This window comes from Ahaetulla prasina, chromosome 2 (genome assembly GCF_028640845.1).
Source record: "Ahaetulla prasina isolate Xishuangbanna chromosome 2, ASM2864084v1, whole genome shotgun sequence".
Lineage (NCBI taxonomy): Eukaryota > Metazoa > Chordata > Lepidosauria > Squamata > Colubridae > Ahaetulla > Ahaetulla prasina.
This window is the reverse complement of record NC_080540.1, coordinates 288,982,574-289,043,521: the sequence shown is the minus strand read 5'-3', so window position 1 is coordinate 289,043,521 and position 60,948 is coordinate 288,982,574. Positions and strand designations below refer to the sequence as shown.

The window sequence follows — 60,948 nt, the reverse complement described above, 5'->3', positions numbered from 1 at the left end:
CCTTCCTTTCCGCCCACTTCCTTTGCTGGTCCTATCCAGAAGTAACAGCCCGCGGATTGGCTATCTCGACCACCCTGATTAACATATTTCAAATCCTTTTTTTTGCCTCTCAGACCTCCGGGATTTGAGCGGAGGGACGAAGAAGCGGCGGGGATTGGAGGAAGGCGACGGTTCGCTTGACGCCGCCCGTTGGCTAGCCTCCTTGTCACTCAGGTAGGAGAGGCCCCACCCCTTGGGGTGTCCCTCCCTGCCCCGACCGCGGGCGGTTCATTCGGCGCTGGGGCGTGGAGGCCGGAGGGTGTCGGCAGGTTGTGGGTCTCGCAGGAGCCCGTCGCTTGGACAAAAGAGCTGGATGAGGAGGTGCCGCTGCTAACCCGCTGCGTGGTAGTTATTGGTAGGGCTACAATCAGCGTCCTTACCTTGCCGTGGCTTCTTCGAAATGGTTTTAGGCACCTATTTTCATCCTGATTTAACTTCCCTTTCAGAGCTTCTCTTTTTTCCCCCCGGAGGCCCCGTCGTTGATCGCCTTCTAAGCATCCGTTTGAGAGGGTGGGGGGGAAGAAAGGGTGTCGGTGGAAAAGGTCGTTCTGATTTTTTTAGGCTGCTGGAGGGCAGGCCCTTATTAAATCCAAATACCCCCCTCCCTCTGCCCCCCCCCCCAGGCTGGGATTAGCAAAGACTTGTCCTAACAGTCCCTTGATGGAGGCTTAAAATGGCATTTTTGGATTGGTGGCAGCAGCAGCAGCTTGGTTTCCCTTTCTAAATCCTGGCTCAGGGACAAAAATAAAAAGGTTGGGTCTCCCAAGTCTGTTTACGGGACTACAACTCCCATCGTTTCAGCCAGCCGGCCTGCCTGCCTTTGGTGTTGCGGTGACTCTAGTGGTGGGAGTTGTGGTCCTTACACAGTTGGCAGGTGTTAAGATTGGCTATAACCATCCGTGCTCAAAAAATGCTTTCTCTTCCCTAGGGTTCTGTTTGTAGGACGCTCAAGTTTCAAAACCCTGTGTTTATTTGTTTTATCCAGCCTTTATAACTTTATAATAGTATTTTATAGGTATAGTATATTCATATATACTATAATAGTATATTACTATTATAGAATTATAGATGGTATATATAGATGGTAGAGGACAGGAAGGCCTGGAGGAATGTTGTCCATGGGGTCACGATGGGTCGGACACGACTTCGCAACTAACAACAATTATAGAATTACTATAGAATATAGTATATAAAGGTAAAGGTTCCCCTCGCACATATGTGCTAGTCGTTCCCGAGTCTAGGGGGCAGTGCTCATCTCCGTTTCAAAGCCGAAGAGCCAGCGCTGTCCGAAGATGTCTCCATGGTCATGTGGCCGGCATGACTCAACGGCAAAGGCACACGGAACACTGTTACCTTCCCATCAAAGGTGGTCCCTATTTTTTCTACTTACATTTTTACGTGCTTTCGAAACTGCTAGTTTGGCAGAAGCAGGGACAAGTAACGGGAGCTCACCCCGTTACACGGCAGCACTAGGGATTCGAACCGCTGAATATAGTATATAGTACATAGAATATACTATATAGTATTCTATATTCTATATATTATAGAATATACTATTCTATATAGAATATAGAATATTACTATAGAATATACTATAATAGTATATTCAAGGTGGTGAAGATACCTAACGGTTCTTCTTCCTCCTGTTTTCCCCCCCACAATCACAACAACAACCCTGTAAGGGTGGGCTGGGCTGAGAGAAAATCACTAGCCCAAAGCCACCCAGCTGGGTTTTATGCCTAAAATGGGACTAGAATTCACCATCTCCGGGTTTCTAGCCTAGGGCCTTAACCAATAGATCACACTGGCTCTGTTGGACCTGTTTAGATTCTGGAGAGGAGACCACCAGGAAATCCAGACTAGAAAACCACTTGGCTGATTGTTGCTAAGAAAAAGTACATGGATGTTCATGAAATGCCAAACTGAGTTCAAATACCAGTTTCTACAAAATGGTGCTAATTATAAGTACTGCTAAGATTAGATTAGATGCCAACTCATTTTCTGTGGGGAAAACTGGTTCAGCATGGCATTTTGCACTCTACTTTAAAAACCAAGGAAAAATTCCATTAGGCAGATAAATTGCATTCTTGCAGGCCACTTACTGATAATTTACTTACTGATACACTTTCTCATCTTGGCAAGTCCTAAAATATTTGTTTTGGAAAAAGAGACAACACCATTTGATTCAGACAAGTGAGAGTGTATTTGAGTAAGTCTTGCCTATAAATAAATTTTATTTGGAGTTTATTTAGTTTAAGAAATAATCTGAAATGCCATGTAAAGTAGATGGCAATTAAGTCTTGAAACAAAAATGCTGTTGCTAGGGAGGGTTTTGCTTGTTTTTGCTGGGCAGCACAGGCTGTTTGGCAGTTTCGTGTTCCTGCTTTTGTCCCAAAACGAACCCTTATTTCCGTTTTAAGTGCCAGGAAATGCAGATTTCAAACTCGGAAACACTTTGTGTGATTATGCTGTGCTAGAGACTGTCATAGGTTTTATTTCTGAGTACAGTAATTTTAAGAATGTTTGTAAAGGAAGGAAGGAAAGAGAAAGAAAAGGGAATTTAGTTTTTAAGAAAACGATAGCATTTGTTTAACATGCCACAAAAATGTGAGGTCTGCATAAGAATAACTTTTTAAAATATTTAATATTTTTAAAAAAATGCTTGCAGCATTCTAGGAAATAATTCTCCATTATGCCCCACAGAATATTATTAGTGTTTCTTCACCTTGGCAATTTTAAGATGGATGGACTTCAACTCCTGGAATTCCCCAGCCAGCATGAGAATTGAAGTCCACTCAACTCACCCAAGGTTGAGAACCACTGGGTTAAATTAAATGTTTATTGAACATTAAAACAGTATATAGGTAGTCCTTCACTACAACCACAATTGTGCCCCAAATTTCCCTTGCTAAGCAAGACACTTGTTAAGTGAGTTTTGCCCCATTTTACGATCTTCCTTGCCATGGTTGTTGAGTGAATCATTGGAATTGTTAAATTAGTAACATGGTTGTTAAATGAATCTGGCTTCCCCATTGACTTTGCTTGTCAGAGGATTGCAAAAAGTGACATTTCATAAATACATTCCAGTTATCAAGTGTCCAAATTTTGTGACCATGGGGATGCTTGCAATAGTTGTATGAAACTCACTTTTTTCCCAATACTGTTGCAACTTTGAACAGTCACTAAACGGATGGTTGTAAGATGAGGACTGTCTATACTGCCTTGGTATGGTGGTGCTCCTGACTTTTGTGGATAGCTCCATATTGGTTCCTTTAGCCCAGTATTATTAATTCTGAGCAGCACTGAATCTTTGGTTCAGGTCATCTGTGGTCTTATCTTTTTAGTAGAGATTTGTTGTTTTGCACCTGATCATCTGCAAATAAAGCTTTTGCTTTCACTCCCTATATTGCAGTTATTTTCTGTAGCTCAAAGGAACCTCTTCCCATACGAGATGGTAGGCTGCTATTTCTGCAGTTTAGCTGAGGGTGTCCAGGTTCTTCTTTCAACTTTGCTGCTTGGCGTGTCCAGGTTCTTCTTTCAACTTTGCTGCTTGGCTTGTTTGCCTGAGCTATTTACAAACTGGTCCTCTTGCAAACTGGTAGGGACAGAGATCCTTTAAAGCAGTGGTTCTCAACCTTTATAGTGCTGCGACCCCTTTAATACAATTCCCCACGATGTGGCGACCCCAACCGTAAAATTATTTTCGTTTTGAATTTATCGCGCCTGAAGCCGTATTGGCTAGCGATCTGAACTGCTTGCGATTGCCTTGAGGACGGAGGCATTAAAGCGGAGACTCCTCCCCTATTAAATTTATCGCGCCTGAAGCCAGACTAGGCTAGCGATTGGGAGTGATTGCAGCTGGCTTGAGAGGGAGACGTCAGAGCAAAGATTTCTCTCTTTTTTAATTCATCGCGCCTGAAGCCGAATTCGGTTAGTGATTTGAAGCGCCTGCAGCTGGCTTGTGGAGTCAACCATTGGAGCGCGATTTTTCGACTCGCAAGTATACTTCCCATATTTCCGATGGTCTTAGGCGACCACTGGCAAATCATCATTCGACCCCCAATGGGGTCGCGACCCACAGGTTGAGAACCGCTGCTTTAAAGCAACGGAAGTGGGTTGGCTTGTTGGTTTGTTTTTGGCACGGAGAATTCCATGCTATATTGATTCATCGTCCATCTCTTAGTGTAGTCATTGGAGAGAAATACGATACAGCATAGGTAGTTATTAGGACTGCACTGTTTGAGATATTCAGTTCTCCTATTTTTATTTTCAATATATTTATTTGTTTTTTTTAACCCTCATTTGAGAAAGATTTTCTTACTGGTAGAAAAGCAATTGTGGCAGGAAATGGGATGAAAGGAAAACCTTCCTCTTTGTTGTATAGTCACATCTACAATTTGCAGAGAATACCAGATGAAAAGTGACAGCCAGTTTCATGGGTCAGGCCATATTTGCACAAAATAAGCCTTGATTCTTTAGGATTTTAGTGGCAATGTGGATATGGATTCCCACATGTACTTTAATAAATTATTAAATTGGGATAGGTTTATAGGTTATAGGATATTTGTGTAGCCGTGGTGGTGCAGCAGTTAGAATGCAGTATTGCTAGCTGATTCTGCCCACTGCCAGGAGTTTGATCCTGACTGGCTCAAGGTTGACTTATCCTTCCATCCTTCCGAGGTCGGTAAAATGAGAACTCAGATTGTTGGGGGCCATATGCTCACTATAAACCGCTTAGAGAGGGCTGTAAAGCACTGCGAAGTGGTGGATAAGTCTTAAGCACTATTGCTATCCAGCTGGAATTATGAATTAAGTTGTCAAAACAAGCCAAGATTCATGATTTAACAAAAACATCTTGGTTTAAAGTAGGCAAAAGTGTTTTTTTCTCCTTAAAAGGAATAATGCTAGTTCTTTCTTCCTTGTTTCCCAAAATGTCTTTTGCTCATTTACGCAGGCTGTTGAAAAGCCCAGAACTAAGGGCAACGTTGGACTTAATTTTAGTAGCTTCGTGATCCTTCTTAATCCAAATGCAAGCAGGTGGTAGATGGATTGGATTATGGGTCCCTTTGTCTGGAAGCTGAACCAGTAATTTGAAATACAGCAATTGAAAAAGGCAATTTACCAGTCTGCAGTTCATCTGTTTCATCGAAAATGACAGGTAGAGGAGGCAGGCCTCCTGAAATGATGGAGTTTGCAATATATTATATATTTCTGATGGGGTTCTTAGTCTTGGATTCCTGTACCTGCACTAAGCACTCTCTCCTGCTTTCTTTTAGAAGTAATTTATGGAAGGAGTTGCTGTTTGGTTCAGATCTAAATAGGCAGAAATAATTTATGTGTATCTGGGTATCATTTGAAATGAACCATGAAGTGCTGACAGATACCTGCTTGGAAATTGTCCATTTAATAAAGTACAGCCTGGTTTTTTTCTCTGCATGAGTGGTGAGCCACGATAGCTGGTGTCTGGTTTTTCTCCAGTTTATGAAAGTCCAGTTACTTTAATAATAAAAAAGAGAGGTCACTGCACCTCTGGCTGCTTCCCAAAAATGTGAAGTTGTTCCTCCTGAGTGCTTCTGGTCTCTGTCGATTAGACAAAATTCTGCCTCAGTTTAGGCTTTAAACTGTGGTGTCCTCTCATGCGTGAGGACAGTAGCCTCAAAATTAAAAAGCCCTTTGGATAGAAATGTAATCTGTCTTGAAAAACTGTCTACTTTTTTCCTGAGGGGCTAGTTTTCTGCATGCAGGGAGGTTTGATTGGTCTGTTTCCTCAGAGAAAGAGTCAAATTTTTCACGGTTCTCTGGTTGTGTCTGTGAGGAATTATTTCTAGAGGGAAAATTTGATTGTGTGGGTTCCCATTGTAGACCGAAGCTCAGAGTGAGACAAATGGATTCTCTACTCAAAGGTGAAGGGTTTTGTTTTTACAGGTAGTCCTCGACTTATGACCAGAATTGAGCTGAAAATTTCTATTGCTAAGCAAGATGGTTGTTAAGCAAATTTTGTCCCCATTTGAGGACCTTTCTCGCCAGAGTTGTTAAGTGAATCATTGCAGCTGTTAAATAACAGTTCACTTAACGGTTGTTGAGTCTGGCTTCCCCATTGACCTTGCTTGTGAGAAGATTGCAAAAGCTCATCCCATGATTCCAGGACACTGCAACCGTCATAAGTATGAACCAATTGCCAAGCACCCAAATTTTGATTATGTGATGATGCAACAGTCATGAGTGGGAAAAACGAACATAAGCCTTTAACTTAACTTTTTTTTTCAGTTCTGTTGTTAACTTTGAACGGTCACTAAATGAACTATTGTAAGTTGAGGACTACCTGTAATTTTTTTATACACACATTCAGTGTGTAAAAGCTGTCTTTCTCTTATTGGGCTTTCAAGGAGCTGGAAAAGCAAAAAAAAATAAATTACCTGTTGGTATTTACCTCAGGTAATCCCATTACCTGAGTGGGAGGATACCTTGTGAATTTTGCAGCATTTTTCTGAGTGAGTGATTTGCTGTGAATTTCTGCTTTCACTATGTAGATGTTCCCTGTAAGTTTTGCTACATTTACTTTTTTTCTCCCCTGGTTGCAGTTTGAACCCTGAAAGAAACCAGTCTTTGGCAGGTGAGCGTTCTCCGTTACTGAAGGTGGCTGACTGAATACACATGACTTTTTTAACCTAGTCACCTGCAATTAAAAAACAAATTAGGAGTAGCTTTTCCAACTAACATGTTTTTATCAAAACCAATCTGCTTTTGTGGGTTGTTGTATAGACACAACATTTTTACCTAGATAACCGGCTGCAATTACAAAAAAAATAAAAATAAAAAAATCAGGAGTTTGTTACACCTTCTTCGACTAAGAAATCTTATTTAGTTTGGTTTAGTGGTTAAAGCAGCAGGCTAGAAAGCAAGAGACTATGAGTTCAAGTTCTTCCTTAGCCATGAAAAGCAGACGGGTGATGTTTGGGCCAACCCACCTCACAGAGTTGTTGTGAAGAAAATAGGAGGAAGCAGTTGTGTTGGATAAGTTCACTGCCTTGAGCTATTTGTAAAAATAATACAGGTTATCCTCGACTTGCGACCACAATTGAGCTCAAAATTTATGTTGCTAAGTGAGAACTTTGTTAAGTGAGTTTTGCCCCATTTTTCTTGCCTCCGTTGTTAAGTGAATCACTGCGGTTGTTAAATTCGTAACACGGTTGTCAAGCGAATTTTGCATCCTCGTTGTCAGAAGGTTGCAAAAGGGGATCACGTGACCCCGGGACGCTGCAACGGTCATAAGTGTGAAACAGTTTGTTGCCAAGCGTCTGAATTCTGATCACGTGATCATGGGAATGCTGCAAAAGTCGTAACTCTGAAAAACAGTCCTAAGTGCATTTTTTTCAGTGCCGTTGTAACTTTGAATGGTCACTCAGTGAACTGTTGGAAGTCGATCATTATCTGTAAAGGCAGAATGCCAACAAATCAATAAGGAAGGCATCATATTTCAGGAGCTGCAGGAATTGTATGTTGAATTCTATGCATGCAAGAAAAAGAACGGATTTAGAAGCTTCGACACAGTTTTAGTGATTTTGTGGAAGACTCAGATATGGCCATATGATGCAACTTATAGGTGGGAAGGATCCCACTGTAGGGAAATATTTGCTTCTAGATAAATGTCTTTATATAGTGCTCCTGATGAGTTTGAATTGGCTGGCTGCCTCCTTGATAAGGGATTTTTTTTCCCCTCACAGAAAGTAGCTATCATTCTTGCTGCCAGTTTTAAAGAGAGATGTCTACTACATACCAAAAATTATAGGCTGTGCGAAATCAAGACATGAATCTTGACTTATGACCAGTTCTGCAACATCCTGCAATCGCCCACTGGCGATTTCCAACTTTTTTTGATTGGTTTCTGGGCAGAAATTCTCATTGGATCCACAATGGCCACAATGCTTAACAACTACAGCAGCGGTAAAATCTGAACCTGTTTACTACCGGTTCGCTGGCTGTGCATGGGCAGTACGCACCAAATGCAAGGTGCTCGCATGCAGTGCATGGCAAAAGGAGGCATGTGGTAAGTAGAACAGTGCAGGGTATGTGTGTGATCAGCTGTGGTGCGCGTTCTTTTTTTTTTCTTTTAAAAGCATTTTTTTTACAACCTCTTCGACTGAAGAGGTTGTAGAAAAAATGCTTTTAGAAGTAAAAAAAATCAAACCCTCTGATGATCAGGCACCTCAGCTGGGATTGTCAGAGCCTTTTTTTTTACCTTTTAAAAGCATTTTTTACAACCTATCTGGCCGAATAGGTTGTAAAAATGCTTTTAAAAGTAAAAAAAAGGCTCTGATGATCAGGCAGCTCAGCTGGGATTGTCAGAGCCTTTTTTTTTATCTTTTAAAAACATTTTTTACAACCTATCTGGCTGAATAGGTTGTAAAAAAATGTTTTTAAAAGTAAAGAAAAAAAGGCTTTGAGGATGGCGTGGCTCAGCTGGGCATGGACGGGGGGGGCAGGGATTTTTGCTATCGGTGCGCTGAACCATCCGCCGCCATCACTACCGGATCGGGTGATCTGGTCCAAATCGGGAGCATTTCACCCCTGAACTACAGTGATTTGCTTAATAGCTGTCTCCCCCCAAAAGTTATAAAATTGGATCTGGTTATGTGGGTGTCACCACTTACAACGTAATAACTCACAAATGGAAATTTGATCCTGATTGGGACCATAAATTGTGGACTATAGCGCAGGGATTGGCAACCTTAAACACTCAAAAGAGCCATTTGGACCCATTTCCCCACAGAAAAGAAAACACCGGGAGCCACAAAACCCTTTTTGACATCTAAAATGAAGAGAACATTACACATACCGTTTTTTACTTTTGTGCTATGTGTAAAAAAACTATAGTGTGTTGTATTTATGAAATCAATGACTTGCTACAAAGAAAACAAGTTTTTATTTCTGCATGCAACAAAAACATTTTGAACTCCGAAAAAAAAAAAAGATGGGTCAAAACGCTCAATAAATCACGTGCTGGCGGGTGTCACACATTGGCGGTTGTGATGCATATTTTGAGTGACAGGGAGCCGCAGCAGAGGGATGAAAGAGCCACATGCGGCTCCAGAGCCTCAGGTTGCAGACCCCTGCTATAGTGTAATAGAAAGAAAGTTGTTTTTTGTGGGCTTGCAAGGTGGCCAGATCTAGCCAGTTTCAGCTGATTTTGGAAAGCCAATCTGTTTCATTATACAGCGCCTGTCTGCTCTGTATTGCTTGTTAATTTTTTCTAAAATAATTAATTCCCACAGACCATTAAGATTTTGTCTCCATCTACCTAGTTCATCATACCTTATCATTCTATGCAAAGCTGCTTTTGTTCCTAATACCCAGTTTCCAACTGGTTGGTTGCTAAGCAGTGAGTAAATAAACTTGGCCACAGGACCCTCTGAACTAGTCTGGTTGCTACCAAAAATAACAGTTGGGCAACAATTCAGAGATACGATTTGTAATTTAGGAGGCAAAATTGATTCTGCACCCACACACAAGTTTAAGCGAGCAACTAAGAACTGTGGCTGCAAAAAGATTTTTTTAAAACAACAACAGGCATGTTAGCTTCCTCTGTTCTTGTCAAAAATATCCAAAGGACCTTTAAGTTACTGGCATCAAATGAGATGATTTGATTTATGAGCATATCTGTGCATTATATAATGTGGAACAGAATCTTATTTCAAAGCCGGTGTGTGTAATTTTAGCCCAGCATACCAATTCATAATTGAGTAATATGATATTGCACCTAGAATTTTAGCCTTTGTAAAGTTAATTAGTAACCTGAACCCTGGAAGAATGTGATATCATGGAGCAACTTGTAAGAATGTAATCGTTTAACTTATAAATCACGCCTCTGCATTCATACAGAGTGACTTTCTGATTATTTTGTTGAAAAAAGGATAATCAAGTCACATTATTTTTGTTGGAAGCAAAATACTACACTACCTTTGATGATCACGGGGCCACAGTTAATGTTTTGGGAGAACGAGAGATTCCAGGGGTTTAGGGCACTGATGCAAAACAGCTGGAGTTGCCCCTACAGATTGGCAAGAGTTTTCTCATTATGTTTTAAAGTTTAAACCAGTGGTGAAATCTAAATTTCTTTCCTACCGGTTCTGTGGGCGTGGCTTGGTGGGCGTGGTCATCTGACTGGGTGGGCATGGCTATGTAACTGGGGGATCAAAAGACAGAAACTCACTAACAATGTCCTGCTGGAGCAGGGTTGGACTAGATGACCTCCAGGTCCCTTCCAACCCTGGATTGTCCTCTGAAGCTGCGTCTAGTGCCAGGTTTGTAGTCCTTACTTCCTCTCCTTTTTCCTCCCTCCCTCCCTCCCTCCCTCTTTCTTTCTTTCTTTCTTTCTTTCTTTCTTTCTTTCTTTCTTTCTTTCTTTCTTTCTTTCTTTCTTTCTTTCTTTCTTTCTTCTTTCTTTCTTTCTTTCTCCCTCTCTCTCTCTCAAACGAAACCCCCCCCCCCCATTTTTTGCCTAGCAGGCTTCAGCTTTTTTACCTTTTAAAAAATGCTTTTAAAAGTTAAAAAAAAAAGCCTCTGAGGATCAGGCACCTCAGCTGGGATCGTCAGAGCCTTGTTTTAACCCTTTAAAAGCATTTAAAGGGTTAAACCCCCAAAGAGGTTGTTAAAAATGCTTTTAAAAGTAAAAAAACCCCCAATCCTCTGACAATTGTGTGGCTCAACTGGGCATGGTGTGGGGCAGGAATTTTTGCTACCGGTTCTCCAAATCACCCACCGCCATCGCTACTGGATCAGGCGATTCGGTCCGAACTGGGAACATTTCACCCCTGGTTTAAACTATATTCAGCTTAATCTGAATCTGTCTGAGTAAGACATTTATGGCTTTCCAGATGTTGCTGAACTTCCAATACTGTGTTCTGTCCCCCCCACCTCAGTCCGGGAGACACGTGAACTGACTCAATTAGCCAGCAATTTAGTCCACGGCAGCTATCAGCTCTGGCAGCAGACCAGCGAACGTCTGCCAAGGTTTTCTTTATCTTCCCATCACAGAAGCTCATTACCGGAGCAACCAGGAAGTCAGGAACAAAGAGCAATCCAGGCCAAATGCTCAGTCAAATAGTTCATCTCAAGTTTTCTCCAGTCAGTTTGTTTTGTCCGTCATGAAGTAGTAGAGCAACCCCTCCTGCTTTTTATACCCTGTGGGATGTGGCTTCGTGACTCAGCACTCTCTAGGCCTGCCCCACCCCTTCTTTTGTTGTTCCCGCCTCTCTTGTCTACGAAATCTGGGATCTGACCAGGACTGATTGTCCACAGCTGGGTCTGGAAGCGTTGCCTGGGCGGGGAGAGATACAGGAGACAGAGGCCTCGTCACCTCCAGCACCTGGCTTGCCTCTGGCTCCTGGAGCTGAGCCAGAGAGGCCGGCCCTGCAGAGGGGAACCCCGATGGCCCTTCCCCCTCACTCTCTGAGTCACTTTCTGGCAGGGGCCCAGGCCCGGGGTGGGGGGAGGCTGGAGCCACAACATACTGTTGGAACTCTTGGTGAGGGACCCTTTACAGGTAGTCCTCAACTTATGACCGTGCTGGCTTAGGAATTCTGGGAGTTGAAATCCACAGGTCATAAGGACCATGGTTCCCCACCCCTGCTTATAGGATTCCAACATCCGTATCAGCCTCACCAAATCAACCAGAACAGAAAATCAACTCTACCACAAGGCTAGAACGACGGTTTATTAAAATTGAATTTATTTCATTAATTTACTAAACCTATATGCCGCTCATGTCTCTATCAAGTGACTCTGGGCCGCTTGCAATACCATAATCCAGGGGTCTCCATCCTTGGCAACTTTAAGACTTGTAGACTTCAACTCCCAGAATACCTCAGCCAGCTTTGCTGGCTGAGGAATTCTGGGAGTTGAAGTCCACAAGTCTTAAGTTGGCAAGGTTGGAGACCCCTGCCATAAACCACAGCCTGAAGCATTTATAGAATGGAAACATTTAAACCTCGGACATCAAAAGTTAAATCATTCAAGTTAATATTAAATTGGATAAAAAGACCAGTATGTAGACCGGGTGGAAGGGGAATTTTCTCCTGATCTACTAGCCCCCTCCAGAATGGGAGGTGTCCACGTTAGGATTAAAAGCGAGAAGATAAAAATGGAGGAAGAGGAGAGTAGATGGAAATATAGAACAAGCAAAGAGAGCAGAGAATTCTGAGAGAAAAAAGGAGAAGAAGAGGAGAAAGAGAAAAAAGAGGAAAATTTAAAAATGATTGAAAATATAGTAATGTTTTAAGCCCTAATAATGAAACTTGAAAGTACAAAAATAGCTGGCAATATATTAAATGATTTAAATGTTAATAATGGAATTTGAAATTATAAAAAGTTTTTAAAAGTTACTATGGAATTTATCAAAAGTATTAGAAATGATACTATGAAGAAAAATTGACTTTTTCATTTTTTTCTTTTCATTTTTGACCATGGTTAATACTATACGAATTGTTATTGAACTGCAGATATGTGATTGATTTTGAAGTTTTGATAAGTAGAATATATAAAAGATTACAAATATTAAATGGGAATAAAAGGTTTAACATAAAGGGAGTAAGAAGAAGGAGGGAAAGAGAAAAAGTTTGATAAAAGATTAAAATTCAGGGTGAAGGGTAAGATTAGATACATAACATAAATAAAAAAAAGGAAAATAAAAATGAGAGAAAATATATCAAAGCATATATCTAAGAACTAAAAGTTGTATGAATATGAAACCTGGCCAATATTGTATGTTGTTGCATGTGTGTTAAAAAACAACAACAAAACTTTATTTAAAAAAAAACCAGAATGGGCGGCTTCCATCGTGGCTAGTAGACAAAGCCAGATTTCTTTCAATTTAGTTTCTGAACATTTCGTTACCAGACTAGGTAACATCATCAGGATTGCCATTCCCATCAGGGTGAGATAGTGTCTCAGGTAACCTGGACCCTGGCTATAATAACAGAACCTTGCAGAGTTGAAGTTGCTTTGCTTCCCGTCCATCTTTTATCCCTAGTGAACCAGGCGGAGCCTTCCTGAGTCACTTCCAGATGCAGGTAGTCCTCGACTTACAAAAGTTCACTTAGGGAACATTCAAAGTTACAACAGCCTGAAAAAAGTAACTTGCAACGGTTTTTCACAGTTAACGAACGTTTCAGCATCCCAATGGTCACATGATTTACATTTGGATGCTTGACAACTGACTCGCGTTTCTGATGGTTACCGAGTGCCCCGGGGTCATGTGATCAGCCGCTGCAACCTTCTGAAAAAGCCAAGTCAATGGGGGAATGCAAAATTCACTTAACAACTGGCTTGCTAACTTAACAGCTGAAGTAATTCACTTAACAACTGTGGCAGGAGAAGTCGTAAAATGGGGCAAAACTCACGTAACACATGTCTCACTTAGTGGCAGAAATTTGGGCTCAATTGTGTTCGTAAGTTGAGGACTACCTTGCTTCCTAGGTGTTAAACAATGCATAGAACTCCTTTCTATTTCTTATTAAATTCAAACACAGTGGTCCTCGACTTAACAGCAGTTCGTTTAGTGACTGTCTGAAGTTACGCCGCCACCCCAAAAAGTGACTTATGACTGCTTTTCACACTCATGATCTCGGCTCGCTCAGCCACAGTTGTGTCAGACGCCGTGAGAAGAAACAAGCCAACTTGGTTTTCTTTCCGATAGTGACTTCGTTTATTGGGTCTGCTACAAACTGAGTCTTAGTAAAACTCGAGGTCTCTCTGTATAAAGTCAGCGCTGAGAGCTTCTGTCTCTCAGCCCCTTTTAAACATCCCGCTCTGCTCATGCCCCGCCCCATAGCTGAACTGCTCCGTTGATTGGACACCCGGCCGCTCTCTTCCTCCTCGTCTGATAGCCTCAGCTGCCACATCATCTGCTAAATGGCCTGCGTCAAGTGCCTGATCTTCGGACCTTCCGTCGTGAGCTCAAAACATATCTATTTATTAAAGCGGGACTGGCATAATTTGGGTTGAATTTTAAATTGGGTATTCTTAATATTTTTAAATTTTTAAATCTAAATTTTAATAATCAGCCTTTAAAATTTGCTCTTTTTAAATGTTGTTTTAAATTGTATATATTTTGTTTTTATTTTGGCTGTACACCGCCCTGAGTCCTTCGGGAGAAGGGCGGTATAAAAATTTAATAAAATAAATAAATAAATAAAATAAATAAATCCCGGAACTAAAGCAGCTCTTCCTAACGCCTAGCCCTCATCTCCCTCTATCCCGGCCACCAGTGTGCTGATTCCTTTCCCATGCTTGCCAAACGCAGATCCCTGCAGCCCTCAAACAGGTCCTTAATATGTCATCCCTTTGGATCTTTGATTAGGGGCTGCTTCCATGATCCGTATCACTGTAGTGTCATGTGTCGAGCTGGAGCTGGGCTCGACACATGAGCATTGCAGCATTTCCCTGGTCGCACGGCACTTGACAATCGGCAATCAAAAACCAGATGCTCGGAAACTGATTGATATTTATGATGGTTGCAGTGCTCCGAGGTCATGTGATCACTCTTTGGCGACTTTCTGACAAGCAAAGTCGATGGGGAAGCCAGAATCACCTAACAACCGTGTTGCTCGCTTAACGACTGCAGTGATTCACTTAACAACTGTGCCAAGAAAGGTCATAAAATGGAGCAAAGCTCACTTAACTGTCTCACTTAGCAAACAGAAATGTTTTTTTTTAAAATTTGAATTTATATCCCGCCCTTCTCCGAAGACTCAGGGCGGCTTACATTGTGTTAAGCAATAGTCTTCATCCATTTGTATATTATATACAAAGTCAACTTTATTGCCCCCCCCACAGTCTGGGTCCTCATTTTACCTACCTTATAAAGGATGGAAGGCTGAGTCAACCTTGGGCCTGGTGGGACTTGAACTTGCAGTAATTGCAAGCAGCTGTGTTAATAACAGACAGACTTAGTCTGCTGAGCCACCAGAGGCCCTTGTTGGGTTCAATTGTGATCCTAAGTCAAAAACTACCTCTTATTTTATATCATCCTGCCGGGGGTGTTTTCATGAAGGAAGGATGTACATTTCCCTGCTGCAGGAGCAAGGGTGGGTTTCACGTATCTTTTCCACCGGGTTGCCGTGTGTACACGCTGTCCATGCATGCGGCCAGCCTTCCACGCATGCGCTTTGCTCGCTTCTGTACCTTTCACATATTTGCCCAGCCTCGAAAACGTGCCTAAATAGCACAACTTGGAGCCTGGGCAGGTGGGGAGGCCCACCCGCGATTGCTGCTACCAGTTCGCCCAAATCGGTGCAAACTGGCTGAATACCAACTCTGTGCAGGAGGTTTACAGATTTAGACGCATGGAAGAAACAGTGGAAGGGTTGCAGAAATGATACGTTCCTCTGTTGGCGTTCCACTTTGGCTTCGTTCAAGGCAGCGTTAGAACTAACCAGTGGTGCTAGAACTGGACAATATTTGAGAAGGAAGGATGAACTATTGATATTGCAGAGAAATAAGATTTTTTTTAAATACTGTTAGCTGTGGGGTTTTCTCCCCAGTTGGATGGTAGACTTGGATGGTAAAATATCATGGATTAAGCAATGGGAAATTGGAAAGAGGATGTTTCAGAACAGGTGAAAAAAAAACACCAAACTAGCAGCCCTAGGAAAACATTGCCAGGAGTGATGTTAGGCTAGGACAATTGTTGCCTGCTGTTGATGCCCAGCTGCTATTTATAAGTATTGTCTAAAAAAACATCAAGGCCTTTGCGACAATGGCTTTGGGCTAGAGATGATTGATGTTCTAAGGCAGTAGACTCCCTTGGCCTCTGCCAAGAATGATACAACAGCTCTTGAAGACTGGGACTTGCAAGGGAAGGTTATATCCCAGCTAGATGTCAGGAAAGAACTTGAGATAGCCGTTTTTCGAAGATGGTGATTTGTTGGGATCTGTTCCTCATTCTAGCCCAAGAGAGCCACTTGAGTGAAGACACAATTAGCACCTGAACTTAACAATTGGAAGGATCTGACTTTCGTTGGCAGCAGAATTGGGCAACATGGGTGGGAAGAGATGCCTGGTTGCAACAGATTTAGGCTTTGTCTTTCTTTCTTTCTTTCTTTCTTTCTTTCTTTCTTTCTTTCTTTCTTTCTTTCTTTCTTTCTTTCTTTCTTTCTTTCTTTCTTTTCCTTCCTTCCTTCCTTCCTTCCTTCCTTCCTCCCTCCCTCCCTCCCTCCCTCCCTCCCTTCCTCTTAATTTATTTGCCATCTATCTCTCAGTTTAAGCGTCTCTGAACAGAGGCTGAGTCTTGATGTCACTTACGTCTGTGATCCTTCTTTAAGGATGTCTTTTGTGAGTTTAATTCCAAGTATGAGAACTCAGTTTTGGGATCTCCTGTTTACGTCTTCAGCTATTGAACTAAAAAATCCTGCTAGCTGTATCCAGGGTTGGCTACAAATCTTAAGTTCTCCAGCTGTTTCCTTTGCTTTTCTTCGCTGAATATTTCAAGTAATTTTACAGTAATTTATAGCCATTACTGTAAAGTAATGCCTAGCAAAGTAAGTGTTCACAGGAACTGAAACTGGAATTGCGTCTGTCAGAGGGGTAAAGGAACAGTCCCCTTTTCTTGGCTTACACAGTAACTTTCCCAAACTGAACACCTTTGAGATAAATTGGGCCACAGTTGCCAACGTCTCTGTGCCCCTGTTAGTTGTGGCACCATTTCTACCTGGGAAGTAACAATACAAAAAGACTCCAAGGCTACATTCTTGGAAAATGTTGTGGTCCGCCAGCAGCCTGCGGAGCTGGCAACGGAGTCAGACAGTGATGAGGCTAAGGAAGAGAATGGGCCAGTCCTGGAGGCTGGGAAGGCCCGGATGAGAGCTCTGCATCGGAGGCAGAGGTGGGGCCAGGGCCATCGGGGAGTGAGGTGCGGACTCCAGAGCCTCCAGAGACTGACAGTAGTGAGGCAGAGGAACAGGAGGAGCCTGTTCTTAATGCACGCATGAGAAGAGCTGCCAGAAGGCAAGAGCGGCTCAAGCAAAGAGGACGACTTGGGAGTAGGGCCAAGAGATGATTGGCCCCTCCCATAAGGCTTAAAAGACCAGCAACAGCGTTTGGCCTCTTTGCCGGAAAACAACGTTGATAGCTTCGTCTTGTTGCATTTATTTTTGTATCGGTGTCTTCTGAACTTTTGCCAAGAAAGGCCTCTTTGGCAGTTTGCCTAATTGGACCAAGGTGATAGGACTGAAGAATTGTGTTGGGAGGAATTTGCTTTAATTTAGTTGAACTACGCTGAGAATGAAGTAATTCTCAGCTGTTCGAGTAAAGTTTGTTAGTTTTTACACTGACTGAGTTTCCTACTACCTACTTGGGGCTGGGTCACAACAGAAAGGTCCAAAGTATGCTGAAAAGTGACTCATGAGCCACCTAATGACCATTGATACAGGATGAGAAATCCACCTCTGAACCACCCTTATATAGTGCCGTTCACTAAACATCAAGCATATCACATCATACAGTGTTTATTCATTAGATTTATACAACGCCTAGCTATTTTCATCCAGGAGTTCAAGGCAGTGTGGATTGATTGCCTTCCTCCACATTTTCCCCTGTATGTTGAGTTGGTTGGAGATTTAATGATTGGCCAAGGTCGTTCCGTGCCTTAACTGTCACACTTTGCTTATATGTAATAAGAGCTTCATGTCCACACAGATAAGGATGGACCAGTGTGTAGAGCTGTGCTTCTCAATCACCATCCATGCATTTCACCAGCTTTCGATGGCTGAAGCAGGCTACTTCAGTTGACTGCTTAGCTGTAGTTTGGCAGTTCAGATCTCACCAGGCTTAAGGTTGACTCAGCCTTCCATCCTTCCGAGGTGGGTAAAATGAGGACCCAGATTGTTGGGGGTAGTATGCTGACTCTGTAAGCCGCTTAGAGAGGGCTGTAAAAGCACTATGAAGTGGTATATAAGTCTTAAGTGCTATTGCTATTGCTGCTAAGCAACCTCTTAAGTTTTGCAGCCCTTGCAAAGCTCAGAATTCCCACCCACCAAACACACCTTTGGGAAATCTAGATATTGCATATACAACTCATGCAAGGGCGTCCTAGATTGAGAAACGCCAAATTGCAGAATGAAACATTGACTTGGAGCAAGAGTCTCTAAACTTGGCAACTTGTGGACTTCAAATTCCCAGAATTCTCCATGCTGGTTGGGGAATTCTGGGAGTTGAAGTCCATGGTTGAGAAACACTGCTATAGAGAATACAGAACAAAAGAGCAGAAAGTTTTTTTCATAGTGTAACAGCATACCATAAAACCCACTTGAAAGGCTTCTACTGGGAAAAAAAAATACCCTTAACATTTTCTTCCTTTGAATCATTTAAATCCCTCCCCCGAAAAAAAATAATTTGTCTTATTTATAAACATTTTTTTTTCCAAACAGCGGTATCCTATTTAACTAAAATTGGAAAATCCTGCTATTTTTATACATCTGCTTGTATCTCTACATTTTGAAACATACAGTGCTGTTCCATTTTCCCTCTTTTTCCCCTCTCCTAGGCAAACTATACATAATGTTCTCCCGGTTAAGAATAGCCGTTTCCCCCTGCAAGTTGGCACATCGTAACATGCATAGGAAGGAAAAAGGGAAGCCCTTGATGCTTAATCCCAGGACAAACAAGGTAAGTATCATGGGTATGTTGTACGCCGTGTCTTAAATCCGCACTAGGGCTGTGGAGCTTAAAGTAAGGCGGAAGACTGTTGCAAGAGCTTTATGTTTAGACATTGGGCAGAACCAGATATTAAAAGAGAGACAGAGGGAGAACCTGAACCTTGAGCAGAATGGCCACAGCCTGTTGATGGTTAGTAACTAAAGAGTTGTAATGTGGACAATTGTAATCCCCTTTTGTGCTGTACTATTTGGGTCACTTTTTGTGGTCCTAGTGTATAGTGTGAAGGGTAATCAAGTTGACTAAGCTGGTGTCATATCCTGTTTTAGAAAGTTTGTTTAACCATGGATTGCTGAATAAGCTACAGTTTTTTTTAAAAAAATTATTTACATTTATATCCCGCCCTTCTCCGAAGACTCAGGGCGGCTTACAGTGTATAAGGCAATAGTCTCATTCTATTTGTATATTTTTACAAAGTCAACTTATTGCCCCCCCCAACAATCTGGGTCCTCATTTTACCTACCTTATAAAGGATGGAAGGCTGAGTCAACCTCGGGCCGGGCTTGAACCTGCAGTAATTGCAGGCTGCTGTGTTCTAATAACAGGCTTCTAACAGCCTGAGCTATCACGGCCCCTCAGTTTGGCTCAGGGGTGAAATCCAAAAAGTTCTGACAGGTTCTGGAGAACCGGTAGTGGAAATTTTAAGTAGTTCGGAGAACCGGTAGTGGAAATTTTGAGTAGTTTGGAGAACCGGTAGTGGAAATTTTGAGTAGTTCGGAGAACCGGCAAATACCACCTCTGGCTGGCCCCAGAGCAGGGTGGGAATGGAGATTTTGCAGTATCGTTCCCCTGGAGTGGAGAGGGAATGGGGATTTTGCTGTACCCTTCCCCTGCCATGCCCCCAAGCCACGCCCCCAAGCCACACCACGCCCCCAAGCCATACCCACAGAACCGGTAGTAAAAAAATTTGGATTTCACCACTGGTTTGGCTCGTTTCATACAATATCATGCAACAGAATAGCACAGCCTGTAGCCAGTGTTTCGGTCATTTTGGTGGTGAGAGAAAGGCAAAATGGGGAGAAACTGGGAGTTTCTCCAGGCAAAGGTAAGACAGAACAGATCTTTGATCAACTGATTCCCCGAGATTCTTTTGGCGAGAAAAATAAATGCCTTTGTACCTAAAATCCACACTTGGCTTGATGGCTCAATTGGGCATTTATTTCACTGAAACTGACCCATTAGAGCAGAGGTGGAGAAACTATGGCCCCTTTATGACTTGTAGACTTCATCTCCCAGAATTCCTGAGCCAGCCACGCATCTCAAGTCATAAAGGAGCTATGGTTCCCCATCTCTTGTCCTTGATTAAGGACAAAGGAAGGAATCATATTTCAGATGAAGAGCTGGTAGGGTCCCACTAAAATCGTTTGGCCAAAGGACTTTCCCAAATCTGGAATTCGGGTTAATTTTATCTTTTCCTCTTGCTGTCTCTGTTCAGGGGATGGCTTTTACCTTAAAAGAACGGCAGATGTTGGGGCTTCAAGGACTCTTACCGCCGAAGGTTGAGACACAGGACATCCAAGCTTTACGTTTCCATAAGAATGTAGCCAAAATGACGGATCCCTTAGAAAAGTAAGAGCCCATTGGAAGAGAATTACTTTTGGGTCCTTGACCCTTGTCGGCACTGGATTCCAGTTACGATTTGGAGAATCGCAGTGGCAAATATCCCAGACACACTGGAGGTGGGAGGGAGAATGTTGGTTGCCAGAATTGTCCTTCAAAAGGGACTAAATGCATTCAAACGCCTGATCTCTATATCTTATTTTTTTTTTGCAAACCATCACTTCCATTCTTTGCCATTTTCAAAATATTCTCAGGATTTGGAATTTGTTCCTGATTTTAACACAGTGGGACTGGGTTGGCGGCAGGGGTGGGCTGCTGGGAGTTCTCAGGGGTTCGGGAGAACTTCTAGCCAAGATTCTGTGCAGTTCGGAGAACCCCCAAATCCCACACCTGGCTGGCCACGCCCACCCCACCTCTCCCAGGAGTCCTCACGTGGCCCGTTTTGGATGCAGGTAAGTGCAGGGCGCACATGGAGGCTTAGGGAGGGCAAAAACCGGGCCTAGCGGAAGTTCAGGAAGAAAGCCTCCAGGGCCCGGGGAGGGCAAAAACTCCCCCCCCCCAGTGCAGGAGGCCAACTAGGCCACGCCCACCATGGCCACGCCCACCCTGCAACCAGGCAGAGAACCCATTGCTAAAATTTTTGAAGCCCACCCCTGGTTGGCGGGCTACCTTCAACATTCCCAGTCCTGTATTTGCAATTTCTCCAGTCTTCCACGATCACCTTACCAAAATTCAAAGGCAATTTCATTTTAATACCATTTTTAAAATAAATTCAGCCCTGTGTGCTTATCTTGGAGTAGGTTTAGTTCTGAGTGAGGTCTTGAAATTCTAGTCATTAAGGTATCAGGATAGGAACTAGGAGGCTAGAAGTTCTAGTCCTGCTTTAGGCATGAAAGCTGGCTGGATGCCTTTGAACCGATCACAGGAAAACTGTCAGTTCTTGTCCTGCCTTGGGCATGAAAGCCAGGTGGGTGACCTTGGGCCAATCATCAGGAGACTGTGAGTTCTAGTCCCAATAGGATTGAAAGCCGGATAGGTAATTTTGGGCCAATCATAGGAGACAATGGGTTCTAATCCCGCCAGGCGTAAAAGCTAGCTGAGTGATCTTGGACCAATCACGAGGAGATAGTGAGTTCTAGTCCCACCTCAGGCACATAAGCCACCTTAAGTGTCTTTGGGTCACTCTCTCTTAGCCCAGCCCCCCTCATGGTGTTATTGCTGTAAGAAAGATAAGAGGAGGAATATGAGATACGTTCGCCAAATTGAGTTATTTATAAAAATAATAAAGGTTGGATAAAAAGAAAATCTAATTATTTTTCCAGAATTATCCCCCAGTATGGCTGAAAATTTAGGTCCTGCACCTCTGGTGAAGCTGTAACACTCTTGCCTGGATCTTGAAAGGGTGTATGTGTATATGTGTGTGCCTGTACATAAATATGCATTATGCATCTTTGTTTGTTTGTTTATAACATTGATAGACTGCCCATCTTACCTCAAGGTAACTTTGTGTTGTATAGTGTCTTTTTACGTCACTGCAGTCTTCACTTTCAGCATTTGTTTTTCCTTCTTGACTGGAGACCTATGGTATTTTATGACTTGAGTGTTAATATATAATCTTGCTGGATGGAGTAACCAAAAGCTGGTTAATTGACCATAAAGCAACATGCGACTGGACTGCATGCTTATCAAGGGAACACTCTCCCCATGGTACAAATGTTGACTAACCAGAATTGCATTTATTTTATTTTTTTCCTCCTGCTACAAAGATTTCTGCAATCTAATCCAGGCCCTTTTTTTATGGGGAGTCCATTGAGATTCGCGAAGTTTATTTCTGAGTCACTATGCACAGCATTCTATCTGTGGTCCCAAGGTCATTTGCACAACCACCTTACTATATGCACAAGAATGAATGTTTGCAGCCGGTGTGCCTGCAATGCGGAATATGGAATCTGAAACTCTGGTGTCCATTAAAATGTGCATTCTGTATTAAAAATAGCTCTTGTCACTTGCTTTGTTTTCCACGGCGACTTTCATTTGCCTGTCTTCTTCAACTTTCAGTCCAGCAAATTGGAATCTTCACCCTTCGTGAAGATTACTTTCTTCACATTTGTCCTCCCAGATTCTAGAGCAGAGGTCTTCAAATTTGGCAGCTTTAAGACTTGTGGACTTGTGGGCTTTAAGCATAGCTGGCTGGAGAATTCTGGGAGCTGAAGTCCACAAGTCTTAAAGCTGCTAGGTTTGGGGACCCCTGTTCTAGAGTCTCCTCTCCAGAAAACCAATGATACACATAAAATATTTTTTTCTGGTGGATGTTCATTTCATTTGGATTGCTTTGTTGTGACCCAGGCCCAAGTAGGTAGTAATAAGCTTAGTCCGTGGAAAAATAAACTTTATTTGAACAGCTGGGAATTACTTCATTCCCAGCATTGTTCAACTCAAAGTAAAACAAATGCCTCCCAAACACAAATTCTTCAGTTATCTTACAAACCTTAGTCCCTTCCTGGCAAATGTCCAGAAGCCACAAAAACAAAAACCTACACGAAGCAGAGGATGCAGCTACAATGTTGTTTTCCGGAAAGCTGAAACACTGGTGCTGGTCTTCTTTTAAGCCTTATGGGAGGGGCCAATCATCTCTTGGCCCTACTCCCGAGTTGTCCTCTCTGCTTGAGCTGCTCTTGCCTTTTGGCACCTCTTCTCATCCATGCATTAGGAACAGGCTCCTCCTGTTCCTCTGCCTCACTGCTATCAGTCTCTGGAGGCTTTGGAGTCCGCACCTCACTTCCCGATGGCCATGGCCTCTCCTCAGCCTCATCGCTGTCCGACTCCGTTGCCAGCTCCATAGGCTGCTCATGGACAATAGGCTTCCTTGTCCATGGAGATTCTCAGTCATCCAGGTCATAGTTGTCCCAAAGGTGCTTTTTTTTTTTTCCAAGAGGTAACTGGACTTTCTTGTTATTCTTTGAAGATATTTCGCTTCTCATCCAAGAAGCTTCTTGGGTGAGAAGCGAAACGTCTTCAAAGAAAAGCAAGGACGTCCAGTTGCCTCTTGGGGAAAAAAAGCACCTTTTGTTGTGACCCAGGTTCCTGGACCCGGACTCCTGGACTCGGATGATTCAGAAAGTGAGGGAGAAGACCTGGCAAGCCCTGATTCTCTTGGGCCCTCTGGCACCCACTCAAAGGGAGGAGGAAGGGCCGGCAAGGCCTGATTCTCTCGAGCCTTTTTCTGATTTGGCAACGCCCCAAGAACAGTTTTGGAGTGATGCAAGACTGTGCAGACGTGACCGGCGCGCGCAGCAGAAGCAGCGTTGGGATAAAGCCAAGGAATGATGGTCATGCAGTGACATCTGCAGAGACTATAAATAGGAGGCGGGACTTCCTGGTTTTTTGTCTTGGACAAAGCAATGAATTTGCGCGGGCAAACTGTATCAATGGAGGGAAGAATATATTCGTGAGTAATTCTGGCCTTATCTATAATTTCCTCGTTATCTCCAGAAACTTGGCAGGCCCGTGGGTAGACATGGCCAGGACATTTAAATAAATGTAAATAAAGTAGAAGAGGAGGCCTTTGACTGACTCTTTGTTGGGAGTATTGGGGGAGGGAAACAGAACACCTTTTGACTTCTTTTGTTTTTTTGTTTTGTTAAAGATTTTTCGCTTCTCATTCAACCAAAACTGAAGAATCTTCTTGGATTAGAAGCAAAACGTCTTTAAGGAAAGAGAGAAAGAAAGAAAGTACAGTTGCTTGTACTTTCCTGAATGAATCCCTGAATCTTCTGAATCCCAACTTTTGGGATTTTTGGTTTCTACCCCAATCTTTCTAGCCAAATATTCCAGATGGCTGCTGGGGGTTCGCAGGGGTTCGGTAGAACCCCTAGCTAAAATTCTGTGCAGTTCAGGGAACCCCCAAATCCTACTCTTGGCTGGCCCCTCCCCCTCCCAGGAGCCCCCCACGTGGCTCATTTTGGATACAGGTATGTGCAGGGCACACGTAGAGGCTCAGAGAAGGTGAAAAACGGGCCTACTGGAAGTTTCCGGTCTCCAGAGGGTCTCCAGAGCCTGGAGAGGCCATTTTCGCCCTCCCGGAGGCTCGAGAAAAACCTCTGGCGCCTGAGGAGGGCAAAAAGCCCCTCCCCACCCGGTGGTGCAGGAGGCTGACTAGGCCACGCCCACCATGGCCACACCCAGCCAGCAACCAGGCAGAGAACCCCTTGCTAAAAATTTTGAAGCCCACCCCAGAATTGCTAGCAACAATGCTTTAAGAAAGCTGAAAATCGCAAATCGAAATATAAAACGGTAAAAGAGATTAGCAATTGATACGGGTAATCCTCCATTTACAACCATTCATTTAGTGACCGCTTGAAGTCACAATGGCACTGGGAAAAAGTCACGATCGTTTCCACATTTATGACCATTGTAGCATCCCCATGGTCATGTGGTCAAAATCCCACCGTTTGGCAACTGGTTCATATTTATGACGGTTGCTGTGTCCCAGGGTCACGTGACCACCTTTTGCGACCTTCTGACAAGCAAAGATAGATCGCAATCATCTTCTTTAGAAAATAAAACTGATTAGTGACAGAGAGCAAGTACTCTGTTTGAGGGTGGAGATTACTCCCCCCAAAGAGGTAAATATACAAGCGCACACATTTCATACGGTTTTTCCACTTCTCTGCTCACAGGTACATCTACGTGATGGGAGTCCAGGAAAGAAATGAGAAGCTGTTCTTCCGGATCCTACAAGATGATATTGAACAATTAATGCCGATTGTCTATACACCAACAGTAGGCCTTGCGTGTTCCCAGTATGGGCATATTTTTAGAAGGCCAAAGTAAGGACAGCCTTATGATTTCTTTACGTAATGGTCACGAATGTTTCTGCTCTTTCATTCTGGAAACACAATAGCAGACCACTATTCTTCTTAATTTTATGTTCATTATTTATTAAGCTGGTACCTTTGTTGTTGTTGTTAGTTGTGAAGTCGTGTCCGACCCATCGCAACCCCATGGACAATGTTCCTCCAGGCCTTCTTGTCCTCTACCATCCCCCAGAGGACATTTAAGCTCACACCAACTGCTTCAGTGACTCCATCCAGCCACCTCGTTCTCTGCCGTCCCCTTCTTCTTTTGCCCTCAATCTTTCCCAGCATTAGGCTCTTCTCCAGTGAGTCCTTCCTTCTCTTTAGGTGGCCAAAGTATTTGAGTTTCATCTTCAGGATCTGGCCTTCTAAAGAGCAGTCAGGGTTGATCTCTAGGACTGAATGGTTGGAACGCCTTGCAGTCCAAGGGACTTGCAGGAGTCTTCTCCAGGACCAGAGTTCAAAGGCCTAAATTCTTTGGTTCTCAGCCTTTCTTATGGTGGCATTCCTTAATAAAGCACTATTTCTACTGACTGCAGGTGAAGAAACCCAAAGAATTGATGGTGGTGACATTAAAATTTTTGCTTCCTCTTGTCTTATTCTTCTTCTTTTCTTCTTCACACATTTGTTTTGTTTCCACTTGGAATCAATTTTATGCCTTCCAGGGAGTTGTTAACTCGGGAAGGGCAATAGGATAGGATAGGATAGGATAGGATAGGATAGGATAGGATAGGATAGGATAGGATAGGATAGGATAGAATTGAATTGAATAGAATAGAATAGAATAGAATAGAATAGAATAGAATAGAATAGAATAGAATAGAATAGAATAGAATTTTTTTTATTGACCAAGTGTGATTGGACACACAAGGAATTTGTCTTGGTGCATACGCTCTCAGTGTACATAAAAGAAAAGATATGTTCATCAAGAATTCTAAGGTACAACACTTAATGATAGTCATAGGGTACAAATAAGCAATCAGGAAACTATCAATATAAATCGTAAGGATACAAGCAATAAAGTTACAGTCATACAGTCATAAGTGGAAGGAGATGGGTGGTGGGAACAATGAGAAGATTAATAGTAGTGCAGATTTAGTAAATAGTTTGACAATAAACCTTTCTAAATAAAATTACTCACATTTATGACGGTTGCAGTGTCCCAGGGTCATGTGATCTCTTTTAGCATCCTTCTGACAAGCAATGGGGAAAGCCAGATTCACTTAAAAAACCCCAAGTTATCAAATTTAATGACTGTAATTTGTTACCAACTTAACAAATGTGGCAAGAGAAGTCATAAAACGGAGCAAAAAAAATTCACTTAACTAATATCTCACTTAGCAACAGACGTTTTGGGCTCAATTGTGGCCGTATGTAGAGGACTATCTGTATTGTCCTTTCTTTAATCAAAAGAGTCAGTATGTCCATCTTGGCACGCTCTGTGAATTTCCCTGACCATGGTGGGGTGGGGTGGGGCTGAATCTTCCCATCTTCCGCTCAAGTATTTTGAATCTTCCTCCCCTTCCTGGATTGTACTTATTCATTATAATTGCTTGTTCAGAGACATTTTTTTCCCTGCCTCATTTCACAAAATTAAGTGGATGTGAATGTTAAAATCAGATAAATGTTGCTTTTACAAATTCTATAAGCTTTTAAGTGGCTCAGAGGTTAAGACACTGAGCTAGTCGATCGAAAGGTCGGCAGTTCAGCGGTTCTAATCCCTAGTGCTGCGAAACAGGGTGAGCTCCTGTTACTTGTCCCAGCTTCTGCCAACCTAGCAGTTCGAAAGCATGTAAAAAATGCAAGTAGAAAAATAGGGACCACCTTTGGTGGGAAGGTAACAGCGTTCTGTGTGCCTTTGGCGTTGAGTCGTGTCGGCCACATGACCATGGAGATGTCTTCGGCTTAGAAACAGAAATGAGCACCGCTCCCTAGAGTTGGGAACTACTAGTATATATGTATGGGGTAAACCTTTACCTTTACCTTTATAAGCTTTTAACAGTGACATAGCTCTCAAGGGCTATCGTGGTTTCACCCGTTTTTTTCAAAGGTATCATATTCAACTTTTTAAAACAACTAAGAAGGAGAAGGTACACCAGGTTGACACTTGCATTTCTACCTTAATTTCTTTGCAGAGGATTGTACGTTGCCATAACAGATAAGGGCCACATCCGATCTGTGGTAAACAACTGGCCAGAGAATGATGTGAAGGTACGGACTATGTTTTCTTCTTTCATGTGGACTTTCTATTGTACTAATAGACTTCCTTGAGGGCAAATAGATAGGGGGTATACTCGCAAGCTAAACTATGAATTCTACGTCACATTGTCTTTCCTTCTTCATGTGATCTGATGCAGTTCTATATATATATCCACTTTTGTCCTTCAAGGCTGTTGTCGTCACAGATGGAGAACGTATCTTGGGCCTTGGGGATCTGGGAGTATATGGAATGGGAATCCCAGTTGGCAAACTCTGTTTATACACCGCCTGTGCTGGAATAAAACCTGACAAGTGCCTTCCTGTATGTATTGATGTTGGAACTGACAATCTGGTAAGTTGTTACATGTTCTACACCCATCAGTTGCTTGTCTGTGGTATTCATTGGTGGGGTAAGATGCCACACAGTGGGAGTTTGGCTAGATCAGGGTCTCCAACCTTGGCCACTTTAAGACTTGTGGACTTCAACTCCCAGAATTCCCCAGGTAGCCATGATGTCTGAGGAATTCTGGGAGTTGAAGTCCACAAGTCTTAAAGTGGTCAAGGTTGAAGACCCATGGGCTAGATGACTTTGAAGGTTCCTTCCAACTCTTGCTAATACAGGTAGTCCTCGACTTACAACAATTCATTTAGTGACCATTGAAACTTACAACGGCACTGAAAACAGTGACTTGCTACCATTTTTCACAGTTACAACCTTTGCAGGATCCCCAAAGCCCCATGATCAGAATTCAGAGGCTTGGTAACTGGCTCATATTTATGACGGTTGCAGAGCCCCAGGGTCATGTGATCACCATTTGCGAACGTCTGACGAGCAAAGTCAATGGGGAAGGTGGATTCGCTTAACAGCCATGTTACTATCAGTTGCAATTGGAGTGTTGTGGTCTGTCGGCCGCCAGCCCCTCCAGCAACCAAATCAGATGAGGTGACATGGGAGTCAGGGTCAGCATCAAGGCAACCTGAGAGCTCCGAGGGGAAAGAGGGAATGGAGCTGGCAGAGAGAGAGAGGCGGAGCCTGGGCTGTCCTTCAGCCCTCAGATAGAGAGTCAACAGCCCCCAGGTCTGGAGGTGGCTGATGAAGAAGAGGAGGAACAGATGGGTCCAGTGCCTGACGAGCAGATGCACAGAAGACAGAGGAGAGGAGAGCAGTGGAAATCTATGGGCCGGTCCTTGGGAAGGAAGAGCCACCGCTGCTAGCAAAGCCCCACCCTAGTTCTGGGGATAAAAGGCAGGGGGCGGAGATGAATAGATGTGGCAGACAACTATTCATCTTCCTGCCGGACAGACTTGTTAGCCTGCTGTGAGAGAGAGACTTTTTGAAGGGGCTGCTGGCGCTCCTAATAAAGGAATCATTGCTTCAACTACAGAGGGTTTGTCGTGTTTGGGAGCCGGCTCAGAACAGGGAGTCAGATTTGTTTAACGATTGCATGATTTACTTAATGGCCGCATGATTCGCTTAACAATCTCAATGATTTCTTTTAACAACGCCAGTAAAAATAATGTAAAAACCGGGTCTGATCAGGTGATGACTTGCTTCACGACTGTGTTGTTTAGCAACCACAATTCCAGTCTCCATTGTGCTCGTAAGTCAAGGACTTTCTTTGCAAGGAAAGGCTTTTCATTATGTCCTGCAAATATCCATGTTTCCTAGGAGTGGCGGAATATAAGTCAGTGTCTCAGATCGGTTCGGTGACTTTGCTTTGTTTTGTGTTTTTGTCTATTTTCCTAGACACTTTTGGAAGACCCATTTTATATGGGATTGTATCAGAAACGAGACCGCTCGCAGCTTTATGATGAACTCATCGATGAATTCATGGAAGCCATTGTAGGCAGGTATAAATCCTGAGCCTTATTCCCCTGGAAGCGTGGGAAGAATTTGTGCATGTTCAACAGACAGCCTTTCCTGTCTGCCCAAGAAGACTTTGATGGGTCAAAAGAGGATCTGTTTAGCAAAGATGAGATTCACGCCTGACGTTCATCCCGACAGATGAATACGGTCACAAACTCCCCTTTTGTGGGCCAAAGGGTGTTATGCAGTTGAAATTTAACAGTAGAATTCCCTAAAACTGAGCCGTAAGGCATGCTGCCTTTCTGAAACGGGAAAAATTCTGAGTCATATGACTGCAGTTCATGATGTTTTTCTGCTGATTTCTGCCCAAAAAAAAAATCCATTCAAATGAATGGGTTAGGATTAGGGTAAGAGTTAGGGTTAGAGTAAGAGTTACGGTTAAGGGTAGGGGTAGGGGTAGGGGTAGGAAAGGGTTAGAGTTAGAGTAAGGGTTAGGGTTGTGATTGAAGTTGGGGTTAGAGTAAGGGTTAGGGTTAGAGTAAGGGTTACTTTAAGAGGATTAGGGTTAGGGTTAGAAATAAAGACATGGTGTATTTCTGCACTTGTTGTGTCCCACTCCTCCGCTGACGGCCGGGTCAGGGAAATCCGAATCAGGCGTGCCTCTGCAGCTCTGCCAAAGTCCTAGCAAAGTCCTCAGGGCAGGCAGGAGACCAGAAAGTGACTTCAGCAAGATATGTTTAGACTTTGCCTGACTCAGAGAATGCCAGAAAGCAGATCCTTTATATAGGCCATGGGGTGTGGCTTCATGACTCAGCACTTATCCAGGCCTGCCCCTCCCTTCCTTCTGTTGCCTCCGCCTATCAAGTCTTCTGACGCGAGGGTCACTCCAGTCTGCAGCTGTTGGCAATTGACCTCCCTCAGGCTCACATGCTGTGGAGGAGGGGGAGGGGTCTAGTTGCTCCGTTTGCCTGGGCATGGAGCCAGAGCTGGGGGCTGGAGGTATTTCTTCTTCTTCAGCCTGTCTGGGCATGGAGCCAGGGCTGGGGCCGGGAGGCATACTAGAACATTCCTCCGTGTTCAGAAGCAGATAAGAAGACCCCGGCTGTGGTGAGATCGGACGAGACACAACAGCACTTTGCTGCTGGTTATCATCTTCTCCTTCCTTCCACCTTTCCCAGCCCTGGAGTCTTTTCCAGAGAGTCGGCTTTTCCCATTATGTGTCCAAAGTTGGATAATTTGAGCCTGATCTTTTGTGCCTTTGGTTATACATAGATGTGGCAGACAACTATTCATCTTCCTGCCGGACAGACTTGTTAGCCTGCTGTGAGAGAGAGACTTTTGAAGGGCTGCTGGCGCCCTAATAAAGGAATCATTGCTTCAACTACAGAGGGTTTGTCGTGTTTGGGAGCCGGCTCAGAACAGGGAGTCAGATTTGTTTAACGATTGCATGATTTACTTAATGGCGCATGATTCGCTTAACAGCCATGTTACTATCAGTTGCAATTGGAGTGTTGTGGCCTGTCGGCCGCCAGCCCCTCCAGCAACCAAATCAGATGAGGAGATGGCATGGGAGTCACGGTCAGCATCAAGGCAACCTGAGAGCTCCGAGGGGGAAGAGGGAATGGAGCTGGCAGAGAGAGAGACAGAGGTGGAGCCTGGGCCGCCCATCAGCCCTCAGATGGAGAGTCAACAGCCCCCAGGTCTGGAGGTGGCTGATGAGGAAGAGGAGGAACAGCTGGGTCCAGTGCCTGACGAGCAGATGCACAGAAGACAGAGGAGAGGAGAGCAGTGGAAATCTATGGGCCGGTCTTGGGAAGGAAGAGCCACCGCTGCTAGCAAAGCCCCACCCTAGTTCTGGGGATAAAAGGCAGGGGGCGGAGATGAATAGATGTGGCAGACAACTATTCATCTTCCTGCCGGACAGACTTGTTAGCCTGCTGTGAGAGAGAGACTTTTTGAAGGGGCTGCTGGCGCTCCTAATAAAGGAATCATTGCTTCAACTACAGAGGGTTTGTCGTGTTTGGGAGCCGGCTCAGAACAGGGAGTCAGATTTGTTTAACGATTGCATGATTTACTTAATGGCCGCATGATTCGCTTAACAACCTCAATGATTTCTTTTAACAACACCAGTAAAAATAATGTAAAAACCGGGTCTGATCAGGTGATGACTGGCTTCACGACTGTGTCGCTTAGCGACCACAATTCCAGTCTCCATTGTGCTCGTAAGTCAAGGACTTTCTGTGCAAGGAAAGGCTTTTCATTATGTCCTGCAAATATCCATGTTTCCTAGGAGTGGCGGAATATAAGTCAGTGTCTCAGATCGGTTCGGTGACTTTGCTTTGTTTTGTGTTTTTGTCTATTTTCCTAGACACTTTTGGAAGACCCATTTTATATGGGATTGTATCAGAAACGAGACCGCTCGCAGCTTTATGATGAACTCATCGATGAATTCATGGAAGCCATTGTAGGCAGGTATAAATCCTGAGCCTTATTCCCCTGGAAGCGTGGGAAGAATTTGTGCATGTTCAACAGGCAGCCTTTCCTGTCTGCCCAAGAAGACTTTGATGGGTCAAAAGAGGATCTGTTTAGCAAAGATGAGATTCACGCCTGACGTTCATCCCGACAGATGAATACGGTCACAAACTCCCCTTTTGTGGGCCAAAGGGTGTTATGCAGTTGAAATTTAACAGTAGAATTCCCTAAAACTGAGCCGTAAGGCATGCTGCCTTTCTGAAACGGGAAAAATTCTGAGTCATATGACTGCAGTTCATGATGTTTTTCTGCTGATTTCTGCCCAAAAAAAAAATCCATTCAAATGAATGGGTTAGGATTAGGGTAAGAGTTAGGGTTAGAGTAAGAGTTACGGTTAAGGGTAGGGGTAGGGGTAGGAAAGGGTTAGAGTTAGAGTAAGGGTTAGGGTTGTGATTGAAGTTGGGGTTAGAGTAAGGGTTAGGGTTAGAGTAAGGGTTACTTTAAGAGGATTAGGGTTAGGGTTAGAAATAAAGACATGGTGTATTTCTGCACTTGTTGTGTCTCACTCCTCCGCTGACGGCGGGTCAGGAAATCCGAACCAGGCGTGCCTCTGCAGCTCTGCCAAAGTCCTAGCAAAGTCCTCAGGGCAGGCAGGAGACCAGAAAGTGACTTCAGCAAGATATGTTTAGACTTTGCCTGACTCAGAGAATGCCAGAAAGCAGATCCTTTATATAGGCCATGGGGTGTGGCTTCATGACTCAGCACTTATCCAGGCCTGCCCCTCCCTTCCTTCTGTTGCCTCCGCCTATCAAGTCTTCTGACGCGAGGGTCACTCCAGTCTGCAGCTGTTGGCAATTGACCTCCCTCAGGCTCACATGCTGTGGAGGAGGGGGAGGGGTCTAGTTGCTCCGTTTGCCTGGGCATGGAGCCAGAGCTGGGGGCTGGAGGTATTTCTTCTTCTTCAGCCTGTCTGGGCATGGAGCCAGGGCTGGGGCCGGGAGGCATACTAGAACATTCCTCCGTGTTCAGAAGCAGATAAGAAGACCCCGGCTGTGGTGAGATCGGACGAGACACAACAGCACTTTGCTGCTGGTTATCATCTTCTCCTTCCTTCCACCTTTCCCAGCCCTGGAGTCTTTTCCAGAGAGTCGGCTTTTCCCATTATGTGTCCAAAGTTGGATAATTTGAGCCTGATCTTTTGTGCCTTTGGTTATACATCAGCATATATAGCAGGGGTAGTCAAACTTTTTATACCTACCGCCCACTTTTGTATCTCTGTTAGTAGTAAAATTTTCTAACTGCCCACCGGTTCCACAGTAATGGTGATTTATAAAGCGTATCGTCTGAGCATGCATCTTGTGCATCGTGGATTGGGGTGGGGGGGCGCCGGCTACCAGCTCTGCTTGCCTGTTACAGCCGGGTGGTGTGGGGAGGAGATGTGCGAGCTATTCTGGGACGAGGCTCTTTTGTTTGCGGTCGCACCATAGTAAAGTGAACTAAACTTATGCACGGGCGATACAAATAGTATCTTTTCAGAAATATAAATTGTCACGGGGAATTTTATGAAAACCTAATGAAAATGTTTTTAAATAATGCTATGACAATTTTTTTAAAAAGTCAATTAAATTAAAAAAAAGGAAAGTGCTTCAGTATTGAACAAAACCCCTACCGCCCACCATGAAAGCTGGAACGCCCACTAGTGGGCGGTACGGACCAGGTTGACTACCACTGATATATAGTATAGGTAGTCCTCGACTTACGACTAGAACTGGGCCCAGCATTTCTTGTTGCTTCTGTCTGTCAGGCCTGGAAACCATATTAGACTTTAGGTTTCCAGACGCTGCCACATTTTTCCCCTGAGGGGAGGAAGGGGGGCTGAGGGGTATGGTAGCATTCTTCAGACGGTCAAGGTCGGATGGGGTTCATATCTGCAGGAAGAGTGGCAAGAATATATTTGAATGAACTGGGAGAACGTGGGACCATGTGACCATCAAAGGGGTCAGGGGGGTGGGACTCTTGGGGTTTGTATAACTGGGGAAAAGAATCCGGAAATTCAGTTTTGGAATTTCACTCATCGTGTGCCAGTTTCCTCATGCTAACTCTTAAAGTAAAGGACTCTTAAAGACAATGGCTTCTGAGTTTTCTTTATGCAGAAGAGGTTTTTCTGGAACCTTGACATTATTCCAAAACTGAATTTCCGGATTCTTAGCAGTTGTCAAGTGAGTTTTGCCCTGTTTTACGACCTTTCTTGCCACCGTTGCACCGTGAATCATTGCACTTGTTAGGTTAGTAACACGGCTGTTAAGGGAATCCGGCTTCCCCATTGGCCCAAAAGGTCACAAAAAGATTATCACGTGACCCCAGGACACAGCAACCGTCATAAAGACATGCCGGTTGCCAAATGTTTGTAAGGGCCGTAATAGCTCAGGCTGTTAGAAGCCTGTTATTAGAACACAGCAGCCTGCAATTACTGCAGGTTCAAGCCCGGCCCGAGGTTGACTCAGCCTTCCATCCTTTATAAGGTAGGTAAAATGAGGACCCAGATTGTTGGGGGGGCAATAAGTTGACTTTGTAAATATACAAATGGAATGAGACTATTGCCTTATACACTGTAAGCCGCCCTGACTCTTCGGAGAAGGGCGGGATATAAATGTAAATAAATTTTAAAAAAATGTTTGAATTTCGATCAGGTGACCTGCAAAGATGCTGCAGTCGTCGTAAAATATGAAGCATGGTCACAAGTCACCTTTTTTTCAGTGCCATTGGAACGTCGAATGGTCACTAAATGAATGGTTGTAAGTTGAGACTACCTGCATACAAATACAGGCACTCCTCATCTGACCGCAATTCATTCAGTGATTGTTCAAAGTTAACAGTGGCACTGAAAAAAGTGACTTACGACCATTTTTCAGACGTACAACCTTTGTAGCATCCCTATGTTCAGATGCTTGGCAACTGGTTCATTCCTACGACCGTGTCCTGAGGTCAGGTGATCCCCTTTTGCAGCCTTTTGATGAGCAAAATCAATCAGGAAGACAGGTTCACTTCCCAACCTTGTTCCTGCACCTCGATAATTGTCTGGTTTGGTTCTGCAACCCAACAAGAAAAACACGGACTTCAGAGGATCATTAGAACTGCAGAAAAAACAATTACTACCAACCTGTCTTCCATTGAGGGCTGTAGAATGCACGAGTCAAAAGGAGGGCTGGGAAAATATCTACAGACCCCTCGCATCCTGGACATAAACTGTTTCAACTTCTACCCTCAAAATGACGCTACAGAGCACTGCACACCAGAACAACTAGACACAAGAACAGTTTCTTCCTGAACGCCATCACTCTGCTAAACAAATAATTCCCTCAACACTGTCAAACTATTTCCTAAATCTGCACTACTATTAATCTTCTCATTGTTCCCATCACCCATCTCCTTCCACTTATGACTCTGCTTTTATCCTTATGATTTATATTGATATTGTTTCCTGATTGCTTAATTGTAGCCTATGACTATCATTAAGTGTTGTATCATTAAGTGTTAAATTGGTACCCTATGACCATCATTAAATGTTGTAAGTGTTGTACCTTGATAAAGGTATCTTTTATGTACACTGAGAGCATATGCACCAAGACAAATTCCTTGTGTGTCCAATCACACTTGGCCAATAAACATTCTATTCTATTCTATTCTAACTTATCAACGGTGATGATTCACTTAACAACTGTGTCAAGGAAGGTCGTAAGTTGGGGCAAAACTCACTTAACAAACATTTCACTTAAGAGCAGAACTTTGGGGCTCGATTGTGGTCGTGAGTCAAGGACTGCCTGTACCGGGATTTGATGCCATGCTTGCTTAGGGGCAGTGAAATTAGAGAGGTGTGCAGAAACTTTTCATGGATGCTTTGCTGTTCATTTTATATTTCTCCCTGTGCCTTCCAGGTACGGGCAAAATACCCTCATTCAGTTCGAAGACTTTGGCAACCATAATGCCTTCCGCTTTTTGAGGAAATACCGAGAAAAATATTGCACTTTCAATGATGACATACAAGGTGAGCCATCGACCCCGGCTTTTTAACATACTGTATTTTTCGGTGTTTAAGACGCACTGGAGTATAAGACGCACCTTAATTTTGGGCGAGGAAAACAAGAAAAAAAGAATTCTGCCTAGCAGAGCCATACCGGTCTATTTGCCTTTTTTTGGAGCGCCAGTCTACCTTCTTTAAAAATAGAGGCATTGGTCTACTCATTGCCTTTTTGAGTTTGATTCTGTGGCTCTCGAGGACGTGGACAGGTTGCTGGGGAGGTTACATGCAACTACATGTTTACTGGACCCGTGTCCTTCCTGGTTAGTGCTGGCTGCTCAGGAAGTGACACGAGGCTGGCTCCAGGGGATTATAAATGCTTCTTTGATGGAAGGGGTTTTCCCCGCCGCCTTGAAAGAGGCGGTGGTGAGACCCCTCCTCAAGAAGCCTTCCCTGGACCCAGCTATTTTGGGAAATTTTCGTCCAGTCTCCAATCTTCGCTTTGTGGCGAAGGTTGTAGAGAGTGTGGTTGCATGGCAGCTCCCCCAGCACCTGGAGGAAACTGTCTATCTAGACCTGTTCCAGTCCGGCTTCCGACCCGGTTATAGCACGGAGACGGCTTTGGTCGCGTTGGTGGATGACCTCTGGAGGGCCAGGGACAGGGGTTGCTCCTCTGCCTTGGTCCTATTAGACCTCTCAGCGGCTTTTGATACCATCGACCATGGTATCCTGCTGCGCCGGTTGGAGGGATTGGGAGTGGGGGGCACCATTTATCGGTGGTTCTCCTCCTATCTCTCTGACCGGCCGCAGACGGTGTTGACGGGGGGGCAGAGGTCGTCCTCGAGGCGCCTCACTTGTGGGGTGCCTCAGGGGTCGATTCTCTCGCCTACCCTGTTCAACATCTATATGAAGCCGCTGGGTGAGGTCATCAGTGGTTTCGGGGTGAGTTATCATCTGTACGCTGATGATACTCAGCTGTACCTTTCCACCCCGGACCACCCCAACGGCGGTCAAGTGCTCTCCCGGTGTCTGGAAGCTGTACGGGTCTGGATGGGGAGAAACAGACTCAAGCTCAATCCCTCCAAGATGGAGTGGCTGTGGATGCCGGCACCCCGGTACAGTCAGCTGCATCCGTGGCTGACTGTTGGGGGTGAGTTATTGGCCCCAAAGGAGGTGGTTTGCAACTTGGGCGTCCTCCTGGATGGACGGCTGTCCTTTGATGAACATCTGGCGGCCGTCTCCAGGAGGGCCTTTTACCAAGTTTGCTTGGTCCGCCAGTTGCGTCCCTTCCTTGACCGGGATGCCTTATGCACGGTCACTCACGCTCTGGTTACATCTAGGTTGGATTACTGCAATGCTCTCTACATGGGGCTGCCCTTGAGGTGCACCCGGAGGCTACAGTTAGTCCAGAATGCGGCTGCGCGAGTGGTAACGGGAGCCGCTCGTGGCTCCCACATAACACCACTACTCCGTAGCCTGCACTGGCTTCCTGTGGTTTTCCGGGTGCGCTTCAAGATTTTGGTTACCACCTTTAAAGCGCTCCATGGCTTAGGACCCGGGTACTTACGAGACCGCCTGCTGTTACCTTATGCCTCCCACCGACCCATACGCTCTCACAGAGGGTCTCCTCAGGTGCCGTCCGCCAAACAGTGTCGGCTGGCGGCCCCAGGAGCAGGGCCTTCTCTGTGGGGCACCGACGCTCTGGAACGAACTTCCCCCTGGCTTACGTCAAGTGCCTGATCTTCGGACCTTCCGTCGTGAGCTCAAAACACACCTATTTATTCAAGTGGGTCTGGCATAATAGTGTCAAATTTTAATTTGGGGTTTTATTAATATTTTTAAAATTTTAAAACTAAATTTTAACCGGGTTTTATTATTTATATGTCTATTTTAAATATTGGGCCTATTTAATAAGTTTTTTAGATTAATGTTTTACTTTGTATATTTATGTGTTTTTTATATGGCTGTACACCGCCCTGAGTCCCTAGGGAGATAGGGCGGTATAAAAGTATGAACAAATAAATAAATAAATAAATAAATAAATTTTTGGGAGCGCACCGGTCTACTAGCTGCCTACAGCACTGATCAGCTATAGTGTGGCCCTTTGAAGCGCCGCGGCAGATGCAAGACCGTTTTCATGAGGACACGTGGCTGTGCAACGCACAGAGGCCGACAACCTCCGAAGGGTGGGGGGCGGCAGATAGGTGGGGCTACATTTGGTGTATAAGACGCACCCAGATTTTCACCCTCTTTGAGGGTAAAAAGGTGCGTCTTATACACCGAAAAATACGGTATTCCCCATGTGCCTCTTCAGGCTCTGTCTGTCTTGCTTCTACGTGGATCCTTTTCGCCCCTGAGACATTGTGTGTCCTGTCTTAGGGACTGCCGCAGTTGCTTTGGCTGGATTATTGGCAGCCCAGAAAGTCATTGCAAAACCCCTCACCGAGCACCGGATCCTCTTCCTGGGAGCAGGAGAAGTGAGTTTGGCGCTTGTTTGCATTAAGACTGCTGCAGTCAATTGGGGCCCTCATGGTTTGCATTTAGTTGTCAAATATGAACAGCTGTTGAGCCAATCAGAGCATTCTGTACTGAGGGTAGGTTAGGGCAGGGGTCTGCAAACTTGGCTCTTTTAAGGCTTGTGGACTTCAACTCCCAGAGTTCCTCAGCCAGCGAAGTCCACAAGTCTTAAAACAGCCAAGTTTGCAGACCCCTGGGTTAGGGCTAGACTGCTACAATGCCCTCTGGGCAAGGCTTACCCTTGAAGAGCATTTAAAGCAGTGGTGAAATGTAAAATTTGTTACTACCGGTTCTGTGGGCGTAGCTTGGTGGGGGGGGGGAGTAATGTTACTGGGTGGGCATGGCCAAGCTTTTTTTTTTTTTTTTACTTTTGAAAGCATTTTTTCTACAACCTCTTCGGCTGTAGAAAAAATGCTTTTAAAAGGCTTCTCTGACGATCCCAGCTGAGTCGCCTGATCGTCAGAGGCTTTCCTTTTCTTTTAAAAGCATTTTGCCTTTTAGGGCAGAGAACTGGTTGTTAAAAAACACTGGGAACCACAAAATTCTTTTGACATCTCTCCCCCTCCCCCCCTCTCTCCCCCTCTCTCTCTCTGTATCTCTCTCTCTCTCTCCCTCTCCCTGTCTCTCTTTATTTGCCCCAGCCACTTCTCTATTCCCCCCCCCCGCCGTAGCCCTTATCTTCTCAGGCCAGGCAAGGAGTGACTGGGAGGGGAGGGCGAGGAGGAGGGTGGCAGCCAGTGGTGGGATTACCTGATAGGGAGCCACAGCAGAGGACCCAAAGAGCTGCATGCGGCTCTGGAGCCACAGGTTACTGACACCCGCACTAGACCAAGCTGGCTGTTATTGCTATTATTTTAGTTTTGTTTTTTTTAAATTCTGTATGGCAAGTCTCTTTATAATTGTATCCTCAAATGCTCTTTTCTCCTTGATGGAAAAGTGGAATAGCCATTCAGCCAGCATATAAAAACCATTAGAGAGGTGTGCCAAACGTTATTATTTTTGTTTTCTTGAATGATTGTTTCAGTGTCCTCCGGAAACTTGATTTCCAAACTCCTTTATGAATGCCAACACAGCTCTGCCAAACCATACTTTTTTCTACTCCATCAGGCTGCCCTTGGTATTGCAAATCTCATCGTCATGGCCATGGTGGAAAACGGTCTTTCGACAGAAGACGCTTACAAGAGAATTTGGATGTTTGATAAAGACGGCTTATTGATAAAGGTACGGTGCCTGTGAGTTTGGAAAGAACCAATGCAGTGTGAGATGTTGCAACATAGGCATTGTCTATCTATGTTGGTTTAGGTTGCCCAAGCAGCTGTTCTTCATTTGGTTATCTTCTAGGGCCGAGCGGAAAAGATTGATGTCAACCAGGAGCCCTTTACTCATCCAGCTCCAGGAAACATACCAAAATCTTTCTTGGACGCCGTGAGGGTTCTTCAGCCTTCTGCCATTATTGGTGAGAGTTTCAAACAATTCCTAAGTTACTCATCTGAAGGTTTTGCTGCTTCTACTTCTAACGTTTCTGAGGTTGGCATTTCCAAATGTCTAAAGCGGGTGTTTTTCAAACATGGCAAGTTTAAGATGTCTGGACTTCAACTCCCAGGATCCCCCAGCCGATATGGCTGACTAGGGAATTCTGGGAGTTGAAGTCCAGACAAGTCCAGTTGAAGTCCTGGCTGGGGAAGTCTGGGAAGTGAAGTCCACACATTGTAATCTTGCCAAGTTTGAAAAACACTGGTCTAGACTCTAGAGCCATGATGACAAACCTATGGCACGCGTGCCCGAAGCCATGTCACCTGGCATGCGCAATGTTGCCCGTTCCTTTTCCGGGTTTCAGGCGTGCATGGGCACGCAACAATCAGGCCTCTGTGGCTCAGACTGGTAAGACAGTCTGTTATTAACAGCAGCTGCTTGCAATTACTGCAGGTTCAAGCCCCACCAGGCCCAAGGTTGACTCAGCCTTGCATCCTTTGTAAGATAGGTAAAATGAGGACCCAGATTGTTGGGGGAAATAAGTTGACTTTGTATATAATATACAGATGGATGAAGACTATTGCTTGACATAGTGTAAGCCGCCCTGAGTCTTCGGAGAAGGGCGGGATATAAATGCAAATAAAATAAATAAATAAATCAGCTGCCTTTTTTGTGTGTGGCAGTGCTGAAAACTGGAAGAGCTAGTCTTCCGTTTTCCCGCATGAGCATGCGCGCTGGCCAGCTGATTGTTGCACACGCATGTGTGCCAAAAACCCGGAAGACTAGCTGGCTGATGCGCATGCACATGCCAGAAACCGGAAGTTCATTTTCGACCATGCACATGCGCCCTGGGCAGCTCTTCTTCCAGGTTGTGGCCCAGATGAGCATGCACCTGCATGCACAAAGCTCGCGCAAGTGCATGCTCCCTTTTCAGCACTTGGTGCCAAAAAGGTTCACCATCACTGCTCTAGAGCATTGCTGACTGCAGAAAAATGGAGTTTTTTCACTTTATTCTTTCTCTTTCCACTTGTAGTACAACAAGTAGGAGCTTTCCCACAATTCAGGAAATGTGTGTTGCTTCATTTCAAAATGTTCCCGCAGTGGCCACACTCTGTCCAAATTTCTAAACACTGCAGGCCCCCTTGAGGTTTATAGCCTGTTAGGACAGCTCCTACCCCACCTGTCTGGAAATACTTGGAATATTTTCTTTGAGCTATGGTCTTATTTCCACTTTCAGGAGTTGCCGGGGCTGGGCGGCTGTTTTCTCATGATATCATCAAAGCGATGGCTGACATCAATCAGAGACCCATCATCTTTGCGCTAAGTAACCCTACCGTAAAAGCAGAATGTACAGCTGAGGAAGCATACACACTAACAGAGGTAAGCGAAAATCCTGAACCATTTTAGGTCATGATGTTTCTTCTCCTGGGTTTTCGCAGCTTGGCTCACTTGTTGGAGCTGCCTGAAGGAAGTCCTTTCTGTGATGAAGCTGCTCTCTTCCGTTATGATGCACTTGAGGTCAGCTGATCTGGGGAGAGCTCATTATATGGATAGTCCTCGCCCTATGACTACAATTGAGTTCAGATTTATGGTTTGTAAGTTGGATGGGTTATCAAACAGGTCATGTGACTGCACTTGATTTTATGATTTTTTTTTTACAATTAAGAATTTGTTGCCTGCAGTGGGCATTTTTTTTTTTGCCGGAAACTAGAAGTAAACTCCTGTTTCTGATAAAAATAAACCATAAATCTGGTCATGTGGTTGCAGCACAGGTGGGTTTCCGCAGGTTCTGATCAGTTCTGGAGAACCGGTAGCAGAAATTTTGAGTAGTTCAGAGAACCGGTAGTAAAAATTCTGACTGGCCCCGCCCCCATCTATTCTCTGCCTCCCAAGTTCCAGGTGATCCGGAAGAAATGGGGATTTTTCAGTATCCTTCCCCTGCCTCGCCCATCAAGCAACACCCACCAAGCCATACCCACAGAACCGGTAGTAAAAATTTTTGAAACCCACCACTGGGCTGCAGGATGCCTTGACCCTGCTAGACTTTCGTAAAACCTGTTCTGTCTCCTTTCCCACTTCGGATTAACAAGCTGGCCTTCAGCCAGTGGATTCACAGCTCTTATCAGTCCTGGCAGAGAAATCACAGCTGTCTGCCAAAGTTCAAACAAATGACTCACGTAGCAAGACTTTCAGCTCTTTTTGAAACGGTTCAGCTAAACTTTTGCTTCCCGTGGGGTGAGAGCAGTCCCAAAACTCCTTATATATCCTTCCTTTTGATGATGGCGCCTCTCTAATCTTCTGAAGCGCGGGTCAACCCAAGCATTATTATTATCAGCTGGGTCTGAAGGCGTAGCCTGGGGAAGGGAGGAATAGGGATGACGGCCTCATTACGTCCTCTGACTGGTCTGGTTCTGGCTCCTGGAGCCGAGCCAAAGGAATTGGTGCTCCCGAGGTAAGTCTTACCAGCCCTTCCCCCTCACTTTTTGAGTCACTTTCGGGCATGGGGCCAGGTTCGGGGGCTGGAGTCACAACAAGACTCTAAAGCAGCAGTGAAATGCTACCGGTTAACACTAGTTCAGGCGAACTGGTGGTGATAAAAACTACCGGTTCAGGCAAATCGATAGTAAAAAAAAAAAAAAAGCTACCAGTTTGTCCGAACTGGTATTTCTGACAATCAGCTGTGCCGCGTGATTTAAAATCGCTAGAAAGCAGGAAATCATGCTAAATCATGCGGCACAGCTGTTCCTCCCCCCTTGCTGTTCTTCTTACCTTCCCAAGCCTCCTTTTTCTGCGCGTTTGGCGCATACTGTGCATGTGCATGCACGTGCAGCGTGCATTTGGCGCACACCGCACATGTGCGGGCAGCGAACCGGTGGCAAACCAAGGAGGATTTCACCACTGCCCTAAAGATATGTTTCCAGAAGTACTTTGACTCATCTTTCTGTTTGACAGGGCCGTTGCCTATTTGCGAGCGGCAGTCCGTTTGGGCCTGTGAAGCTGAGTGACGGCCGGTCCTTCATTCCGGGCCAGGGAAACAACGCCTATATATTTCCAGGTAAAGCCTGGGAGTTCCTGCCTTGCTGATTTGTTTGTTTGTTTTTTCAAAAAAAGTAGTGCAGATATGAAGCACCCCCAGAAGAACAAGTTCTACTTGATGTTAAGGTTACATGAACAGAATCTTGCAAGTCCCAAAGCAAGACTTTATGGACCAAGAGGCTAGGGAGGGTCCCTTCTGAGATGCTTGCCATTCCCAGGTTCCTTCTGCTGGCTAAGCTGCCTCAGATCTGACTGTTACCCTGCCTGTCTCCCAAGGTCATTCCCACATACCATTATATTCTCATTGCTTTGCACAGGAGAGTGTTATCTTTCCATAGAGATGCCTGCCTGAAATGTTCAGATAGTTCAGCTCTAGGAAATCCTTCCTTCCTTCCTTCCTTCCCTCCCTCCCTCCCTCCCTCCCTCCCTCCCTCCCTCCCTCCTTCTTTTCTTCCCTCCCTCCCTTCCTTCCCCTCTCCTTCCCTTCTCGTCTTCTCCTTCATTCCCCCCTCTCTTCTCCCTCCTTCTTCCTTCCCTCCCTCCTTCTTTCCCCCTTTCCTTCTCCCTCCCTCCCTCCCTCCCTTTCTTCCTTCCTTCCTTCCTCCCTCCCTCCCTTCCTTCCTTCCTTCCTTTCTTTTCCATAGAAATGGCTATTATCCTTGTATCTTTCATTGAATTCTATTCTACAATAACTGCACTGCAGGCATCTTTTTTTTTAAAAAAAAGAGATTTTAAAAGAATGCAGTTCAAAAAGTTATTGTGCTTATTGCAGAAAATATGCTTAATCTCACCCTAAAAATTCTAGTTACCTGCAGTTTGCAAATGTTATCCCCATTCCATTTGTGTGTTTCGTATAGCAGGTACTAGGACGAAGTGCTTCCTGTTTTAATAAATCTTCTGCACTGGATCAGCTGATCTGACAACGTATGATTCAATCCAGAATAAAATTCAGCACGGTGTCATGTAGGGCCAATAACCAAAGCATTGTCACATTCATGCAATACAAGCGCCACTTACCTATTTGTCTATATGTTGTGACACATGAAAGGAGGGGGAGCTTGAATTGGGAAGGCACACTGCTGCTTTTGATCATCTGGAAGTTCTAGATTTGGTTCTCAGATTGAATCAGTTGGTGGAAGGATCTAGTGAGGGTAAGATTACTGCAGAATCGGAGTCTGTAGGCCTGCAAATTCCACTTGCTGGCAAGCCAGAGGAGGCAAGTGCCGGGGCCTTCTTTGTTGGGCTCCCAAAGGATTAGACTGATTCCTGTAGTTGTAGATAGTGCTGGATTATAGCAACTTCTGGGTCTGATTCTGCAGGGTAGCTGTACTCTGCCTGACACCAGTGTCTGCCCAATTTTTTAGTTTTAGGTATCGTTGTTATGTTCCTGTTGTTGTTTGCTGTGCCCCAGTTTTCTAAATGATTTTACTCCATGCATGCTTTGCATCATTACTTACCTTCGCTACCGGTTCGCAAATACGAGCATGCGCCACCTCCACGCATGCACAGAGCCTTCCACGCATGCGCAGAGCGTCAAAAACAGGACGTGATAACGTTCAGGCGGGTGGACAGAGCCTCCCATAGCTGCTGCTACCGGTTCGCCTGAACCGAATATAACTGGCTGAATACCACCACTGCTTTGCATGAACCATAAAAATGACTGTTATCATTTAGAATCCTTCTCTGTGTGTCACAGGTGTAGCTCTTGCTGTTGTCCTGAGTAGCGTCCGGCACATCAGTGACAATGTTTTTTTGGAAGCTGCAAAGGTAAATGAAACAGGTTGGTTGGGAACTGAGCGCACCATCTTTTCCATTCATTCATTCATTCATTCATTCATTCATTCATTCACTCACTCACTCAGATTTTTATCCTGCCCTTATTACTTTGTAAGTAACTCAAGGCAGTGAACATACATGATACTCCTTCCTCCTATTTTCCTTACAACCACCACCCTGTGAAGTGAGTTGGGCTGAGAGAGTGGAACTGGCTGAAAGACACTCAGCTGTCTTTCATACCTAAACTGGGACTAGAACTCACCGCCTCTTGGTGATTGGCCCACAGTCACCTGCCGTCTTTTGTGCCTAGGGTGGGACTAGAATTCACAGTCCTCTGATGATTGGATCGGCCGGCGTTTGTGCTTAAGGTGGAACTTGAACTCACAGACACCTGGTTTCTACGCCAGCATCTTAACCACTACACCAAACTGGCTCTCTCTATAATACCCTGTTTCCCCGAAAATAAGACCCAACTGGAAAATAAGTCCTAGCATGAGTTTTCAGGATGCTCATAATATAAACCCTACCACCACCACCACCCAAAAAATAAGCCCCAGTTAAGATTGTCAACCAGATGGATGCATGTATTGCCGTATTTCCCCAAATATAAGACCTAACCAGAAAATAAGCCCTAATGCGTCTTTTGGAGCAAAAATTAATATAAGGTCTTATTTTCAGGGAAACACGGTATCTATAGTTGTTAATTATGGGAGTGAAAGGTCCTAGATTTCTGGACATCCAAGAGATCTCTCGGGTTGAGTGAAAGCTATTTCAAATGTGGACATATGTGGCAATTTCTGGTGATTTGTGAGTGAATTTGGGGTGAACAACTGACATTGTTGTACTGACTTGGGGTGCCAGGGACTCTGGGCTGCTATTCTTAAGGAACGTGCTTTTATGATACCTAAGGGAGGCTTTGCTTCATATTCAAAGAACAGACGTTTCTCTTGGGCGAAGTTTTGTACAGGATGTGCAATGTTTGTTCAAGACAACTACAACTGGGCTCTTCCTTTTAACTTCCTTCGTCTAAAGGAAACATGCTCCCAAAATGACTTTTACACATCACCAATTGAAGAGAAGCTGAGGGTTGAATGGTGGGGGTTATTTTCTTGCAAACATTTCATTACCCAACTAGGTGACGTCATCATGCTAGAAGGGAATGGGTTTGCTTTCTGTTACAAGTGTCTTGTCAGTGCTGGTGGGAGTGTTTTGACGGCAGTGTTTTTGGTGGATCGTACATCAAGCAGGATAAATCACCAATAGAAAGCAAATTCAAATAAAAACTCTGTATAAAAAAGTTAAGTTGCTCCTTCAACTTAATAAAAGCACCGTTGATTTCACTGCCTGATCAAAGGAAGGCTTTATTCTCTAATTCTGGGTGCCCCAACCGTATAGTTAAGAGCCATGGTGGTGCAGTGGTCATAATGCAGTACTGCAGGCTACTTCTGCTGACTGCTGCCTGCCTGCAATTTGGCAGTTCAATCCTCACCAGGCTCAAGGTTGACTCAGCCTTCCATCCTTCCAAGGTGGTTAAAATGAGGACCCAGATTGTTGGGGGCAACAGGCTGACTCTGTAAACCGCTTAGAGAGGGCTGTAAAAACACTGTGAAGCGGTATATAAGTTTAACTTATCAGGGCCTGCCACAAAGAAGGGGGAGTCAAACTATTCTCCCAAGCATCTGAGGGCAAGACAAGAAGCAATGGGTGGAAACTAATCAAGGAGAGAAGCAACTTAGAACTAAGGAGAAATTTCCTGATAGAAAATTAATCAGTGGAATAATTTACCTGCAGAAGTTGTGAATGCTCCAACACTGGAAATTTTTAAGAAGATGTTGGATAACCATTTGTCTGAAGTGGTGTAGGGTTTCCTGCCTGGGCAGGGGGTTGGACTAGAAGACCTCCAAGGTCCCTTCCGACTCTGTTATTCTATTCTAAGTGCTATTGCTGGTGCTGTTGGTACAGGGCCAGGATGGGAGATCTACTCCTGGATAAAATGCCTTCTTTTTCTCCTCCCTTTTTTTCTGTTAAAAGACATTGTCCCAGCAGCTGAGTGAGGAAGAACTGGCAGAGGGACGACTTTATCCCGCGCTTTCCAACATCAGAGAAGTGTCCATTAACATAGCTATAAAGGTAAGGACCCATTTCAGAAAACAGACAAACAAACAAACCCAAGAAATACAGAGAGTCCTCAACATACAACCTGTTGTGCCTTGCCCGCTCTCACCGCAGCCGGGGCCTTCTTATCTGCTTCCGAACGCTGAGGAATGTCCTAGTATGCCTCCCGGCCCCAGCCCTGGCTCCATGCCCAGACAGGAGGAAGCACCTCCCGGCCCCAGCCCTGGCTCCATGCCCAGGCAAACGGAGCAACTAGACCCCTCCCCCTCCCCCACAGCATGTGAGCCTGAGGGAGGTCAATTACCAACAGCTGCCGACTGGAGTGACCCTTGCTTCAGAAGAATTGATAGACGGAGGCAACAGAAGGAAGGGAGGGGCAGGCCTGGATAAGTGCTGAGTCATGGAGCCACACCCCATGGCCTATATAAAGGATCTGCTTTCTGGCATTCTCTGAGTCAGGCAAAGTCTAAACATATCTTGCTGAAGTCACTTTCTGGTCTCCTGCCTGCCCTGAGGACTTTGCTAGGACTTTGGCAGAGCTGCAGAGGCACGCCTGATTCGGATTTCCCTGACCCGGCCGTCAGCGGAGGAGTGGGACACGACACAACCACAATTGAGCCCTAAATTTCTGTTGCTAAGCAGGGCCATCCCTAAGTGATTTGCCCCATTTTACGACCTTTCTTGCCACAGTTGTTAAGTGAATCACCGCAGTCATTAAGTTAGTAAAAGAGTTGTTAAGTGAATCTGGCTTCCCCATTCGCTTTCCTGGAACTGAAAAAAGGGACTTAGGACCGTTTTTCACACTTAACAACTGTTACAGCATCCCCGTGGTCACGCGATCAAAATTCGGCCACTTGGCAACTGACTCCTATTTATGACCTATTGCAGTGTTCCAGGGTCACATGATCACCTCTTGCGACCTTCTGGCAAGCAGAGTCAGTGGGGAAGCCAGTGTTGTTTGTCCGCCAGCAGCCTGCAGAGCTGACAACGGAGTCAGACAGTGATGAGGCTGAGGAAGAGCGTGGGCCAGTCCTGGAGGCTGGGGAAGGCCTGGATGAGAGGGCTCTGCATCAGAGGCAGAGGTGGGGCCAGGGCCATCGGGGAGTGAGGTGCAGACTCTAGAGCCTCCAGAGGCTGACAGTAGTGAGGCAGAGGAACAGGAGGAGCCTGTTCCTAATGCATGCATGAGAAGAGCTGCCAGAAGGCAAGAGCAGCTCAAGCAAAGAGGACGACTCGGGAGAAAGGCCAAGAGATGATTGGCTCCTCCCATAAGGCTTAAAAGACCAGCGACAGCATTTGGACTTTTTGCCGGGAAACAACGTTGATAGCTTTGTCTTGTTGCATTTGTTTTGTATCGGTGTCTTCTTAACTTTTGCCAGGAAAGGCCTTTGGTAGTTTGCCTAATTGGACCAAGTTTGGTGATAGGACTGAGAAATTATGTTGGGAGAAATTTGCTTTAATTTGAGTTGAATGACGCTGGGAATGAAGTAATTCTCAGCTGCTCTAATAACGTTTGTTTTTACACTGACTGAGTTTCCTACTACCTACTTGGGCCTGGGTCACAACAACCAGATGCACAACAACTGTGTTGCTCACTTTAACAACTGCAGTAATTCACTTAACAAATGTTGGCAAGAAAGTTCGTAAAATGGGGCAAAACTCACTGATTGTCTCGCTTAGCAACAGAAACGTTGGGTTCCATTGTGGTTGTACGCTGGGGGCCATCTACAATTTAAACTTTCCTTTTCCTTCCTTAGGTCATGGAATATTTATATGCCAATCACATGGCGTTCTATTACCCAGAGCCAGCAGACAAAACTCAGCACATACGATCCAGAATCTGGACTTCTGAGTATGAATCCTTTCTACCAGATTTGTATGACTGGCCAGTGTCTACAACCTACTCATCGGACACAAGGCGCGCTTGAAATTCTGCTGGGAACCCTCCCGTCCAGAACAACATTTGAAGTAGGACCGCCGAAGACCTAAAACTTCCTTTTTGTGCTAAACTAGGAACTGGACGCATAACCGACGCTGGGTTTTCCTCCCTAGGTTGGACTTCCTCTCTCCAGAGGTGCATTCTTATGGACGGTTGGGTTGTCTGCAACAGAAATGAAATTTAATATATTTTCTTATTTCTCCCCGGGAAGCTAATTAAACAAATAAGGGAAAACCCTTAATTCTTTCACTTTTTAAAAAACTTTTGTTACTGGTCTGCTGTGTGATTAAGGTTTTTCTGTACTGTCTCATATACGGCTGTAAGCTGCATGGGTTTACACCAAACAGATTAGTTGAGGAGAGAATGTTAGTAAGTCAAGGAAAGAATTTGGCTTAGTCTCTCTCTCTCCCTTCCTTCCTTCCTTCCTTCCTTCCTTCCTTCCTTCCTTCCTTCCTTCCTTCCTTCCTTCCTTCCTTCCTTCCTTCCTTCTCCTTTTTCACAGGAGAAGCATCCAGAAATGCTGTCCTTCCTTTGTAGTCTACCAAAAAAAGCCCACCCCAAGTCTTCATTCTGCTAGAAGCATAAATGGACGACCAAATCACTCCATCCCCTTTTTATGCTACTTCTGTCTTTCTGCAACCTCAGCAGCTCCTGTAACTGCCCTCCGTGCTGAATTTTTGTAGCATGAATCTCACGAAGCCCAATTTACTGAAAGGAGAGGCTTTCCCACTTCCTTACGGGGTGGATTCAGGTGTACAATTCTGTCCACCTTAGCTCTACATTTTCTTCCCCTCTGGGAAATATCAATCGTGGTCAGCACGCAATGCTGCCATCTCCTGGATCTGTGTGTGTATGTGTGTCTACGTGCTGACGTTCTGCACTTGAATAATTCAGCTTTGATAGTGGAAATTGCTGCATATCACTTCCCTGACATTCGTTATACAGATGGGCTATTTCTCCCCCATCTCTTTTGTTTTTTTCCAAGGTTTTAGTGTTGTTGTTGTTGTTCAGGCTTAAACTGTAACACTCCTGAACTTCATGATGGCTGCTTTCCTCCCAGGTCTCTGTCCCATGGATCTAATAATTGGGGGGAATGTGGGCCTCGTTGCACCCCATCCTATGCCCTAAACCAGTGATGGCGAACCTTTTTGGCACCGAGTGCTGAAAAGGGAGCGCACGTGTACGTGAGCTTTGAATGCACACGTGCAAGCTTGTCTGGGTTGCAACCTGGAAGAGAAGGGCGCATGCGTGCAGCTGAAATTGAATTTCCAGTTTCCGGTATGTGCATGTGCGCCAGCCAGCTAGTTTTCCGGGTTTTTGGTACGCACACATTTGCGGCGTTCAGCTGGCCGGCGCACATGCTCACGCAGGAAAACGGAAGACCAGCTCTTCCAGTTTCCGGCACTGCCACACAAAAAGGCCAGTGGATCGTCACACGCGCATGTGCACCAGAAACCTGGAAGAGGAAGGGGCGACACTGCGCATGCCAGGCGACATGGCTCCGCGTGCCACTTTGGGCATGCGTGCCGTGGGTTCGCCATCACAGCCCCTAAACTAATGTTTCTCAACCTTACTCATTTTAAGACGTGCGAACTTCTATCCCAGAATTCCCCAGCCGGCATGCCTTAAAACAGGCAAGGTTGAGAAACATCGCCCTAAAAAGAAGCAAACGTCACTCCAATAAAAAAAAAATTTCTTTTTATCTCCAGGTAACCCAAAGGTGGTTTTTCAGGCGGCAACTGGACTCTCTTGTTTTGTCATTTTTGCTTCTCATCCAAGAAGTTGCTTCAGGACGGTGGGGAATGGAAGGATTTATATTCCTTGCAGACAGCTGGTCATCTGCGTCTTTTTAGAGCAGGGATCTCCAACCTTAGTCCCTTTAAGACTTGTGGGCTTCAACTCCCAGAGTTCCTCAGCCAGCTTTGCTGGCTGAGGGACTCTGGGAGTTGAAGCCCACAAGTCTTAAAAGGACCAAGGTTGGAGACCCCTGTTTTAGAGGGTCATTGAAGCACCTGGAGGTTTATCTGTTTCTTCAGGATCACTTACATGGTGCTCCTGGTTACTGTAGCCTGCAGTTTAGATGAGAAGCGAAAAATAAGAAAGGCCAGTTGCCTCCTGAAAAAGCACCTTTGGGAAAACCATGATCTGGATGACTTGAGACTCTTTACAGATCTCCAGGTAACTTTGGTTTGTGACGTGCATATTATATATGTCAGAGCTGGGATCTTTTTACCATTTATTTATTTATTTATTTGTCCGGTTGCCTTGCCTTGTTTCTGGGAACCTCTTAATGATACAAAAGCTTGGATAAGTCAATCTTCAATTTGCCTATCCCAGGGGTCTGCAAACTTGGCTCTTTTAAGACTTGTGGACTTCAACTCCCAGAGTTCCTCAGCCAGCAAAGCTCTGGGAGTTGAAGTCCACAAATCTTAAAAGAGCCAAGTTTGCAGACCCCTGGCCTATCCAATAATAATTTTTTTAAAATGTCAACAATAATAGCATCTCCATTTCCTCCCAGTTAAATTCCTCAGGCTGCGCTGTCTGCTAGGGAAGCCAGTTGGATACAACAGCGCCGCGTGGAAAAATGGACGGTTTGACTTTTCATTTTGTTTTTATTCATCGGGGAACGCAAGAGAGAAATTCCACTGCAGCATTTTTACTTGAAAATGATAACGAAGGGAGTGTCAAAACATCACTGCTTCCCGTGATTAAAATCCCTTTGCTGTCTCTGAGAAACTTTGGTCGAGCAAAAGGATTTCCATGTGGGTCCGTTTGACATATTCCTGCTATCTTTTCCCCATAATTGGAAGTCTTTGTTTCATACGTTGTGCCTCTTAAAGTAAGAACTGGCCCAGTGCTGTCTTTTTCTCTGATAGCAGCATGAATTTTCATATTAATTTGGCACCTGGAACATTCTCAGATAGGGTGACTGAGACTGCATCTAGATTCAACTTGGAATTGTAGTCTCAGCACACCTAGGACAGCAGCTTTGAGGAAGACTAGGCAAGACAGCACAATTCGACTAGGTGTGATAACTGTTGATAAACATTACAACCTTGTTTTACTGTGCCCGACTAAAATATTTGGTATAGACGTTTACCTGGATCCTAGGTGTTGGTTGCTGTTTTCAGTTTGGGTTATTGGGAAAGGACTGAGTTTATGTCACCCCGCCCAGCTTGTTTTTCAGAAAAGTGTCCTGTGCTATTAGCAACGTTTGTTTGTTTTTCCTTTTCTGTATAATGTAGAACTATCGGCGAAACTGTACCGTTTTATCTAGGGCGCTTCAGATGTTGCCTTACGTCAGTTGTACCTGCCCAAAGGGATGGTGTCTATTTGTAATTTAAGAAAACAAAAGAAATAATACGGGGTACTTTGTTACTCAACTTTTAACATCCTTAGAAGACTTTATCTGAGAAATAATTGGGAAAGAATATTCTTGAATTCCGCTTCAAGAGGTCTTTTGCCCGGTTCTCTTCCTGCTTTCGTGGTTTTGCAGTCATGTACTTGTGGAAGATAGTTGCACGCTCTCATGAAAACACACCCTAGAGGTCCAAGAAATGAACATGGGTTGTGTAGTTGACCAGTGCCTGAGTAAACTATATGGGCTCATGTTGTCCCTCAGGATAGCACCTACGATTTAGATGAATTTCATAATGACTTTCTACTTGTGAGTGGGAATTTATACTAGAAAGCGCTGACAGTATTAGTTAGACTGCACAATTCAGTATAAATTCAAGCAAAATAATATTTTATCCCATATACATCTACAAAATTCTCAGTCGGGTTGTCTCAGCCTGGACTGCGCCACCAAACAGTGCTGATCCTAGAATTTTAAGAGTCAAAGCCCAAATCATCTAAAAGAGGTTGAAGTTTAAGAAAGGCCCTGAATGCCTCAGTACTTAAAATAACTTTAGCAAAAGATAGCTATCTGCAGTGTTTAATTGGCATAATTGGCTTTAAACATACAGTCCGTGAACAATGTACAACCGTGCTTCTTGTCCCTGACAATTTTTAAGTCGTGTGGACTTCGACTCCCAGAATTCCCCAGTCATGCAGAAATCTGGGAGTTGAAGTCCATATGTCATAAAAGTAGCCAAGGATGAGAAGGACAGCTTGCATAAATTATGTACTGTATGTAGTTGGCTGAATTTGAGTAAAGTACGTGATTTAAATATTTTTGACAAAATATTAGATTCAGATGTATCTCTTGTTGACCAATACGTTTCAAGATGTAGGAATCCTTACAGCGAGAGAAGTCTGCTTTTGAACTGTTCATTCCAGTTCCACATGTCGTAGGAAATTGTTATTATTATTATTATTAAGTAGGAAGGGTTTTTAAATTCTAAATGCTCAGAAACAAACGTCATGTGTAGGTATGTTAGAAGTTTTTCATTTTAATCACAGTTTTCAGTTTTTAATCACAAGATTCTCTTTGGGGCACTTAACCTTGTATGAGCTTCTTTTAGTCAAATCTGTAATAATGCATTTTTATTGTAAACTATACACTTAGGTGAGATTGGCAGTATAAAAATGTGATAACTAAAAAAATAATAATTTTATGGACAAATACCATCTTTCTCTCCACGTTCCATGCCCCTAATTTGGAGATAATGTAATTTATAAAATAACCATAATATCACTGAGGAAACTTGATGAATAAATAACTGCCAAATCCTCCATTTTTTCTCTCCTTAGGAAACACCTTAGGAAAACTTTTGTGCCGTTTTTTTTTAATTGAAAGCATGTTCCCTTGTAAATGTATTCTCTTTTATATAAAAAAAGGACATCCTGTCTATTCCATTCAAATGATTTTATTCTGCTTGGGCCTCAAACGTTTTATTTTTAGCACTTTTGATTTTTTTTTTCTTCATGATGACAACTGATGCTGCGGGTTGCTTTTAACTTTCAACAGCTGTTGTTGAATGATCTTTCTCGAGGCCCCTTTGAGAGTATGATGGAAAATGAACGCCATTCCGAAGGAAGGGATATATTGTTTTTTGGGTTTGGTTTGGTTTTTTGGTAAAGATCACATATATGGATTTTTGAATCCAAGAAGCTGGGTGGAGTTGGAGAGGAACTTAGCCAACTAGTAAACTTGGTTTAAATCTCCTTTAGCATCATTATATCTGGTTCAGCAAAGAACTTGTTCACACAAGCTGGAAACCAATAAGGCTGTGTTTCTGAAGTTCTTGTTATGTCCCTTGGAACTGGCCCTAATTTGAGGGCATAGAAAACAATGGGGACCAGTTTCTTATATAACCAGTGTTTCTTTACCTTAGCCACTTGAAGGTATGAGGACTTCAACTCCCAGAATTCTGGGAGTTGAAGTCCACATACTTTCAAGTGGCCATGGTTGAGAATCACTGTTATAGGTGAATAAAGACAAATAAGGATAGTGCTTCAGATCTCTTGCTTATAGTCTTGAAAACCTGAGCAGGGAATAATGACATTCTGGTTAATGCTGATTAAGTAACGTGTAGATTCCATAGATTTATTCTATCACATAAAACATTTTCCTTCTTTATCTGCTGCAGCTGGAGGACTAATTTTGAGAGTGTGACTTCATGCAGGACTGCTGGATGCAGGAGGCTGGTATAAAGCCTCTCGGAAGGGAATTTAAAGCAAATTATGCCTTGGTTTGGGGAGTATTTCTCCCAACTCTCAGGATCTTAAATTCCCCCCCACCCCACCCCGAATATTGTTTATTGCAAAGGAAGCCTTTGAAATTGCAAACACTGTGTTTCTAAGCTGCAAATGTTTTGATAATGTTGTAATTGTACCAAGAGACAAGCTGTGGTTTTGTCTATTTTCATAGTAAAAGCTTTCCCTTTTTGCCTACAGTTACGTCTGCAGTTGTTGTTTTTTGCTGAGTTGCACAAAAGCGTCTTCTCATCTACAGCAAACACACCTGCCGGAGTTGGTGGGTTATGTAGTCCAACAGCTCTGGAACAGTGGTGAAATCCCCTGAGGTTTGCCACCGGTTCGCTGTGCGTGGTGTGTACCAAACACGCACTATAAGCGCGCATGCGGAGTGCACACCAAATGTGCGCTTTGTGTGCATGCACAGGGCATGTCAAATGCATGCTGTGCATGCGCATGCATAGTGCACACCAAACCTATGCTTTGCGCACTTGCACACCACATGCACTACCGCGCAGCGCAGAAAAAGGCTTAAGGTAAGTAGAACAGCGAGGGGTGGGAAACAGCTGTGCTGTGTAATTCAGATTCACTAGAGAGCAGAATTTCCTGCTTTCTAGCAAATATAAATCGCATGGCACAGCTGATTGTTGGAAATACCAGTTCGGATGTAGGGGTAGCATTTTTTTTATTACCGGTTCACCCGAACCGGTGCAAACTGATAGCATTTCACCCCCTGCTCTGGAAGAACCCAAAGTTAAGAAGAAGTTGCATTAGTAGAATTTCTCGGTAGCTGTTCAGCTTCTGATATCGCCACATCCTGGATCAACACAAAGTAAAGGATAGTGAAACCTAAGTGGATATGGCAGGAAAGGTATGCAGGTAGTCCTCAACTTATAATCGTTCATTTAGTGACCGTTCAAAGTTAGAATGGCACTGAAAGAAGTGACTTATGACTGTTTTTCACACAACTGTTGCAGCATCCTTATGCTGATCAAAATTCACTCTTGGCAACTGACTCCTATTACGGTTGCAGTGTCCTGGGGGTCATGTAATCACCTTTCCTTACCTTCTAATAAGCAAAGTCAATGGGGAAGCCTGATTTACTTAACAACCAAGTCACTCACTTAACAATTGCAGTGATTCACTTAACAACTGAGGCAGGAAAGGTCATAAAATGGAGGCAAACTCACTTAACAAGTGTCTCATTTAGCAGAAATTTGGGAATCAATTATGGCCGTAAGTCGAGGACTATCTGTACATGCCCAGTGTTCTCAATTTGCGGCTGCGAAATTCCGAATGACCATGAAAAAGCGGCAAAGGGCCGTTTCTGTACAGATAGTGCTAAATTTAGGACCAGAATTGAGGCCAGAATTTCCTTTGCTAAGCCAGGCGATTATTAAATGTGTCTCACCCAATTTTAGGATCTTTTTGCCACTGTTGTTACGTGAATCACTGCGGCAGGGGTGAAATCTAAAAATTTTCCCTACCGGTTCTGTGGCCGTGGCTTAATTGGTATGCGTGGCTTGGTGGTCAGGTGAGCCGGTGGGCGTGGCTTGGTGGTCAGGGGACTGAATGGGCATGGCCAATAATAATAAAAATAATAAAGTATACAAAACTTGGGAGCGGACCAATCTACCTTCTTTAAAAATAGAGGCACTGGTCTACTAGCCATCTACAGCGCTGATCAGCTGTATTGCGGCCCTTTGAAGCACCGCGGCAGTCATTTTAAGGCTGTTTGTAGTTATATCACCACCGAGAGCTTCAGGGACAGAGAAGAAGAACAGCGAGGTGTGGGCTGGAGGGGGTGGGCAGGGATTTTTGCTACCAGTTCTCCGAACTACCCACCCCCATCGCTACCGGATCACACGACCTGGTCCGAACCGGGAGCATTTCACCCCTGCACTGTGGGTATTAAATGAATTGCGCAGCCATTCATTAAATCTAACTTCCCTCATTGACTTTGCTTGTGGGAAACCGTTTGGGAAGGTCTCAAATGGAGATCACATGACCCCTGGGATGCTGCAACCCTCTTAATACATGCCAGTTGCCAAGCACCCAAATTTTGACCACTTGACCGTGGACACCATGTGACAGTCACGTGAATGCCAGGCGGAAGTCACTTTTTTCAGTGCCACTATAACAGTGTTGACGAACCTTTTCGGCACCGAGTGCTGAAATGGGGGCGCACATCAGAAACCGGAAGAGGAGCCGCCCAGGGCACATGCACATGCCGAGAAGCTAATCTTCCAGTTTCCGGCGTGTGCATGCGCATCGGCCACCCTGTCTTCTGGTTTCTGGCACACGTGTACATGAAGAACATCTGGCAGTTGCGCATGTGCGTGCTGGAAACCGGAAGATAATTTTCCTGGTGTGGGCATGCGCATCAGGCAGCTACTCTTCCAGTTTCTGGCGCTCCTGTATCCGTGAAGACCAGCTGGCCAGCACGCTGGAACCTAGAAAAGCAATGGGTGATGGTTTGCGTGCCCGGAGAGATGGTTCTGTGTGCCATTTCAGGCATGCGTGCCATAGGTTCACTATTACAGCACTATAACTTTGAGCCTCTTGTGGCTCAACAAACTAATGCAGTCTGTTATTAACACAGCTGCCTGCAATTATTGCAGGTTCTAGTCCCACCAGGCCCAAGGTTGACTCAGCCTTCCATCCTTTATAAGGTAGGTAAAATGAGGACCCAGATTGTTGTGGGCAATAAGTTGACTTTGTATAGAATATACAAATGGATGAAGACTATTGCTTGACATAGTGTAAGCCGCCCTGAGTCTTTGGAGAAGGGCGGGATATAAATGCGAATTTAAAAAAAAATGCAAGTTGAGGAGTACTATAACCGTATCTCTGCTGCCATCTACTTGTAGTTCCAACTGTTGCAGCCCAGATATGATAGCAGTAGCTGTGTTTCTGACCCACTTTCAAGAAGTGTGGACTTCAACTTCCAGAATGCCTCAGCCAGCATGGCCATTGCTAAGCCTTCTGGGTGTTGAAGTCCACAGGTCTCAAAATTGCCAAGGTTGGGAAATGCTACCATAGCTGAATAGAATAGAATAGACTTTTTTTTATTGGCCAAGTGTGATTGGACACACAAGGAATTTGTCTTGGTGCATACGCTCTCAGAGTACCTAAAAGAAAAGATACCTTCATCAAGAATCATAAGGTACAACACTTAACGACAGTCATAGGGAAACAGTCAATATAAATCTTAAGGATAGCAGCAACAGGGTTACGGTCATACAGTTATAAGTGGGAGGAGATGGGTGATAGGAATGATGAGAAGATTAGTAGTAAGGGGCTCCCATTCCTAAGGAAAAGATAGCTAAATGGGTACTAATGAGAATATAGTCTAGCCTTCATTAAATTTATATCCTTTTCCCACTCAAAATAGTGCTCAAGAGGATTAACCGAAATACATGTAAATTATATTGCTGATTATAAAACCCACTCAGGAATAACGAGCGCCAAGGAGATTTAAACCAATTTTAACAATTTACCTCATTGCAGCAGCAATAGAGTTTTATTATGCCTTAATAGCTAATCATGTAAATAAGATGATTCAGACAATAATACATTAATCATTCCCTCATAATTTGAGTTGCTAAATAAAATTACATGGCATGTAATATTAGCTGCTGTTTCTTCAAAGCCACATGTAAAAGTTTAAAGTCTCATGCCCGGCCAAAAGCAGAAATTCAAATCTTTTTTTCATTCCCACCCACATGGCATTTTGAAATTGGAAACGGGTTCTTATTTTTCTAATGTTCCCTGCTATTATTGGAAACCAAAGGGCCTTCCGACTACATACCACTTTCATTTCATTTTCATGGTCCCTGCCTCCCTCCCGTGAGAGAGAAGAGCTGGTGAGGTATGAAGAAAAATAAATTTGAAAAGAGATGTACAGAGAAGAGCAAAAAATTATTAGGGGGCTGAAGACTAAGACATACAAAGAACGGTTGCAGGGTTTGGGTGTATTTTAGTTTAATGAAAAAAAGGAGTAGGGGTGACATGATAGCAGAGTTCCAATATTTGAGGGGCTGTCACAAATTTTTTTTATCACTTTTGCAGTGTCCCAGGGTCATGTGATCACTTTTTGTAAGCTGACAAGTGTTGGAAGAAATGTCCATCTGGGTTCAGTTCCAAGTGGGGAGAAAGACACTGGAAACATGGAGACTGCTTGGAAAGATGGTTTAATGGTGGATAGAACCACATGGTTTGAGGTCCTGGGCAAAAAGGGTGAGAGAGATTTATAGCCTCTGTTGCAGCGGTAAAATCCAGTTGGTTCTATCCGGCTTGCGCGAATAGGTATTGCCAGTGGCAGGAGGCTCCGCCCACCCACTGAGATGTCATTACGTCCTGTTTTTTACCTTCTGCGCATGCGAAGACTGCGCATGGGCAGAAGAGGCGCGCGTGCTCCCATTCCCGAACCAGTAACGAAGGTAAGTGGATTTCACCGCTGCTCTGTTGGGCTTTGAATTTGAGCTTGTGTACTGATTAGTTGTCAGACACCCATGGGGCCATGCAGGGGTATCTTTGTATGTTACCCCTTTGTAGGTCTTTTGAGTCTCAGGCTTGGTTGACTTGGGTGATAGGAACGATCACCCCCCCCCACCCCCGTTTAAATCCTACATCAGTCTGGCTGGCCACTCTGAGCATCCGATGAAAGGAGCTGAAGTTCACTCACTCTTATGCCTCATCATAAAACTGGAAAAGATGCAGTAAAAAGTGTAATTAAAAAAATATTAGACTGTGCTGAGATGGATAGATTAACACTTGAGATAAAAGAAAAGGAAGAAACGGAATACTTTTTAACATGGGATATATTTTACCAATGGTCAACTAACAAAAACAGAGGTTAGAATTTAAAAAGAATTTAGAATAGAAGAATGTAATGGAATGGAATGGAATGAAATGAAATGAAATAGAATAGAATAGAATAACAGAGTTGGAAGGGACCTTGGAGGTCTTCTAGTCCAACCCCCGGCTTAGGCAGGAAACCCGACACCACTTCAGACAAATGGTTATCCAACCTCTTAAAAACTTCCAGTGTTGGAGCATTCATAACTTCTGGAGGCAAGTTGTTCCACTGATTAATTGTTCTAACTGTCAGGAAATTTCCCCTTAGTTCTAGGTTGCATCTCTCCTTGATTAGTTTCCACCCACTGCTTCTTGTTCTACCCTCAGGTGCTTTGGAGAATAACTTGACTCCCTCTTCTTTGTGGCAGCCCCTGAGATATTGGAACACTGCTATCATGTCTCCCCTAGTCCTTCTTTTCATTAAATTAGACATACCCAGTTCCTGCAACCGTTCTTCATATCATGATTTAAAGAGATAACAAAAATGTGTATTGAAAATATTGCAATATGGACAAACTAATTGCTTTATTATTTTAAGATTAATATTGATGTGTTTATTAAGATTACTAGTTGTGCCTTTACTTAAAATTAATTATACCCAGACAACACGCTGTTCAGATAGACTTGGATTTTTTTTTATGTTTTTAATGAAAAAATATACCAATAAAACATATATTCAAAAAAAAAAAGGGGGGGGGGAAAGATGCTAGAAGACTCTTGATTTTTTGAGGGGGCTCCTCTGAACTAACGTGCCCAGCGTAAAAAAGCTGGAGCTCCTGCAATTCTTTGCAACTTGGCATGGCCAGAAGAGGCTCATAATTTTACACTTTACAGAATTTTACAAAGGCTGAGTAAAGAGCCAGCCGGGTGCATCCGATTTGGTGGTGAGTGCCTGTCCGAAGCTGGCGGTCTAGCCTAGCGGTTGCTCCTGGATGCCTTTCTACTTCCGCTGGTGCAGCACCTCTTAACACGTGGATCCGGGTGCAACGGGGGTGGCTTTGAGTCGCGGCCCGGGAAGGTAAAGGGAGGGGGGGTAAGAACGGAGCCGTCGCCAACGTTCCACCAGCTTTCCCACGCGCTGTCCCAGGGAAGTGGGGAAAAAAGGAAATTTTGCAAGATTTATTGCTTATTCCTCCTCCTATCCAACCGGATCTTCCCTGGCCTGGCGTCGCTCCCCCCTTCCTACCCCACCCCAAGTTCCCCTATTCCTATCCACTTTGGCGAGTGGAGATGGGGGGTGGGGGAAGAAAGCTCTCGTGGACTAAAGCTGTGCTGGCTGAGGAATTCTGGGAGTTGAAGTCCACTAGTCTTAAAGTGGCCAAGGTTGGAGACCCCTGGATAAAGGAACCCAGGAATGCCTTCTGCATCTCTTTCTTTCTTAGAAGGAATAAGAGGGGGCAATCTTCCCCTCCCTGCATATACCTCCCCCACCTCTTCTTATTCCGCTTCCCCCTTCCTCCCCCATGCAGGGAGGTTAGTTACAGGTGGGCATTTGGGTTTGGTGTGCTGGGATATAGCCTGGCTAGGTGGCTCAGCGGCTAAGACGCTGGTTGGCGTTCCAGTCCCTAGTATACAGGTCTCCTGCGTGAGCCAGGGGTTGGACTAGATGACTTCCAAGGTCCCTTCCAACTCTGTTACCGTTAACTGATATTAAGGGGACAGGATCCTGCCCCAGGGCAGGGGGGAAAAATAACTTCAGATCGGTTCTTATCTTCCTAGCACAACAATGCAACTAAGCACAGCAGCCCTTCCTTTCTTTCTTTCTTTCCTTCCTTCCTTCCTCCCATCTCGCAAACGCTTCAGCCATGGAACCTGAATTGTTGCCCCCCCCACATTTTTAAAATTATGCTGTGGACTTGATTTGGTGGAGCCAGTTTTCCCAGCCTGTCCAGAGCTTCCTGTCCGGCAGATTATTTTTCCCTCTTGCTGCATT

The 60,948-nt window shown here is 44.4% G+C and overlaps 2 protein-coding genes across 2 annotated transcripts in view; both read left to right on the top strand.

The window, feature by feature from the left end:
* Nucleotides 1–231: 231 nt before the first annotated feature.
* ME2 (malic enzyme 2) lies at nucleotides 232–50,434 on the top strand. The gene is made up of 16 exons (XM_058170930.1): nucleotides 232–384; nucleotides 18,578–18,699; nucleotides 20,183–20,316; nucleotides 24,987–25,136; nucleotides 27,299–27,374; nucleotides 27,553–27,714; nucleotides 29,110–29,213; nucleotides 35,577–35,686; nucleotides 38,039–38,136; nucleotides 39,284–39,397; nucleotides 39,518–39,632; nucleotides 40,887–41,029; nucleotides 42,602–42,704; nucleotides 44,382–44,452; nucleotides 46,493–46,591; nucleotides 48,334–50,434. The coding sequence occupies exons 2-16, from the start codon at nucleotides 18,592–18,594 to the stop codon at nucleotides 48,502–48,504; spliced, it is 1,758 nt and encodes a 585-aa protein (XP_058026913.1). The 5' UTR covers nucleotides 232–384; nucleotides 18,578–18,591; the 3' UTR covers nucleotides 48,505–50,434.
* Nucleotides 50,435–59,962: 9,528 nt separating this feature from the next.
* The window catches only part of ELAC1 (elaC ribonuclease Z 1), an 11,955-nt gene continuing 10,969 nt past the window's right edge, over nucleotides 59,963–60,948 (top strand). Inside the window, exon 1 of the mRNA XM_058170928.1 lies at nucleotides 59,963–60,033. The gene's annotated coding sequence lies outside the window, so the exon portion shown is untranslated. The remainder of the gene's footprint in view (nucleotides 60,034–60,948) is intronic.

Excerpts from the sequence above, each read along its gene's own strand:
- ME2 (XM_058170930.1), top strand. The coding sequence starts at position 18,592 with ATGTTCTCCCGGTTAAGAATAGCCGTTTCCCCCTGCAAGTTGGCACAT. Across the intron at positions 25,137-27,298 it reads CATATTTTTAGAAGGCCAAA|AGGATTGTACGTTGCCATAA; the intron begins GTAAGGACAGCC and ends ATTTCTTTGCAG. Across the intron at positions 46,592-48,333 it reads CCATTAACATAGCTATAAAG|GTCATGGAATATTTATATGC; the intron begins GTAAGGACCCAT and ends TTCCTTCCTTAG.